This window comes from Girardinichthys multiradiatus, chromosome 8 (assembly GCF_021462225.1).
Source record: "Girardinichthys multiradiatus isolate DD_20200921_A chromosome 8, DD_fGirMul_XY1, whole genome shotgun sequence".
In the NCBI taxonomy this organism is placed as follows: domain Eukaryota; kingdom Metazoa; phylum Chordata; class Actinopteri; order Cyprinodontiformes; family Goodeidae; genus Girardinichthys; species Girardinichthys multiradiatus.
The window spans coordinates 42,422,158-42,487,426 of NC_061801.1; the positions used below are offsets into that span (position 1 = coordinate 42,422,158).

The 65,269-nt window shown below is 45.5% G+C and overlaps 4 protein-coding genes across 7 annotated transcripts; 1 reads left to right on the forward strand and 3 right to left on the reverse strand.

The window, feature by feature from the left end:
• Positions 1-8,101: 8,101 nt before the first annotated feature.
• Positions 8,102-13,864, reverse strand: hsdl2 (hydroxysteroid dehydrogenase like 2). The gene is made up of 11 exons (XM_047371855.1): positions 13,711-13,864; positions 11,263-11,426; positions 10,979-11,077; positions 10,761-10,875; positions 9,782-9,885; positions 9,592-9,690; positions 9,156-9,350; positions 8,998-9,069; positions 8,752-8,901; positions 8,535-8,663; positions 8,102-8,444 (listed from the first exon to the last, which is right to left on the reverse strand). Exons 1-11 carry the CDS (start codon positions 13,725-13,727, stop codon positions 8,329-8,331), a joined length of 1,260 nt encoding a protein of 419 aa, XP_047227811.1. The 5' UTR covers positions 13,728-13,864; the 3' UTR covers positions 8,102-8,328.
• An 8,468-nt stretch (positions 13,865-22,332) lies between these two features.
• Positions 22,333-31,156, forward strand: LOC124872129 (polypyrimidine tract-binding protein 3-like). 2 transcript variants are annotated; one of them, XM_047371845.1, is made up of 14 exons: positions 22,333-24,560; positions 24,660-24,723; positions 24,819-24,985; positions 25,448-25,591; positions 25,698-25,856; positions 26,293-26,403; positions 26,493-26,652; positions 26,789-26,845; positions 27,557-27,669; positions 27,745-27,778; positions 27,853-27,945; positions 29,697-29,919; positions 30,006-30,083; positions 30,169-31,156. In XM_047371845.1, the coding sequence occupies exons 2-14, from the start codon at positions 24,699-24,701 to the stop codon at positions 30,299-30,301; spliced, it is 1,497 nt and encodes a 498-aa protein (XP_047227801.1). In that variant the 5' UTR covers positions 22,333-24,560; positions 24,660-24,698; the 3' UTR covers positions 30,302-31,156. The 2 variants fall into 2 exon arrangements, with proteins under 2 accessions (XP_047227801.1, XP_047227800.1); XM_047371844.1 differs by having other exon boundaries at positions 22,333-23,301.
• Positions 31,157-32,952: 1,796 nt separating this feature from the next.
• ugcg (UDP-glucose ceramide glucosyltransferase) lies at positions 32,953-43,337 on the reverse strand. Its single transcript, XM_047371857.1, has 10 exons — positions 42,847-43,337; positions 38,918-39,062; positions 38,391-38,493; positions 38,205-38,306; positions 37,429-37,541; positions 37,177-37,355; positions 37,013-37,099; positions 36,835-36,942; positions 35,804-35,882; positions 32,953-35,568 (listed from the first exon to the last, which is right to left on the reverse strand). Exons 1-10 carry the CDS (start codon positions 42,942-42,944, stop codon positions 35,398-35,400), a joined length of 1,185 nt encoding a protein of 394 aa, XP_047227813.1. The 5' UTR covers positions 42,945-43,337; the 3' UTR covers positions 32,953-35,397.
• A 1,793-nt stretch (positions 43,338-45,130) lies between these two features.
• On the reverse strand, positions 45,131-59,766 carry LOC124872154 (molybdopterin synthase catalytic subunit-like). Of its 3 annotated transcripts, XM_047371880.1 has the most exons (5): positions 48,907-49,047; positions 48,726-48,839; positions 45,581-45,737; positions 45,382-45,505; positions 45,131-45,311 (listed from the first exon to the last, which is right to left on the reverse strand). In XM_047371880.1, exons 2-5 carry the CDS (start codon positions 48,835-48,837, stop codon positions 45,216-45,218), a joined length of 489 nt encoding a protein of 162 aa, XP_047227836.1. In that variant the 5' UTR covers positions 48,838-48,839; positions 48,907-49,047; the 3' UTR covers positions 45,131-45,215. The 3 variants fall into 3 exon arrangements, with proteins under 3 accessions (XP_047227836.1, XP_047227838.1, XP_047227837.1); XM_047371882.1 differs by lacking the exons at positions 45,131-45,311; positions 45,382-45,505; positions 45,581-45,737 and adding exons at positions 49,128-49,252; positions 59,620-59,766 and having other exon boundaries at positions 48,723-48,839; XM_047371881.1 differs by lacking the exons at positions 45,131-45,311; positions 45,382-45,505; positions 45,581-45,737 and adding exons at positions 49,128-49,252; positions 51,770-51,824 and having other exon boundaries at positions 48,723-48,839.
• Between the last annotated feature and the right edge of the window lie 5,503 nt (positions 59,767-65,269).

Consider the following 65,269-nt stretch of genomic DNA (forward strand, 5'->3'; position numbering starts at 1 on the left):
CTGCAGAGAGGGAGACAGAAAATTATTGAGGAGTTTACAGAAGCAACTTAAAGTCAAGATAAGAGACAGCAAGGAGGTGTACAAAAAGAAGCTGGAGAGCAAGCTCCAGCAAAACAATATCAGAGATGTGTGGACAGGGATGAAGAAGATCACAAACTTCAAGCAGAAGGATGATCAGACCGATGGAGGTCTGGAAAGAGCCAATGAACTGAACACATTCTTCAATAGGTTCAGTTCAGAAACAAGCTTCGCATCCTCCTCTCCTGCTCACAGCCAAACAGACAGTCCATCTTCCTTTGACCCACAGGACCCACAGCTGTCCAGTAACACCTGAGATTTTTTATCTTCCACCTCAGCCCTAGACCCTTCTGCTTCTACATGTTTGCCTTCAACCATATCAGAAGATGCTGATACTTCCTTTGCTTCCCCCTTCCACCTGTGTGTCTCAAGAAGTCAGGTGAAGAGACAACTGGAGAGACTGAATAGGAATAAGGCTGCAGGTCCAGATCATGTCAGCCCTAGAGTCCTGAAGGTCTGTGCAGAGCAGCTCTGTGGGATTCTGCAGCACCTCTTCAACCTTAGCCTGGCCCAGAAGAAGGTTCCGGTGTTGTGGAAGACCTCCTGTCTTGTTCCGGTACCAAAGAAAACTCACCCATCAGTCCTCAATGACTATAGACCTGTTGCCCTGACATCTCACATCATGAAGGTCCTAGAGAGACTCCTGTTGGCCCACCTGAGTAAGCAAACAGTAAACCATCAGGACCTCCTTCAGTTTGCTTATCGCTGTGGAGTTGGAGTTGAAGATGCCATCATACACCTGCTTCAACAAACCCACTGTCATCTGGACAAAGCCAGCAGCACTGTGAGGATCATGTTCTTTGATTTCTCCAGAACATTTAATACAATCCAACCTGATTTGCTTTGTCAGAAACTCCAGAAGACTCAGGTGGAGGCCTCAACAATCTCCTGGATCAAAGACTACCTGACAAACAGACCACAGTTTGTGAGACTGAAGGGTTGTGAGTCTAACCAGGTAGTCAGCAGCACAGGAGCACCACAGGGGACGGTACTCTCACCATTCCTTTTCACTCTGTATACCTCAGACTTCCAGTACAAGACAGACTCTTGTCATCTGCAGAAATACTCAGATGATTCTGCAGTTGTTGGTGGATCAGAGATGGACAAGACGATGAGTACAGGAAGGTGGTGGACCTCTTTGTGGCATGGTGTGGAAACAATCATCTCATCTTGAACGTGACTAAAACAAAGGAGATGATTGTAGATTTTAAGAGAAACAGGAATAAGTCAAAAACTATTTCTATCATGGGAGAAGAAGTGGAGGTGGTGGAGGAGTATAAATACCTTGGTGTTCACCTGGACAACAGACTAGAGTGGAGATGCAACTGTGAAGCCATCTACAAGAAGGGACAGAGCAGACTGTACTTCTTGAGGAAGCTTAGGTCCTTTGGTGTTTGCAGCAAGATGCTGCATATCTTCTATAAGTCTGTTGTGGAGAGTGTGATCTCTTCTACCATCATCTGCTGGGGAAGCAGCATCAGAGCCAGGGACTTAAAAAAGCTCAACAAGCTGATAATGAAGGCTGGTTCTGTTCTGGGGACTTCTCTGGAACCTCTGGAGATCATTGTGGAAAGAAGGATTCTTCATAAAATGAAGAACATTATGGAGAACCCTGAGCATCCTCTTCATGAGACTGTCCTACAACAATAGAGTGTCTTCAGTCAGAGGCTTCTTCAAATCTGCTGTAAGACGGAGCGCTACAGGAGATCCTTCCTGCCCACAGCCATCAGCATCTACAACGGCTCTTTGAGGAAACCTTCATAATATGAGCTATAACAACATTTAATTTCCCTTTGGGATTAATAAAGTATTTTTGAATTGAAATGAATTTAAATCCTACTTGAAGGACAGGGACTTTTTTGTGTCAGTAGGTAACTTTACATCAGAGACACAAAAATCACATGTGGCGTTCCCCAAGGGTCCATCTTAGGGCCCCTCCTATTCAATATCTACATGCTCCACCTAACTCAGATTTTAATAAACAACAATGTAAGTTATCATAACTATGCAGACGACACACAGCTATACGTTACGATGTCACCAGGTGACCATGAACCCATTCAAGCGCTGGGTAAATGCTTAGAAGAAATCAATGCATGGATGGGCCTAAATTTTCTTCAGTTGAATCAAAACAAAACTGAAGTAATAATCTTTGGACCAAAGGAAGAGCATTTAAAAGTTATCACACAGCTTCAGCTAATACAGCTGGAAACCACCAGTCAGGCTGGAAACCTGGGTGTAGTGATGGACTCAGACCTGAACCTTCAGAGGAACATAAAGACAGTAACAAGGTCGGCCTTCTATCACCTAAAGAACATCTCCAGGATTAAAGGACTAATTCTTTAGTAGAATTGATTACTGCAACGGTGTCTTCACAGGTCTGCCTAAAAATTGGATCAGACAGCTGCAGTTGATCCAGAACGCTGCTGCCCGCGTCCTCACTAGAACTAAGAATGTGGAGCACATCGGCCCGGTTCTAAAGTCTCTACACTGGCTCCCTGTAGCTCAGAGAATAGACTTTAAAATACTTCTGTCTATAAATCACAGAATGGCTTAGCACCAAAATACATTACAGACTTGTTGTCAGTGTATCAACCACCTGGACCTCTCAGGTCTTCTGGCTCAAATCTACTCTGCAGAACCAGAACCAGAACCAAACATGGAGAAGCAGCTCATTTTATGCTCCACTAATCTAGAATAAACTCCCAGAAAACTGTAAAAGCGCCAAAACCCTAAATTGCTTTAAATCAAGATTAAAAACTTATTTGTTTAGAGCGGCCTTTGACTGGGCCATCTAGGCATGATTAGTTGTGTTTTCAGTCCAATTTCCCTTTCGTTTTATTATCCATCATTCTATTCTCTTTATTTTTATTTTATTTTTTTATTACCTCTGTTGTTTGATTTTATCATTTGATTTGTTTTTCTGTGTCTGTATCTGTTTATTTTCTTTGTAATTGTATGTACAGCGCTTTGAGTGTCTCGTTGCTGAAAAGCGCTATATAAATAAACTTACCTTACCTTCATCTCCAATTGTCACACATCCATCAGCCACTACAGAGGAACACACAACCCCAAACTCCACTTGAGATTCCCCAACAACAGGAAATACGTTTACCACTACCAAGGAGACGTCAACATTGAGGGATATTGAGAGTACAACCAGTGAAACCTTGACTTCAACAACCAAAATTCCAAGTAGGACAAAGAGAACAGGCATAACCTCAACCACCTCCACCAAGCCTCTAGTTAACTCCTCTGGAACCCTGTTCAGCACAGTTAAGTCTCTGATGGCCAAACCCCAGTCAATTACCCCTTATGAATCCGCTGTCACAACGTCCTCCACCACTGTCGGTCAGGACGCAGCAACTGAAAGCATGACCACCGTTTTGAATTCTCCCTCTACTACTCTAGGACACACCACTGCCATTAACAATTTCACTACCATCTCCATTACTGACACAACCTTCCCCTCTACATTTCCACCTCTTACCAGTTCAGGCAACAAAATAAACACCAGTGGTTATTCAACTAAAACAAGGCACTTTTGGACAACCATTAAAGACTTGGCTACTATAAAACATCCCGTAACTTCTACTGCTGCCACTCTAACTTTGATATCTCCCCAGACCAGTGGTACCCCAGGTCTCTCTACTAAGTTTCCATCTGATACACCATCCCTCAGTTCAAAACATATACACGTGTATACCACATCCACCATCCCACATTCAACTGACACCACAACTATTTTTGCCCTTGGACCAATTATTACTGAATACTCTGGGTCTTCCACCTTCCTTAATTCTGAAGCATCTTCTCCCATTTACCCAAACCTGCCATTGCTTATCTCTTCTTGTGCAACTTGTGGGTCTGTTTATGATGCACAATCGGTCCTGTCCAGTTCGGAGCAGAAGCCTCATCCCCCCGATATGAATCCCTCCACCGCTGAAAATCAAATTAGACCAACAGATTTGACTTCCCCTTTAAATTCTAGATTTATCAGTGATACGCAGGGTTTAATGTTTTATTCTCAATCTAAAACCACTGACATTTCAACAGCTACAAACATTCCTGAAGTATTTGTTGTTACTTCTTCCAAAATTGGCAGATATGTTCTAAGTAGCCCTGCTCACAGTCCGACTTCCCCAAGACGTGGCACACAGTCTTTGACCTATTATCCTAAAACTAACCCCACTCAGATTCCAGCAGCTTCAGACACAATCAAAGCATTTGCAATACCTTACTCCATCAGTGAAAGTGGTGTTTCAAACAGCACAGCTTACATTTTGAAGCTCACAAGTGATTATTTAGCAGCTATCAAAGAACCCAACACTATCACCTACATTCCTTTCACCACTTCTGCCCCCATAACTGCTGATGTTTCTAGCACTGCTACTGTTGGAGTACCAACCATAGTTTCCTCTTTTACCCCCGAACATCTAAAAACCACCAGCACCCTTCCTGTTGGATTCACTGACACAAATACGACACCTTACAGTTCACCTGTTACTCTGGATATCACCGAGGCATCAACAGCTAACTCTTATGACACTTCCACCTCCACGGGTAAAAATTCTAATGCCAACAACAGTATCTCCTATGGTATAACTTACACAACCAGGGGTCCAGTTAATGCAGCTTCAGATTCCCCTGATCATGTTGTCTTTTCATACTCAGACATAACATCAACTGCCTACCTTGAATCGTCCACCCTTTTAAAGTCTGAACCATCTCCTCCCATTAGTCCCAAATGAACCCCTTCTTATTTCTTCTTTGCAGCTTGGTTCCTCCCATTTTGGAAAGTCAGCATCTACTAAACAAGGTTCCAGAACTGATACATGGACCAAAGACACTGCAAAACCTATCCCCACCATAGCCACTGATTTAATTAGCTCTACTGACAATCAGCCTAATGTAATCGGCTCTTTGAAAACCCCCAGCACTAACATTAATGATTATTTTACCGAGGATGTTGACGATGCCGACACTCCAGAAACTACCATAGTTGCTACTTTTACTGTTGACAATCTGAGAATCACCACAGGTCCCAATAAAACTACAAACTTTACCAGGTCTTTAATGGCTCCTGTGACATTGACCAACAGAACCTATCTTACTGACACAGCAGCTGCTGGCACCAATACCCCTAAAAGAACCACAACAAACTCCACCGCCACTTTGATTTCTGCCACTTACCCCTCAAACACTGAACATATCACAGGTGATATCAGTTTGTCTGTGCAACAAACCGTATTTCAGACACCTCAACTACTGACAGTAACTGTTCAGGTGTTTCTGTCAATCAGCCTCCCATTTCCTATTCTGAGGTGACGACACGCTTTAATCCCTTCTCTCCAGGTCCCTCTTATCCTGAGCCATTGCACTCTTTTCACCCCAAATTGGCAGATAATTCTGAATCTAAACTAACGTACCCTCGACAAAAACGTTCTTTTTCTAAGATTTTCCTTCATGTATACTTTAAACCTCCCTCATCTTCTTATTCTGAGCAACCATCCTCTGTATACCACAGACGACCCACTTCCTTTCACCAAAACCCACCTCCTCCCACCTACCACAATCCCCACCGACCTTTCTTCAAAAAATACCTCCATTCTTTCTCCAGGCCTTCTCACCAGGATTTCTCTGAACCACCCCACCATATGTTCTCTGGTCTACCCCACCGTCGTTTTTCTAGGCCACATCACTATCGCCTTTCTGGTCCACCACATGCTGCCTTTTCAGGAACGTCCCGCTATCACTTCTCTGGTCTACCTGACCCTGGTTTTTCTTGGCCACCCCATCCTGCCTTCTCAAGGAGACCTCGACTTTCCCTTGCCATGCCACAGCGCCCTGCTCGACCTCCACCACCTGCCTTTATACGACACCAACGCCGAGTAATACCAAATTTGGCTGATGGAGGTACCGCAACCTGATCACTTCTAACTTGGGAAGATGAGAGTAGAGACATCATCCGTCATCTCCCTGTTTTCAGCCATGGAGCTGAATACATGAACAATTTGCTCCTAAATGTTTAATATTTAGACATTTTCTTTCAGTCCAGAATTTCACAACTAGTTTAAAAAAATTTGGGATTTGTTCACATAACATAAATTTGTGTATTTGAAGGAAAAAGCTCCCATTTCTTGTGTTTTGCCTTTGTGCTATACTGTAATCACATGAATCTGGACTAAAGACACAATAACCGCTGCCAGAGTATCAATAATTTTACCTGCAGACATCTAAAACACCTTATAAACAACTTCAGTTTGATTTTATTTATACAACATAGAAATATCTGTTTTTAAGAAACCATGTTATATTTCATTAATATATGTCATTAAACCTTTTGTTGTTTTGAATTGTCTGAATTATAATTGAAATGTTTGTTTCTAATGTCTTTGTTTTATTTATTTGAGGTGCTTCAACTTTTTTCTGGCCTCTCCTGCAGGGGGCGCTATGCCTCTCAACTTTACTTGGATTCATTTATCTAAATACAATAAAAACATGGGATTTTGGTCATGTTTGTTTATTGTCTATTTTTTAGATATAATCTGGAAAGTACTCACAGGAACATCTGCACATGGAGCAGGAAACCAGGCACCATTGTAATTTTATTTTCATGTAATAAAAAAAAAACAGGAAAGGGCAACTTTGGCAACAAAGAGTATTCAGTATTTGTTGTCTCAGTCTTTTAAATAAGTGCTTTAAGAGTTCTGGACTTTTTGTGTCATTTAGGAATTACAAAGTAACAAAGATGACATCTGGAGTTCCTCACAGCTCCATTTTCGGGCCACTTTTATTTAATATCTACAGTATGCTCCACCTAGGTCAGATTATGGAATATAATGTTTTGTGCCATATCTATGCTGATGACACAAATATATTTCTGTGTCAACACATGAGCATAGCTCACTACAGTCACTGAATCAGCGTGTCCAATTTAATACAGTAAAAGTTGTTGTTTGTGGTCGCAGTATTCTAACATTCATATAAAGTCTTTTACTAACATCTTAAAAAAATTGCGAGAATAAAGGATTTGTTGCGTGCTTTTATATTCAGTAGGTTAGATTATTATCATGGTGTTTCTACAGATCGCTGTACAGAACAAAAACCAATCAGGCAGCTGCAGCTCATTCAAAATGCGTTGCCAGAGTCCTGACCAACACCAGGTTGCATTAGTCCTTAAACCACTGCACCAGCTCCCTGGTCTATAAGGCACTGCTTGGTTTTTAGGCCTATATATGTTTCAGAGCTAATGTTAGATATGTACCACATAGACCCTTCAGGTCATCAGAGACCTCTTTACGCAATGTTCCCAGAACTAAAGAAGCAACCTTTAGTTGTGATGCTCCTCTGCTCTGAAACCAACGTCGTGACAACCTGAGGGATGCATAAACTAGGATCTCCTTTAAATTGGAATACTGCAGTATTCCCATAGTGGTCAGGGATTATTTTATCAGTTACTTTATCACGTCTTAGCTACAGTGCCATCAATATGTTTCAACTCAACTCAAACAAATGTTATTTTTCTTACGGCGTCCAACCTCAGCAGCGATGGCACGTTGTGAGAAACTGCGCTGATGCAGCTCAACCATTCTGCCACGTTCTAAGACAGGGAGCTTTGTTGCCTTTGCCACCAGGAGGTCCTGACAGTGTGAATAATTGACATGGAGTCCACATTTTTGCACAGATCCTGTCTTTTAAAGGCTGTGCTCTTAACGTTTGATCAGTTGACGAAAGCAGGTTAAAGTTTAAATTATTTAACTTGTCTGCTCAGATTTTTGTCTCTTCCTTCCATTTCTTCATTTAGCATCGTGAAGTTTTACTTAGAACCTTCTGAAGATCCAACAGTGCAAAATGCAAATTCTTGCTAATTTTTTTAACTGGTTTTAAGATTTTGATCAGGAGTTTATCAACATTTAATCGAACCACTATGAAGATGGTCAGTGTAAAACATCTCTGGAGATCCAAGTCACAGATCGTCCTTCTTGCTGAATTGGATGTATAAACTAAAGCTGAGACGGTGTGAATCAGATTCATTTATTCTCTGTTACCATGGCAACACATTCAGTGATTAGGCAAAGAAAATCAGGTTCTGGCTGGCACTGGTTCAAACCGGTTATGAGCCTGTCTACAGTAGGGTTGGCTCCTGGACGGCAACGTCCCATCCATCGTCATGACAACAGCTCTCCATGTACAGCAATGAATACTGAGGAGGTGGAGCCTTAGAACATTGTGGGCGGAGCTTCGGTCTCACAGTTTGGCCTTGTTCATGCGGCCCATCAGCTTCTCCAGCTTGATGGCGAGCGTCATGTCCCCTTTGATCCGAAGCTTCCCGGACATGAAGGCCATCGTGGGCTTCAGCTTCCCTGAAACCAGGCGCCACATGAGGCAGCTGTTACCATGGAAACACCAAAGGGGGCCTTCATCCTGTGTTGTTACGTTAGTCATTAACTCACCTGAAAACATCTTACTAAAGTCAATGGAGTCCATCGTCATAACGACGTCAGCTTTAACAGGGGGCTCCCCTTTACCCGCGCTGCCAGAGCCGCTCTTCAGGTCCAAAAACCAAACGCCGCTGTGTTCTCCTAATTTAGACAAAGATGTATAAAAGGAAGACGCCCACTAATGATGGACATCCATATATGGACATGGGTGTTCACTTCCTCCTGTTACCTGAGAGGTCGAACCGGTAGATGCCCTGTGTCGACTTGACCACGTCTTCGTTTATAACGCCTCTGATGATGTCAAAGGTGTTTTCTATTGGTCCACCAGAGAGGGGCGTGTCCAATGATGAAGATGGTGGTTTGAAGGCTGGTGTTGCTCCTGGCAACCAGAAGTTACAGAATATATAGGGCAAAAAGTCTCTGCACTGCTCCCTGTAGTACTCCATAGTATGGTGTAGTATTCTATAGTACTCACCGTGCTCCTCCATCTGTTTTACCAGTGACTCCGGTGCTTCATCCAGAAAGAAATCTGGCAGCAATGGGTGGCCTGCGGACCAATCACAACCTCCATCAGAACCACATGTTACAGTGTTATGACCTAGGTGAGAGTTTGTTCAGGTAGCTTGGACTCACCTGGTTGGATGGCATAATGGTCCAAGTCTTTAATGCCATGCTCCCTGAGGACGTCCTCGTCCACCAGAAAGTGACCTGTGTAGTCCTTGGGTTTGGACAGGATGGCGTAGGCGGCGTCTGCAATAATATCTGCTTTACGGCACTGTTTCCCAACACCTTCACCTCCCAGCATCTCCATGGCCGCTGTCTGGATCGCTACGGTAACAACACACAGTCAGAGGGGCGGGGCCTGTTAGCATGCTTGATGCTAAAGCCTAAAGCCCAAGAACAGAGCTGGAAGAACATTGTGACGTCATTCTGTTCCAGCAGCTTGTCCTCGACATATCCTTGTGATCATCTGCAACTAATAAGTACACACTAATAGATGCGGGGCAATGAGAACATCCCAGGAGAAAGAACAAAGTTTTTTGTTCTAGCATGTATGTTAGCCACTGACCAGTTTTAGGCCAGAGGGCGTTGACAGCGATTTGACCCCTGAACTCTTCGGCCATTCCCAAGACACACATGGACATTCCATACTTCGCCATTGTGTATGCTGCCAAACAACAAAGTTTGACATCATGACATGTCAGCTGGTTTCTATGGTTACATAGGCAGGGGAAGATTCAGGTGGTTCCTATGGTTACCAGTGTGGTTCTTGAACCAGACGGGGTTCAGGTTGAGCGGAGGCGACAGGTTGAGGATGTGAGGACTGCGACTCTTCAGCAGGTGAGGGATGACCAGCTTCGACCTGAGAACAAGAAACGGCCCGTTAACTGCGGCCTGTCAACTGCGGCCCGTTAACTGCGGCCCGTCAACTGCGGCCCGTCAACTGCGGCCCGTCAACTGCGGCCCGTCAACTGCGGCCCGTCAACTGCGGCCCGTCAACTGCGGCCCGTCAACTGCGGCCCGTCAACTGCGGCCCGTCAACTGCGGCCCGTCAACTGCGGCCCGTTAACTGCGGCCCGTTAACTGCGGCCCGTTAACTGCGGCCCGTTAGGCCGGGTTCACATGGCAGGATTTCTATGTAAGTTTTTGACCCAATCTTCCCCATCCTACATACCCCGATTGATTATTGTGATGTTCTTAAGATAATCTGATAAAATATTCCTGCGTGGTGTGATAGGAGTGATCCAGTCTGCTCGGAAGGACGTCGGGACCGATCCGACCTGAAATCGGGGAAATTCAACAACAAATTGGCCCGATATCCTAGGGTGTGGGGTGTTTCCCGAGAACAAATGCGCACACAGCATGTTGAATGTGATGTGTAGCCAATCAGAAAGTGACAGAAACATGGAAGGGAATTACTCTGACTTCATGTTTGGTCTGAGAGGGTTTCCCAGATTCCCGTCTGAAATCTGAATGTTCATGAGTGAAATCTGTTGGTGTGTTGTGCTTCCGTGTGGCTGGACACCACACACTGTAGGACCGAACCCGTTATACCTACGATGTTTTATCGTCATGGGTGGGGTCTCTCAGGTGTTGAAGATCACCCGACAATTTGAAAATCCTGCCGTGTGAACCAGGCCTTGACTGCAGCTCGTTAACATTGAGGCACTCTGCACATTAACTGCTGAAGCTTCAGGACGCTTTCATCCGTCCTGTGTCAGGTTCTCAGCATCATACGTCAGGTATGTTCCTCTCAGGTTGATTCCCAGCATCAGGTCCACCTTCTTCATCGGCGTCTCCAGAGTTCCTGTCAGGCTGATGGCGCTGGCATTGTTCACCAAGATATCAATCCCTACCAATCACACACAGAAGATCATCTGAGGTGATGTCACAACTACAGGAGATGACATCAGAATTTAGCTGAACCAATAAGATCTAAAAGCAAGGTGTTTTACCTCCAAATGTTTCCACAGCCTTCTGAACAGCTGCTCCGATCTGCTGCTCGTCCCGAATGTCCACGACGCACGGCAGCGCCTTCCCACCTGCTGCCTCCACTGGGACACAAACACACAGCTGCTGGTTCAGCCCTTTTCAGGACATTCAGTCTGAATATGAACAAAATGTTGGACTGCTCACTGTTAACATCAAACCATGCTTTATTACTGCAGAAACCACCTCTGTTCATCGGTCAAAGACCAACTGGACTAGGCTGGGAGAGATCCTTCTCCTGTCGGCTCACCTTCATCTGCAGCGGTGAAGATGGTTCCGGGAAGCTTCGGGTGGGGCTCGGCCGTCTTGGCGGCGATCACGATGTTTGCCCCGTCTCGAGCAGCTTTCAGAGCGATGGCTTTCCCAATGCCCCGGCTCGCTCCCGTGATGAAGAGCGTGCAGCCAGCGAGCTTCCTGAGAGACAACAGCTCAGTTAGATGATTACTGATAAATCAGGTGTTTCCTCAACATTAATTTAATATAAATATAAAATGGAGATTTCTGGTGCCTTTCATCAGTCTAGTGTTGTAACACAATTCGGCATTGGTTCTGAGTGTTTAGGTCAAATAGAAGTTATTCAGTTTTGGGTCTTGTTGTTCAGGTGTTTTGATCGATATGTTGATGGTCTCTAAGCGAAGCACAGCGTTCAGCAGCGGGAACACCGAGTCTCGCTATCTGGCCTCTCTGCAGAGCAAATGGTATGAAAAATGTCTGCCGAATATCCAACATCTGACTCAAAAGTAACTCGCTGAAAGAGTAAAAGCGGACATTTAGAGGGAAGGAGAAGGACTACCCAATCACCCTCAAAGGTGGATGTCCTGCTGCAGCAGGGACCTTCTCCTACGCCGCTCCTCTGGAAGCCTTTTACCTGCTTCTCTTCAATGTGATTGGTCAATGTGTGTGTCGTTGTCTTCGTCTGCACCAGCAGAGGAGTGGGGGGTCAGCGGGTATACTGGCTGCTGTTACAATTAATGGGGTCTGTTCGGTGTTCACGGTGGTGTCCAGTGGCGATAAAACCAAACCAGTTGATCAACTGTTTTTCATTGTCTATGTGTGAAATTGACCAATGGGAGCAGACGATATTTTGACCATATTGTAACAAGACGAGGAAAGGTCAGAAAACGGAGAGCATGACGACCTTTAGTGGAGCAGTGATGCTGCTGCTGTAGAGAAGTCTGTGTGGATGCTAGTCAGAACCAGGTCGATGATTCCAGGTATTTATACTAATTTGCCTATTTATTAATGGGCAGGGACCAGGTGGTCTAAGATGCTCGTGCAGCTGAGCCCAAATCAACACTGAGTGGACGTGTCTACGCACGGTTTCCACATCTAAACTTTTATGTGAACCACAAGCTTCCAGATTTCTCCCTACCACTAACTTCTAGTATGGAAGATGCACTCTTTTAAGCATGTGACCACCGGTGTCTTGATCTCACTTGATTTTAAATTAATCATTCATTTTGCGCATATATTTACAGTATTGTGGGCAATTAATTAATTCAAGCAACAAGACACTTAAGTGAGCCGAGCAATTTAGACGTTAATCGAAACAGCAGAGGGAGTCAGTACCAGGAGTGGCTGAAGAAGATTAGGACCTGGTCTCCAACTTGCAACAACTCAAAAAGAAAAGTGAAATATTTTAGGAACCAGTGTGGAACCTAAAGATGGTATGAAGGTATGGATAACAGAAGAGGAACACATCATAAGGTGCTTTTTGGGTATGGCTCCCAGAACTTGTGAATTTCTATTGGGAGGATCAAGAAATGGGCCAGTGTTAATGCAGAGTGGGTCACTCATCAGTAGCGCCCCCTGCAGGAGAGTTGCTTCTTTGAGAATCAGCTATATTGGCCAAGATTGTTGCACAAAGAATTTGACTTGCTTTCAGGCGCTCACAGCATGCAGACATTAACTAGAAACATTAAAACTTTATAGGAAATAAAAATAAAAGGCACAGTACGTACATTTATGAGTGTACAGCCTATTGTTTGTCCTTTTTTTAAACTGAAAGGTGCAATGCAGCAACTTTAGCAGGAGTCTGAAACTAAGTCAGATGACGCAGCATCAGAAATGTTTAATTTTCTTAAAATCAAAAGCAGAAATTAACTGTCATCGGAAAATGTAAAACTTTATTTAGTCCTGGTGATTTTGTTCATCTAATACAGGACGTCCTTTTAAATTGCATGTATTTTAAAGTATATATCTGAACTGTTCGCGTCAACATGTTTAGTCTTCCACAATAAAAGCCTCAAGAAACTGACAGCTTTTATTTTGAAGGAACTGTTCCTAGCTGACTGTCAGCTGTTTAATTTGTAGGAATAGCCGTATTTGTATTACTTAATAAAAGCCAAACAGAACCAATTAATCATCATCTCAAATCGTTTTTTCTAAAAACAGGAAATCTGGTTAAAACACCGGAAGAGCTGTTAGCCACGAAGCTAACAGAAGCGAACTCGAACCGCGGACGGTTTAAATGCTTTGCTCAAAGGTCAGTGTGCAGGAGGAGCAGGACAGAGTCAGGCATAGTTTTACAATCAGAACCGACACCGTCTCAGTTCGGCCCCAGAAAAACCTCAGGGCTACGAGTGCGTTCCCAGTAAAACCAGTGATGTGTCCCAGCAGCGCAGCAGCTTTAATATCTGCTCTGCAGTTAATTTCTGACTGTTTTTCAATGCAGTTCTGTGTGCGAGGAGAGACTCACCCTGAGTTCTGCAGCATGTTTAATCTCAGCTCAGACAAACCAGCAAACAGCAGCGGCGACTCTTCTTCTTTCACCTTTCACCCACTTTAAAGATCCGTCCAACCGGACGTTACGCAACCTCTGAATTGTTCTTCTTCTACGGTTTATCGGCGGTCGGCAGCTATTTGATGTATTACTGCCACCAACTGATGAGGATTGTGGGTCAGAAAGACACATTTTAAGTGTGCTGGAACTATTCTAATTAGGCCCGAGCAGAAAGCCTGCTGTAATCATAAGGTTTCTTATTCATTTTTTCTTTCTTTATTATTATTCCGCAACCTCTTAGCCACGCCCCCAAACGTGAGATAGGTCGAACCGTAAGTCGTAGAGATCTGAAATTTGGCACACAGGTAGATCTCCTCAAACCAAGAAACAAAGTCTCTTGTATGGAAGCAAATCGTTACCATATTTCAAATGAAAAAGCATTTCCAGAAATGCTTTTTCATTTTCAAATTTTACATTTCAAATTGAATTTTGACCCCTCCTTGAACCGTGACCTTAACGTGGTGGAGGGGTTTGAGTGCTCAAATGATCCTAGAGGCTATGTTCTCTGGGGCTTAAATGCCCCTGGTAGGGTCTCCCATGCCAAACAGGCTCTAGGTGACGGGTCAGACAAAGAATGGTTCAAGAACCCCTAATGAAGAACACAATATCGAGGCACGTGACGTCGCCCGGTACGGCGAAGCCGGGGTCCCACCCTGGAGCCAGGCCTGGGGTCGGGACTCGTCGGAGAGCGCCTGGTGGCCGGGTTGCTCCTCGCGGGACCCGGCCGGGCCAAGCCCGAACGAGAGACGCGAGGCCATCCCCCAGTGGGCCCACCACCTGCAGGGGGAACCGTGAGGGACCGGTGCAAAGAGGATTGGGTGGCGGACGAAGGTGGAGACCTCAGCGGCCCGATCCCCTGATGCTTAGGCTGGCTCTAGGGACGTGGAATGTCACCTCGCTGGGGGGGAAGGAGCCTGAGCTGGTGCAGGAGGTCGAGAGATATCGACTAGAAATAGTTGAGAGGGGTTGGACTCTCTTCTACTCTGGAGTGGCCCATGGGGAGAGGCGGCGGGCTGGTGTGGGTTTGCTTGTTGCCCCCCAGCTCAGCCGTCTCGTGTTGGGGTTTACCCCAGTGGATGAGAGGGTCGTATCCCTGCGCCTTCGGGTTGGGGAGAGGTCTCTGACTATCATTTCAGCCTACGGGCCGAGTGGTAGTGCAGAGTACCCTGCCTTCTTGGCGTCCCTGTCAGGGGTGCTGGATAGTGCCCCTCCCGGGGACTCCATTATTCTGCTGGGGACTTCAACGCCCACGTGGGGAACGACAGTGACACCTGGAGAGGCGTGATCGGGAGGAATGGCCTCCCCGATCTGAATCCGAGTGTTGTTTTGTTATTGGACTTCTGTGCTAGTCACGGATTGTCCATAACGAACACCATGTTCAAACATAAGGGTGTCCATCAGTGCACTTGGCACCAGGACACCCTAGGCAGGAGGTCGATGATCGACTTTGTTGTCGTATCATCAGACCTTCGGCCGCATGTTTTGGACACTCGGGTGAAGAGAGGGGCTGAGCTGTCCAATGATCATCACCTGGTGGTGAGTTGGATCCGCTGGAAGAGGAGAAAGCCAGACTGACTTGGCAGGCCCAAGCGCATAGTGAGGGTCTGCTGGGAACGCCTGGCGGAGCCCTCGGCCAGGGATGTATTCAACTCCCACCTCCGGGAGAGCTTCGACCAGATCACGGAGGGTGTGTTCCAACTACAGGGGGATCACACTCCTCAGCCTCCCTGGTAAGGCCTACGCCAGGGTATTGGAGAGGAGAGTCCGACCGATAGTCGAACCTCAGCTTCAGGAGGAGCAGTGTGGTTTTCGTCCCAGCCGTGGAACACTGGACCAGCTCTATACCCTCTACAGGGTACTCGAGGGTTCATGGGAGTTTGCCCAACCGGTTCACATGTGTTTTGTGGACCTGGAGAAAGCATTCGACTGGTTCCCTTGTGATGCCCTGTGGGGGGTGCTCCAGGAGTATGGAATCGGGGGCCCTTTATTAGGGGCCATCCGGTCCCTGTACGAGCGGAGCAGGAGTTTGGTCCGCATTGCCGGCACTAAGTCGGACCTGTTCCCAGTGCATGTTGGACTCCAGCAGGGCTGCCCTTTGTCACCGGTCCTGTTCATAACTTTTATGGACAGGATTTCTAGACGCAGCCAAGGGCCAGAGGGGGTCTGGTTTGGGGACCAGTGTATTTCGTCTCTTCTTTTTGCGGATGACGTGGTCCTGCTGGCCCCCTCTAGCCAAGACCTACAGCATGCGCTGTGGCGGTTCGCAGCCGAGTGTGAAGCGGCTGGGATGAGGATCAGCTCCTCCAAGTCCGAGGCCATGGTACTCGACCGGAAAAGGGTGGCTTGTCCTCTTCAGGTTGGAGGGGAGTTCCTGCCTCAAGTGGAGGAGTTTAAGTATCTCGGGGTCTTGTTCACGAGTGAGGGAAGAATGGAGCGGGAGATCGACAGACGGATCGGTGCGGCTGCCACAGTAATGGGGGCGCTGTGCCGGTCCGTTGTGGTGAAGAGAGAGCTGAGCCGAAAAGCAAAGCTCTCAATTTACTGGTCGGTCTACGTTCCTACCCTCACCTATGGCCATGAACTTTGGGTCATGACCGAAAGAACGAGATCCCGGATACAAGTGGCTGAAATGAGCTTCCTCCGTAGGGTGGCCGGGCACTCCCTTAGAGATAGGGTGAGGGGCTCGGAGTAGAGCCGCTGCTCCTCCACATCGAGAGGAGCCAGTTGAGGTGGCTCAGGCATCTACAGGTCCTTCTCAAAATATTAGCATATTGTGATAAAGTTCATTATTTTCCATCATGTCATGATGAAAATTTAACATTCATATATTTTAGATTCATTGCACACTAACTGAAATATTTCAGGTCTTTTATTGTCTTAATACGGATGATTTTGGCATACAGCTCATGAAAACCCAAAATTCCTATCTCACAAAATTAGCATATTTCATCCGACCAATAAAAGAAAAGTGTTTTTAATACAAAAAACATCAACCTTCAAATAATCATGTACAGTTATGCACTCAATACTTGGTCGGGAATCCTTTGGCAGAAATGACTGCTTCAATGCGGCGTGGCATGGAGGCAATCAGCCTGTGGCACTGCTGAGGTCTTATGGAGGCCCAGGATGCTTCGATAGCGGCCTTTAGCTCATCCAGAGTGTTGGGTCTTGAGTCTCTCAACGTTCTCTTCACAATATCCCACAGATTCTCTATGGGGTTCAGGTCAGGAGAGTTGGCAGGCCAATTGAGCACAGTGATACCATGGTCAGTAAACCATTTACCAGTGGTTTTGGCACTGTGAGCAGGTGCCAGGTCGTGCTGAAAAATGAAATCTTCATCTCCATAAAGCTTTTCAGCAGATGGAAGCATGAAGTGCTCCAAAATCTCCTGATAGCTAGCTGCATTGACCCTGCCCTTGATAAAACACAGTGGACCAACACCAGCAGCTGACACGGCACCCCAGACCATCACTGACTGTGGGTACTTGACACTGGACTTCTGGCATTTCCTTCTCCCCAGTCTTCCTCCAGACTCTGGCACCTTGATTTCCGAATGACATGCAGAATTTGCTTTCATCTGAAAAAAGTACTTTGGACCACTGAGCAACAGTCCAGTGCTGCTTCTCTGTAGCCCAGGTCAGGCGCTTCTGCTGCTGTTTCTGGTTCAAAAGTGGCTTGACCTGGGGAATGCGGCAACTGTAGCCCATTTCCTGCACACGCCTGTGCACGGTGGATCTGGATGTTTCTACTCCAGACTCAGTCCACTGCTTCCGCAGGTCCCCCAAGGTCTGGAATCGGCCCTTCTCCACAATCTTCCTCAGGGTCCGGTCACCTCTTCTCGTTGTGCAGCGTTTTCTGCCACACTTTTTCCTTCCCACAGACTTCCCACTGAGGTGCCTTGATACAGCACTCTGGGAACAGCCTATTCGTTCAGAAATTTCTTTCTGTGTCTTACCCTCTTGCTTGAGGGTGTCAATAGTGGCCTTCTGGACAGCAGTCAGGTCGGCAGTCTTACCCATGATTGGGGTTATGAGTGATGAACCAGGCTGGGAGTTTTAAAGGCCTCAGGAATCTTTTGCAGGTGTTTAGAGTTAACTCGTTGATTCAGATGATTAGGTTCATAGCTCGTTTAGAGACCCTTTTAATGATATGCTAATTTTGTGAGATAGGAATTTTGGGTTTTCATGAGCTGTATTCCAAAATCATCCGTATTAAGACAATAAAAGACCTGAAATATTTCAGTTAGTGTGCAATGAATCTAAAATATATGAATGTTAAATTTTCATCATGACATTATGGAAAATAATGAACTTTATCACAATATGCTAATGTTTTGAGAAGGACTTGTATACCGGATGCCTCCTGGACGCCTTCCTCAGGAGGTGTTCCAGGCACGTCCCACCGGGACAAACCATCCAGCGCCTCAGGAGTCCCACAAGCCAACCACAGCCGATAGGACTCCTTCTTCAGCTTAACAGCATCCCTTACTGCCGGTGTCCACCACCGGGTTCTGGGATTGCCGCCGCGACAGGCACCGCAGACCTTACTGCCACTGCTACGGGCAGCAGCATTGACAATAGATGCGGAGAACATGGTCCACTCGGACTCTATGTCTCCAACATCCCTCGGAATCTGGTCAAAGCTCTCCCGGAGGTGAGAGTTGAAAACATCCCTGACCACGGGGTCCGCCAGACGTTCCCAGCAGACCCTCACTATGCGCTTGGGCCTGCCAAGTCTGTCCGGCTTTCAACTCAACCAGTGGATCCAACTCACCACCAGGTGGTGATCAGTGGACAGCTCAGCCCCTCTCTTCACCCGAGTGTCCAAAACATGCGGCCGAAGGTCTGATGATACGACAACAAAGTCGATCTTCGACCTCCTGCCTAGGGTGTCTTGGTGCCAAGTGCACTGATGGACACCCTTATGTTTGAACATGGTGTTCATTATGGACAATCCGTGACTAGCACAGAAGTCCAATAACAAAACACCACTCAGATTCAGATCGGGGAGGCCATTCCTCCCGATCACGACTCTCCAGGTGTCACTGTCATTTCCCACGTGGGCGTTGAAGTCCCCCAGCAGAATAATGGAGTCCCCGGGAGGGGCTCTATCCAGCACCCCCGACAGGGACGCCAAGAAGGCCGGGTACTCCGCACTACCACTCGGCCTGTAGGCTGAATTGATGCATCTGGGGATCGGGCTGCCGAGGTCTCCACCTTCGTCCGCTGTCCAATCCTTTTTGCACCGGTCCCTCATGGTTCCCCCTGCAGGTGGTGGGCCCACTCGGGTATGGTCCCGCGTCTCTCGTTCGGGCTTGGCCCGGCCAGGTCCCGCGAGGAGCAACCCGACCACCAGGCGCTCTCCGTCGAGTCCCAACCCCAGGCCTGGCTCCAGGGTGGGACCCCGGCTCCACCGTACCGGGCGACGTCACATGCCTTGATTTTGTAGTCATTATGAGGGGTTCTTGAACCGCTCTTTGTCTGACCCGTCACCTAGAGCCTGTTTGCCATGGGAGACCCTACCAGGGGCATTTAGGCCCCAGACAACATAGCCTCTAGGAACATTCGAGCACTCAAACCCCTCCACCGCGTTAAGGTGGCGGTTCAAGGAGGGGTGTAAATGATGTGATGTAACATAAAGCTATATTGTGTTGTGGGAAGCAGTTTGCATATTACATGGTTACATAGAGAGACGTATCCCAATCCTTGTGGTTTTTAGTATAACAATGACCATCAGTGGGACCCTTTGTGAGGTTCCTTGAGACGACATTGTTGTAAATAAGCGCCGTTTAACTAAATAATCTGAACTGAAACTATCTGTGTAGTTATGCTGCTATAGGCTTAGGCTGCTGGAGGACATAATGACCACTTTCACCCTCTTCGCTACATTCTCATACTACTCTCCAATTCTGCATTGTTTGCTGTTATTTCAGCTTTTAACTTTATGTTCTCTCTTTTCTCTTCCTAGAAGCTACACCTGGCCTGGCTCTGTGTCTACCTGTGACACCTTTCTGGAGAGGGGCATCGTCCGAGCTTCTGCTGGCAACAACTTAATGCTCACCTTCTACAGATGATCCACATGGCCCTGTCTTTCAGTGTTTAACCCTTTCTCTCTCCTAGACATGGCTACTGACTGAGCTTCTACTGTAACTAACTCTATGTTCTCTCTTTCAGACTCTATCCTTGAAAACTGGCTCAGAGTTTATCTGTTCTTTCTTTCTAGATGAAACGACTAAAGGAGCTACATCCATTAACATTTACTTTTCCTTCCCATAGAAAGTACTCCTGGATCAGTGCTTCTTTGTTCTCTTTGTGTCTCCGCTCTGTTCTCTCAAACCTCCAGTGGGTCGTGGCAGATGGCCGCTCACACTGAGCCTGGTTCTGGTTCTGCTGGAGGTTTCTTCCTGTTAAAAGGGAGTTTTTCCTCTCCACTGTCACTACATGCATGCTCAGTATGAGGGATTGCTGCAAAGTCAACACCAGTGACTGTCCACTGTCTCTACATGCTCATCCAGGAGGAGTGAATGCTGCAAGTCACTGACTGGATGCAATCTGCTGGGTTTCCTTAGATAGAAAAACTTTTTATCCAATTTGAATAAATAACTGAATCTGACTGAACTGTTCAATGATTAGTATTAATAGGAATGTATGAACCTGACTGTTGTGAAGAACCTTGAGACGACGTGTTGTGAATTGGCGCTATATAAATAAACTGAATTGAATTGAATTGAATGGAGGAAATATGTGCTGCAGGAACCATGTTGATTCAAACCAGACTTGGGGATGAACAAACATTTGTTCGACTAATGCATCTGACTAACAGAACGGGATCTGAAAGAGTTTTTAGTTGCAGGTAATAAAATGGCATCACAATCAAGCTCTGCACTGGAGTTGCACAGTTACTGTTATTGTAACTTTAAGTACAAATGTTCCCGTTTCTAATCACATCGAATGCTGGCTTTGTTTAAAAAGGAGCAGAAGTATGAGTAGTTTTACCCCATCCATTAATTTACTGATTTAATTCCAAGTTCCAGTTTCATTGGATATGTGTGCGTAATAGACCAACATGAACTCATAAGTCTGGTTTACACCAGTCTTGGTCTTTTCCTCTAGCGTTTGGTGTGCCAGCTGTGATGGAAGGTGAGAAGGTTGTCGATCTTAAGTTGGAAGACGACGTACTTCAGGATGTAGTGAAGGAGCTCTCAGCTGGAGTGCTAAGCATCAAATATGATTGGTTTGTTTTCAGTTACATTGTGATTTATATGACCGTGTTTAATGGACATGCGAGTTCCTCATGGTTAATGTTTTCCTTCCATCTGCTTCTCGTGTTGAGGTCAGAATCTGTCTCTGTGGTACAATCTCCAAAACAGTTTGAACCACCATCCCTGGATTCCTCTGATTCTCAAGACACAGTCACACCTTCGGAGATCTTCTAGTAAACGGCCGAGGCTGGAAGCCAAGCATGCAAGGAGTAACACACAAACAACATAAAAACATAACATTGTGTTATTTTAATAACCTTATTGTTTTAAGATCTTGTTTAATATCCCTATTTGGAAAGAAAACATGATACTTGAGACTAATGATCTGAAAGAGCTTGGGACAGAAGGACTTCAAATCTCAGTTTTTTTATGATGCAATTTGTGGTTGTTTTATGAACGACTACCTTTAGAAGTTGTTTTAGGAGCTGTTGATGGATGATGGATGTACACAACACTACTGTACAAACCTAGAATCCTGGGATTCATCATGTATGTGGTGAGAAACACGTTTCTCTATTGAATTCATTTCAGTATTTCAACACAGCCAACAATCTATAATCCATGATCTTTTGGAGGAGGTTGGACAGTTTGAGTTGAAACTGATTCTGAAGTACATTCAAGGTAACTTCCTATGTGCCAAACAGGTTGCTGGTAGAATCCATGCATGTGACTGTGGCTTCAATCAGCAGCTAAACCGTCCACCGATGCCAACAGATAAGATGTTGGATGGAAGCAATGATTTGGGATTCAAAGCCATACAATCTTGGTCCTTTTTAGGCTGTATCCCTCTGATATTTGGTTATTTATCGAGACAAATGATAAACACTGGCATCTCCTGCTTTTGCTTCTACATATTGTTAACGTTGTATTTTCATCAGTCTGACAACGTAACTCAATCATTTAATCACTGATTATCATCAGCTGTTTAAGCAATTATTTCCTGAAATAAATCTCTTGCCAGAGCATCAGAGTTCATAAAACATCACCCTGGTTGCATAAGGCTAATTGGTCTGATTTGCTCACAAGGTGCCAGATATACAAAGCTAATCAGAATTTCTTCAAGCAACAATTAAGAGCTTTAAAAACATTACAAAGACACTGGCCACAAAGCGCCAAAGTTATATGGCTGGGTGTCTTTTAGCAAGGTCCAGGACAGATGGTGACACTTTATGGGTTAAAACAGGGTGCAGGATGCTCTGTTCTGTCAACCAGTGTGTGATAAAATACCATAGTACCACAGAGTACTGAGGTAGCCTGTGAGACGCACTTATTTATAAGGTCGACACGGCTGCTGTAAAAGATGACTGTGTTTGCTCTATGGAAACTTGATGGAAACCATTGATAACCACTACCACGCCTTTAAGGTCAACCTGCACCCAGACGAGGTTCTAAGTGTTGCATATAGATGATGTTTTTCACTTGAACCCAAATGAAGTGTGGGATGGCAGATATAGCCGTACATCCTGTTTATATTGCCTTTTTATGCAGGGTCAGTGTTCTAGTGGTGGCCTTCTTAGCCTGACGTTAACTGCTGACTTTAATGTGGACCTGAGATCAACCTCTTGGCACGGCGGGCTCACCTGAAACCATTTCAACCAGCTCACCTGGAGCCCTGTGATGTTATAACAAGTACACCATTACATGATGTCACTGTTACATTACTAGAAGATGACAATGGTTCTTTAAAGGTGCTTTTGTTAAATAAGAAGTGAATTCAAATGCATTTCTGTGGTAGCGTGATTTTACTCACTGGTACATTTTAAAAGCATTATTGAACTATAATAGATGCAGCTCTACACTACAGAAGACCACAACTAGCACCACATTTATATCTGTGCAGTGGTCATTTTTTAGTATATGTTTAATGATTTTTATCTTTTCCTCTGATTGTAAGTTTTAATTGTAATCCATTTCTTTTTATCTTTTATTTACTAGAAACGAGCGTTTTTATTTCTTTTCTGAGACTTTATGGATTTCTATTTTAATCTGAATTTTCTCTTTTTAATAAAAATGTATTTGCTTGTTTACTTTGATTAAACCCTCTCTTTTTTTTCTTTTATTTTGTCTCTGATTTTTTTGTTTTTGTTTCTAATCTGAGGCGTGTCTGCCCGCCGCCATGTTGTTCGGTGACGTCACCAACCCGGAAGTGAGCTCGCGGTTCTGTGGCAGCAGCACAGGCTCGCGGTCCAAAACAACTCTTCCTCCTCGTCATAATCCTCCTCTTCCTCCTCTCGGACCATGGACCGGTGAGAACAGGGTCCGTCCCGAATCTTTCCGGACGGTCCCGAACCCTCTGTCCCGTGCTTCCTGCTGACTGAGCCCCACCTGCAGACGCTCTCCTTCTCCTCCTCCTGTCTGTGTTGTTTACCTGTCGTTGTTTACCTGTGTATTGTGGCCTCCTCGCGCTCCTCTCTCGGTTCGGACTTTGAATAGACAGTGCAGAGTTTCACTGGTTAAAATCTCGCGATGATTCGCCCTCAGATCAGGGAATATAAACTGATCAGTTATAGTCTTGGGCTCCAGTCAGGCTGGTAAACCAGTTGAAACCAGTTCAACTTCAGGCTGATCTTTAATGGGAGGATTAAAAACACCAACATCAGGTTCTTTAAGGCATCAGAGCTGTTCTGGGTTTATAAACCTAATCTGGTTCTGGTTCTGGTTCTGAGAGCTCAGTCTGGGTCGGACCTGATTACAAAGTTCTGTGTACCCCTGACTGAGGGCTCTAAACACAGCTGACTGGCGGCTCTGTATACAAGTTGACTGACCGCTGGGTGTAAAAATGCTGTTTTTATTCCTTTAGTTAAATAAAGAGCAGTCAGCTGAGGTCCGATCAGAACACCAAGTAGATCCATTGGACTCAGATCAAAACAAGAAGCATGATGAAACTGGTTCTGATCTGCTGCTTTCAGCTCTATGTTTGGGCTTCCATCTCTGGTATGAAGGTTCTTGCTGCATCAGTTATTCAGAGTTTCTGTAGCGGGTTTCAGTTTGTTCAGCCTAGGAGCTGCTCAGTGACCCAGAACCACAGAAGTAAACTAGAGCCCCCTGAATGAACTGGTTTCACTGGGTCCATTCATCAACAGTTAGCAGGTGTATAAAGTGGTAAAGATCCATGTGGGAGGAGATTTCTTCTCAACCAGTAAGTAGTATCTGGGCTGAACTGTCAGATGATCTGATCTTCGTGTGTGGATCTCATGGTGGTGGAGGTCCCCATGTTCTGCAGGTTCACCTTTTTGTTCTTTCATTATTCTGATCTCAGCATCCAAACGATGCTGTTAGGTTTTAGTCACATGGTCAAAGTGGGCGTTCACTCTCTGATGCTGGTTCTGGTGGGCCTAGGTAGGGAGATCCAGGGATCCTGTCCGGCTCAATAAATATTAAATGTTCTATAAATCTAAGCTCTTTGTCGTACCCAGCGGTCCCGCCTCTGAAGTATCTGCCAAAATATAAACCTGGACACTCCTTGCAATCTGCTGGAGTTCAGAACCTGAGAACCCGAGCCAAGGTTTCCTGCTGATATATCAGTCCTTAGCTTCATTTAATGTCTCAATGTTCACTAAGTCAACGAGTAACCTGATTGGCTCACATGTGTGTTTACCTGCAGGAGTCAGAATTCAGATCACCTGTTGGTCGCTCTAAGAACATGAGCTCCGCCCCCCTGTCCTCAGGTGAGTTGTCCCTTTGCACCTTTAAGACATTCCTGTCCTCAGGGACACAGTTATGACCATCAGGTCTCAACTCACCTGTACCTTTGATTCTCCAGTGGATGGCACTGACAGGCTGTGTGTTTCTGAGCGTGCTCAGTGCATCCCTTCTCCGGTCCTTCACCTACGTCAGCTACCTGCTGACATCTCTGAACAGGAAGTGGTCGCCCTGGCACTTCCCTTTGGCAGAGTCTCCAAACTGATCACACTGAGGACCAAAAACCAGGTAAGTGGTCCCATCTGTTCCATGTCCTGATAGGTGGTCCATCCTCTCTCCATGTTCAGACGATATATTGATCAGCGCTCTGGGAGATGTTCAGAGCTTGGGATGTTGTTATAGAACCTAACCCTGCTTTAAACTGAACCAGAACTTTCTCCCTGACCTGTCTGCTGTGTTCCTTGGTCTTCGTGGTGCTGGTTGTTCTCTAATGTTCTCTAAGGAACCTCAGATTATGGTACTCACAGCTGGACTCTGGTTACTGATTGGAAGATTTCTGAGGGATTATATTTAGGGGTATCAGAGTAACAAGGATAAAATACATAAACATGCAGCATTTTTATGTTTTCTATAAAACAACAAATATTAAAGTAATTACATATAAATACTACGATGGAAGTCATTTTGACATTTAATAGATTTTCTCTTGTTTTGGACCTGTAGAACATGATGTTGTTGTTTCATTTTCAGGCGTTTTTAGAGATGTCATCAGAAGAAGCAGCCGTTACCATGGTGAATTACTACGCCTCAGCCCCGCCCACCATCAGGAACCAGCCAGTCTTCATTCAGTACTCCAACCACAGAGAGCTGAAAACCAACAATCTGACCAATCAGGTGAGAAGAAGCAGCTCAGACCCCGCCCATTTTCTGACAGCAAAACTGTCAGACAGTATAGTGGGCGGAGCCTCGGCAAGTAAACCATCTGTTTCTTTATCAACAGAGGACTCAGGTGGCGCTGCAGGCCATCAGTGGAGCAGCAGTGCATTCTGGGAACATGGCATCAGGAGATGGGCAGGGCTTAGTTGCAGCTCCCTGCGCGGTTCTGAGGATCATCGTGGAGAACCTGTTTTACCCAGTGACTCTGGAGGTCCTTCAGCAGGTCAGAGATGAACAGCTCTGGTTTATGATGTTTGACTCTGGGAAATGTTCCTTCATCTCTTCTTCCTGTTCTGGTTGTCCTCCTCGTTCTTTTCTGTGGGATTAATTTAGTTCACTTACGTGGCACTGCTCCGCAGCAAGTCGTCTCAATGCACTTTATAGATGAAACAAAAATCATCCGTCATCAAACAAACGTCAAGTTCAGTTTATTAAAGAGTTTCTGTGTATGGAAACCCAGCAGATGGCATCTGCTGCAACAAACTTTATAGACTTCAAGTTTCTAGAAACCAGACTAGAACCTAGAACCGCCACAGATGAGCCGTTATCCTGCTGGACAGCCGGTCATGTGACAGACAGGAACCTGCATGCTCTCATGTCAATGCTGTGTCTTTGTTCCTGTAGCTGTTTCCAGCAGAGTTTGTGTTGTTTTCCATCAGATCTTCAGTAAGTTTGGCTCCGTGCTGAAGATCATCACCTTCACCAGGAACAATCAGTTTCAGGCTCTGCTGCAGTTCAGCGATGCCGTGCACGCTCAGCACGCCAAGGCTGTGAGTCACATGCACAGACACACACAAGCATGTTGTGTGACTGACCTGTCGTTGGCACTGTGGACCAATCAGATGGTGGTATGTTTTAGTCTCTTGATGGTCAGAACATCTACAACGGCTGCTGCACACTCAGGATTGATTTCTCCAAACTGAGCGCGCTCAACGTCAAGTACAACAACGACAAGAGCCGCGACTTCACCAGAGCCGACCTGCCCACCGGAGAACTGGAGCCGGCTGCCACCGCCTTCGGTGGGTGGAGCAGATTACCTGCAATGCTGGTGAAAAAACACTGACACCGCTGTAGTTCACAGACAGACCACCAGGTGTCCTCTGTAACTCTTACTGTCTGTGGGCGGGGCTTATTGACCACCTGTGTATGTTTCAGGTGTAGCTCTGCCACCATATGGAGCAGCGTTCCCACCCACATTCCATCAACACGCAGGTGAGTCACATGACCTGCAGGTGGGCGGAGTTAAATGAGAATAGTCCTTCCATCAGTCACAATCAAGCACCTACAATCAGATGTATCATAACAATGACATCATGCTGAAGCAGGCTTTTTCTGCAGTTTGTCACTTGGGCCACTAGGTGTCACTGCACACCACATTCTGTATGATGTTTTTAATCATTTACAATTTAATTGTCTTTCCTTGCAGTGATGAACAGAAGTTGTTTAGCTTTTTATTTATTTCCTACAGTTCAGTTACATTGTTTTTACATTTCTAATTTATTTTAAAGGAAATTAATCATTTTTAATATCTTTTAAATGTTCTAAATTTCAAAGTTCTGTAGATTTGTAAAAATAATTTAATTTGATTTCATTTGTAAAACATTTCGTATTTTAAAGAATTGAATGAATTTTTCAAGTTTTTGTTTGATCTTTTTATTAATGTCTAACATGAATATTTTTTCCAAATCAAATTTAGTCGTTTTTCGCTTTTTATTTTTGTTGGTGGTATAACTTTAATTGTTGAAATGTTTAAATATAATCTTTAGGAAATGTATTTATTGGCTTTATTTTTCTGTGATATTTGTAATTATTACTGTGATCAAACAGAGCACATTGCTCCACCAGAGGGCGCCACAAAGACCATCGGGTTTCAGTTTGACTTGTCTGTCTGTCTCGCTGTAAACAAACTTTTTCTGTCCTCAGGTCTCCCCGTGGCGGCTGTCCCTGGCTCGCTCGTGTCCCCTCCTCGTGTGTCGCTGCAGATGGCGCCCCCTGCAGTTTATTCGGTGCTGCTGGTGTCCAACCTGGACCCAGAGGTGAGAGGTCACATAGTGATATAGCAGCTGACCAATGGGAACACAGCTTTTTTCTAACTGTGTTTTTCTCCACAGAGAGTTTCTCCTCACTGCCTCTTCATCCTCTTTGGTGAGAAATCCCTCAGGCTATTCCCTGTGTGTCCAGCAGGGGGAGTTTTACCTGTGGTCTGTGTGTATTTTCAGGTGTTTATGGGGACGTTCAGAGAGTGAAGATCCTGTTCAACAAGAAGGAAAACGCTCTCGTTCAGATGAGCGATGCCACGCAGGCCCAGCTGGGTCAGAAACAGCAGTTTTTATTTATTTCTATCAACTTTTTAAAAAATGAAATTTTTTAAATTTAAATTACGAGGGTTTTGCATGTTTCGCCTTTGTTAGACTTTGATGCCTTTTTGTTGCAACATCTGAGAAAATAGGTATTTTCTTGAAATCTTTAATAATCTTTTTTTTTTACTGTGGTGAAAAAATGTTTGCCTCCCTCCTGATTGCTTGATTTTTGCATGTTTGTCACGATGAAGTGTTTCAGATCAAACTAATGTAAATATTGGTCAAAGATAACACCAGTAAACCCAAAATGCAGTTTTTCAATGAAGGTTTTATTATTAAGGGAGAGAAACATCCAAACCTACATGGCCCTGTGTGAAAAGGTGATTGACCCCTGACCCTGGTGAGCGGTTGGGCCCTTAGCAGCAACAACTGCAACCAAGCGTTTGCGATAACTTGCAGTGAGTCTTTTCCAGCACTGTGGAGGAATTTTGGCCCGCTCTGGTTTACAGAATTGTTTTCTAGCATGAGCTAGGTCTCAATAGGATTCAGGTAAGGACATTGACTAGGCCTCTCCAAAGTCTTTATTTTGTTCTTCAACCATTCAGAGGTGGATTTACTGGTGTGTTTGGATCATTTTCCTGCTGCAGAACCAAAGTTTGTTTCAGCTTGAGGTCACGACCAAATGGTCAGACCTTCTGCTTTCATGGTTCCATTTATCACAAGTCTTCCAGGTCCTGATGCAGCAAAACAGCCCCAGACCATCACACTACCACCTCCATATTTTACTGTTTGTATGATGTTCTATTTCTGAAACGCTGAGTTATTTTTAAGGCAGATCTAACGGGACACACACCTTCTGAAAGGTTAATCTTTTGTCTCATCAGTCCACAGAGGATTTTTGCAGAGGTCTCGGGGATCATCAGGATGTTTTGGGGAAAAATTGAGACGAGCCTTAATGTTCTTTCTGCTCAGCAGTGGTTTTGGTCTTGTAACTCTGCCATGCAGGCCATTTTTGCCCAGTCTCTTTCTTATGGTGGAGACATGACCTCTGACCTTAAGGGAGGCAAGTGAGGCCTGCAATTCTTTGTAGGTTGTTGTGGGGTCTTCTGTGACCTCTTGGATGAGTTGTCTACTTCACATTGTCAGGCAGGTCCAATTTAAGTGATTTCTTGATTGAGAACAGGTGTGGCTATAGAAAGTGAACTCAGGTGTGATAAACCACAGTTGTGTTTTAGCAGGGGGTGATCACTTTTTCACACTGGGTCATGAAGGTTTTTCTCGCTCAATAAAAAAAACCTTCACTGAAAAACTGCATTTTGGGTTTACTGGTGTTTTCTTTACCTAATATTTATTCATTTGATCTGAAACAAACATGCAAGAAATGGAAGGGAAACTCTTTTTCACCATCGTAGTTTTACAAAAATTTATTTTGTTGCAGCAGCTAATTATAAGAGTCCAAGAAATGATTTTAAATGATTTATTTTAATTGTTTTTCTTTTTCAAACATTTAAGATACTTTTTTTAGTTTTATGAGATTTTTCATTTTTTTCCAAATTCTAAATTTTGTTTATATATATTGAAAATGTGATGTTCTTGTTGAGATATTTTTTAATAAAACTTCTCATTTTAATTTTGTTAAATTCTTTTTTTTCTTCAAATTTTGTAATTTCAAACTATTTTTGTCTTGTTTTGTCCCAAAAACTAAAGACAGAAATCTAGTTGATGTGACCTGAAAATGATTTGTGATGTTCTTGTCTTTGCAGCGATGAGTCACCTGAATGGTCAGCGTCTCCATGGAAACGTGATCCGGGTGACGCTGTCCAAACACCCGGTGGTGCAGCTGCCTCGCGGGGGGGCGGGGCAGGAAGAGCAGACGCTGACTCAGGACTTCTCAGGCTCTGCCCTCCATCGGTTTAAAAAACCCGGCTCGAAGAACTTTAACAACATCTTTCCCCCGTCAGCAACGCTGCACCTTTCCAACATCCCGTAAGGCTCCGCCCACTTCCTGGTCCTCTTCTTCGATGTCTCGCTCGTCCTCATTGTGTGTCCTTCCCTTTGTCCTTGTCTCCCAGCTCGTCAGTCAGCGAGGAGATTCTGAAGGACCTTTTCTCCACCAGAGGGTTCTCTGTCAAAGCCTTCAAGTTCTTCCAGTAAGAACCAGTCCAAAGACTAGACGGTATAGTTTCTGTTTCATGTCATTCAGCTGTGATGATGTCATTTCCTCCAATCCCACAGGAAGGACAGGAAAATGGCTCTGCTGCAGTTGGCATCAGTGGAAGAGGCCATTGAGGCTCTGATTGGGCTGCATGACCACCAACTGGACCACAACCAGCACCTACGGGTCTCCTTCTCCAAGTCCACCATCTGAGTCCCGCACTCTGCAGCTCAGCGGCCAATCAGACTGCAGGGCCTCCCGATAGGCTTGCTCTGATGACCACAGACCAATGGACAGGCCGCCGGTCGTCAAACAGGGCTCATCGCTATGGTTACAGGTGTTCCTGAGCACATTCCTGAGCAGCAGCAGCAGAGCATTGTGGGTAATGGAGTCCAACGAGGTGGCTGACGTGAGTCTGAGCTGTACATTTTGAAATGGATCAGGAAAAAAACAGAACCTGCCTTTATTCAGAACTGGTGTGAGTTTTTCATTTTTCTGATTGAAGAATCTGAAGCTGTTTGTGTTCCTGCTGAAACTCTTCGTCACATTCTGCTACTGTCTGACCCGCTGGATCATCATCATCATCATCATCATCATTATTATTATCATTCCTGCTGTTGATGTTTGGGTCTCCTCCACTGACTGTTTTTTGCCTTATTTATCTGATTGTTTTACAGCCTGTAGGGGGCGCTGTTGTCCTGGTGTGTTCCTGACGTTTGTTCTAGGAGGGTTTTTTAATGTCAGGTGTATTTATACTGTATAAAGTGTGTGATCCGTAATGCTGTTGAAGTGCCGCCCACAAGTCTCAAACTGCCATACCAGTGTGTGAGTGTGTGTGTGTGAGAGAGAGACATGTGATTGGTTGAGTTTCCATTTTAAAACCTGAGCAGTAACAGGTGATTAATCTGATTAACCTCTGACCCCCTGACCTACAGGAGCCGCATTTCAATTCATTTCAATTCAATTCAAAGATACTTTATTGATCCTTGAGGGGAAATTAGAAGTCCAGTAGAACCCATCCAAACATACATCATGACACAAGACAAGGGAGACGGGTCACCGAGGCTTTGCTGCCCACTCACAGGCGCTGCCCTTGTTAGATGAGAAAAGAGGCCACATTAGGTAAGTAGAGGAAATAAATCATATTTCACACTTTATCCTTAGCAGGATACAGTTTGAGATTGTAAAAAACCTCAGAACAAAGAAGCAACAAGTTGATAAAACAACATCATGCTGGGAACGGTGAAGGTGGTGTGAGGGGTGCAAATGTTTATCTGGAGCATGTGTGTGTGTGCAAGTGAGTCCATGAAGCACTGTCACAGAGGCCATTGTCCTTGATGGTACGATGAAAGGTTCATCAACCGGCCACAAAGTTCTGAGCAGGTCCACAGATGTCCTCAGGGAAGGGAGGGAGCAGAGGGAGCAGAGCGTCATGGTTACATAACTACCAGGAGAAGTTGAAGATAACCAGCCCTCAAGGCCGTGCAGGGGAACCAGATTCAGAAAAACAATAATTATTTGGGTTAGGCTGACTCTCGCTGGTTCTTCTCAAAGGTCCTGGTGTTTGACTGTGACATCACCACCCTCCCTGGGGTGCGTTTGTTTCGCTCATAGTTCACTCCAGTTTTTGCAGAGTTGTGGTCAATAATGACAAATGCTGCCTCCTGACAGTTGTGTGGCACATAGAAGAAAAGGGTTCTGTTTGTGGTTCTGTGCTTTAAAACAAACAGAGATGAACCGTTGCCAGATCTCAGTGGTACTGAGCACAGAACTGCAGCATGGGCTGCATTGAATCCAGATGTGAATGCTCTCAGAACAGATTTACATTCAGAGGTGATCTGAGACTGAACACCGTCCCTCCTGAGACTCGGGGTCCACTGAACTGACCGGACTCGGATCAGTCAGGGCAGTCTTGTATAAAGGAGGGAACTGTCGGACCTGCTGCCATCATGTTTCTGAGCATTTAACTGCAGCGCCTCAGCCTGTCCAAACTGGTAAACCCTAATGAGGTCCAGAAAAGGACCAATAAGTTATTTCACATTAACCTGAAAGTCACTAATATTAATAATGAGGAGCTATTAACACTTTTCTGATGATCAAACATTCCGGGTTAGACCTCCTGTATTATGACATCTTTGCCTGGTTCTGAACTGGCTTTTCAGTCCAACAGAAGGTGAAATCTGACTGAAGCCTGCCCCCTGCTGACATAAACTGGAACCTGCAGGTCATTTCTGCTCTAAAGGCAGATTAGATACAGAACAAAATGATTTTAACTTCAAATAAATCAGGAAATAAACAGAGAAATAACTCTAGAACCAATTAAAAAAAGATTTAAAATTCTTCTTACACTTATTGCTGGAGGTTTCTTTTTATGCATTTTATTTTCCTGTTTAAACATTTGAAACCCTTTAAGCCTTAAATAATGTTTCATTAGACCTGAATGTGACTCGCCGTGATGTTTGAGAAGAAATCCTTTCATTCATCAGAACCTGGTTCTGAATCAAGTTCACAAACATTTTAGAAGTCATGGATAAAAATATTTCAATAAAAATAAAACTAATCTTTACAGGAATTAACAATTAAAGAAATGAAAACTATTAATTAAAAACCTAAATGTGAAATCTGGATAGTTTTGTGTGGTCCTGAATGTTTTTATCTGTAAATATTTCATTTAAATTGGTTCTAATCAGATTAATTTCATCATCATGAAGCTGCTCAGTAACATTTAATGTTTCTTAATAAATCTGCTGATCTTTTATTTTGAAACTCTCCATGTTTCTGAACGTGGATGTATGTGACGTGGTTGTGGGCGGGGCTTTGTTGCATGATGGGGGCGGGGGAGGGGTCTGTGTTTGACTCCAACACAAAGTTTGTTGAATCTTTATTTATTCTGAAGGTGTGACAGGAAGTTGGAGCATGAATAAATAAATAAACTTTACAACCAATGGCAGCCATCTGTCTGTCCAAGCTCCACCCACAGCCTCATCCATCAGCCAATCACAGGGCAAGGGCTGACTGGATAATGATTTAACGTCCTCGTCTGTGATTGGTCCATTTACAGCAGGCGTTTATAACAATAAAAAATGATATATACAAAAAAAGAAACATTTTTAGACGGGGTTCATCCGACAGCTGATGATGTCATCACCAAACCCGCGAGGCTCAACACACACACTCCCATCCAAACACACACACACACAGCATGAATGACTCAGGCTGCTCTGAAATGTCTCACCTCTTCTTCTTTTGGTCCGGTTTTTCTGTTGAAATGTTTTGACCATCAGAATAAAAGATCATTTCATTACAGTGATGCTGGCCTCTGATTGGTCGACTCGGTTTAACTCATTAGGAGCAGAGTGTGATGTCTTGTTAAGTTTCTGATTGTTTTTTGGGTTTTTGTGTACTGGGACTTAAGGCCGACCTTTAATGAGATCATCTAAAACCGTAACTAATAATCAGTGCCACCAGTTCACTCACAGTTTGTTCTCAGTTCAAAGTTGGGTCGGTTAAAATAAACGTCACAGCGGACGTTTCTGTAACAACAAACTGAAAGAAAAATCTTTGTTTTCTATCAAAGTGCATCTTTGTTCAGCTTTTACATTATACCTTTAACCACGAGGATCTCTGCGTCTGATTGGCTGAAGTCCATCCAGATCGTAGCCATTTTTATTTCTAACGTAAAGCTAAAAAAAAAAATCTTTATCCCAGACTTGAATCTCAAATGGAGCGGGACAGTTGGCACCAACGAGTCCCAACGGGTTATGAGACCCTATAGATGAATATCAGACCGTCGGAGGATCTTATTTTTTCTCATCAGATGGTCCAAAACCATCCAAATGGTCAGAGATAAGCGGCAGCAGGAAACTGAATGTTTGTCATTAGCTAAAAGGTTTTATTTTATAATCCTTTAGATTCAATCGACTAGTTACTAATTAACCGGCAGGTTGTTGGTTTCTGATCGCTGACATCGACTTTAACCATAAGCTGCGACGTGGTTCCTGATTGATTAAATCCACCAGAACGTCACCTGTTGTTCATGTGCCCAGTAGGTGGCGCTGTCCCTAGCGTGCCCAGCAGGTGGCGCTGTCCCTAGCGTGCCCAGCAGGTGGCGCTGTCCCTAGCGTGCCCAGCAGGTGGCGCTGTCCCTAGCGTGCCCAGCAGGTGGCGCTGTCCCTAGCGTGCCCAGCAGGTGGCACTGTCCCTAGCGTGCCCAGCAGGTGGCGGTGTTCGTAGCGTGCCCAGCAGGTGGCGCTGTCCCTAGAGTGCCCAGCAGGTGGCACTGTCCCTAGCGTGCCCAGCAGGTGGCGGTGTTCGTAGCGTGCCCAGCAGGTGGCGCTGTCCCTAGCATGCCCAGCAGGTGGCGGTGTTCGTAGCGTGCCCAGCAGGTGGCGCTGTCCCTAGCGTGCCCAGCAGGTGGCGGTGTTCGTAGCGTGCCCAGCAGGTGGCGGTGTTCGTAGCGTGCCCAGCAGGTGGCGGTGTTCGTAGTGTGCCCAGCAGGTGGCGGTGTTCGTAGTGTGCCCAGCAGGTGGCGGTGTTCGTAGCGTGCCCAGCAGGTGGCGGTGTTCGTAGCGTGCCCAGCAGGTGGCGGTGTTCGTAGCGTGCCCAGCAGGTGGCGGTGTTCGTAGCGTGCCCAGCAGGTGGCGCTGTCCCTAGCATGCCCAGCAGGTGGCGGTGTTCATAGCGTGCCCAGCAGGTGGCGGTGTTCGTAGCGTGCCCAGCAGGTGGCGCTGTCCCTAGCATGCCCAGCAGGTGGCGGTGTTCGTAGCGTGCCCAGCAGGTGGCGCTGTCCCTAGCGTACCCAGCAGGTGGCGGTGTTCGTAGCGTGCCCAGCAGGTGGCGCTGTCCCTAGCGTTCCCAGCAGGTGGCGGTGTTCGTAGCGTGCCCAGCAGGTGGCGCTGTCCCTAGCGTGCCCAGCAGGTGGCATCAGTAACATTACTGGTGGTGAACAAGTGGTAAGACTATCAGATTTCCTGTGGATTTCAAAGTAAAAGTGCTGCTGCTCTGATTTCCTGTTGTGAAAACTTGAATAAAGGAGAACCAATGAGAAGTCAGAGATGGTACTGCTCGTTCCTTATTAGCTGATCAGAGATCAGGTTATTCAGTGCGATGCCTCACTCCTCCCTCTGCTTTTTTCTCTTTGTTCTTCGCTGCCGTGTTCTGATTGACCCGTTCTGTCATTTTATGTTTAGCACCAACAGTAACATAAATAGTTAAAAAACACACACACACACGCCTCATATAAAACAATCAGTCTCTGTCTGCCCTTCCTCTTCTGGAGGAGGAAGCAGAGCGGCTGGTTGCCATGGTAACTACACATCCAAAATCTCCTCGGCGGTTCCGCCACAGCGCAACCGGTACCGACCCGTTCTCCAGCTGATGGTGGGGTCCCACAGAGCCGACAGGAAGATCTGCACGGCCATGGACTCTCTGATGAACCAGGCCACAGCGAAGTCCAGCTTGGAGAAGCTCAGAGGACCACCCTGCAGGTGATATCATCAGTCAGTCAGAACAGATCACGTTTCCTGGTTGTTTTCAGGTTTTAAACTAAAGTTTACTCCTAGAACTTCACATCAACAACACAAAACGTTTCGGCAAATAAAAACAGGAGCTGGTCACATGATCAAAAAAACAGCTGACTCAATCTGAATCCAGACACCTCAGCATGATGCCGCCAACCTGTGTAAGAACCCTTCGGATCAAAAGTCTGAGACGTACCTGAACTCCAGTAAGTTGGATGTAGTCGGCGATGAACCAGGCGAGGCAGTGACACATGAAGAAGACCATCATGTCCCACCTGAAACACACAGAAACCAAGCAGGTGTGGGACTCTGATTTGATGCGATGCCTGAGAGTCATACGCCATGAACCAAAGTTTCAGGTTCTGCGTTTAGCTCCAGCAGAAGTGGGTTCAAGACTCCAGATCCAGAATTCCTAGATTACTCAGGACTAACCTCAGATGAAGCTCCGCCCATAGATGAACTGTGATTCTTGCACCTCAATTTAATGTGACCTGATCCATAAACACAGAAGGGTGCACTCCACATGACCTTTGGGGTCACTCTAGCCGCCATGTGCGATGTAAAGGTCTTGAACGACGGGGTGGCGACCCCTAGTGGGCCTGTGGAGGTACTGCAGTGGGGTCGTGACATTTTTGAGTGATTTGACTTTTTTAATACATTTTTCAAACACACATCAACACCAATCCAACATGTTGAAGCTAATTGTTAAACAGAGGCATAAAATAATGTCTTTCATTCAGAAACGCGTACATTCATACACACACGTACAGTGTTTCAACAACATTGTCCAAGGGGGGTGCTCCTCCCCGCCAACAGGACCGCCCCCTCAAGAAAATCCCAACATGAAGTAAATTATCAAACGCGTTCAGATGTGGGAGAGGAACTACACTGTTTCCAACTTATGGCGGAGGAACACGTCTACTCACTTCTTGATGTTGGGCTGCGCTGCGCAGAGGAGCAGGGCGAAGGAGAACACGGAGAAACGTCAGGGTTGCCCTGGTAGTCAAGTTAGTTTTTTATTTTCTAAATGATGCTGGAGCGCCGAGCAGAGAGGAAAAGAGAAATGAACTATGGTGCTTTGTCCCCCGGTATGGAAGCTCATATGGGCCACAACTCTAATTTACCTTATGCTTTTAGAGGTGCGTTTTATGTGAGCACTATAAATAAAGCACGTCTTTATTTGAATAAAAGTAAGTATAAATGGTCCCGCTCTGTGATTGGCCATACCTGAACACGTGATGAGCGGCCCAACCGATGATGAGGCTAGCCAAAAAGCACTCGGAGACGGGTTCCAGGACGGTGGCAGGAACCATGTTGATCCGCAGCTTGGTCCACCTGGTAAACAAACTTTATTAACACGCTGTTCCTGAACAAGCAGCCAAACAAGCGCCAGCCTGCAGCTCACCTGATCATTCGGGACTGAAACTGTCCGATGGAGTAGGAGCCAGAGTTCTGCAGCGCCACCTGTGTTGCCATGGAGAACTTCCATCCTCTGAGGAGGAAACGGGAGACGTGTCATCACATCAACCATCACTGAGGAAGGTCTCTGCAGCGTGATTAAGTTCTAACCTGTCGGCGATGGCCTTGGCCATGAAGTAGTCCTCAGCGATGTACTGAGCGAAGGCCACCAGCCCCCCCGCCTGGTCCAACACATCTTTCCTCATCAGGCACGACATTCCTGTCACACACTTGATCCCCGTTACGTTGGCTGAGATGTAGGAGCGAGGATGGGATGTCCCAAAGTACACCTGCACGCAGGTGGTCTACAGTTAGCAAGAAGCCCCGCCCCCTGGGTGTGCTGACCCCAGACCCTGACCTCACCTGCTCCAAAGTGGCAGCAAAGCCTTGGCGGTCAGCAACATATGGCAACCCATGGACCAATCCCACCTTCTCTGTCATCTGATTGGTCAGGTCGGTCAGGGTGTCGGGTTTCACTGGAGGACAGAAGAGGGTCGGGGTCAGAACCTAATAGGAGAGCAATAACTGAGGGGCGGAGCCTGAGCCACACCTGCTATCAGACAGTTAGAGGTTATTAAAGCCGACCTGAGGTCAGATGCTGGAAGATCTCAGGGAGGAACTGACATCTGTCCAGCTGCTGCTGACTGAACTGACTCGGTGTTCTCCATCTCTGATTCCTGATCATCAGCTGGATGGGATTCTGAATCCAAGCTGGTTCACCTCTTTACAGCTTTATCTCCATAAATCAGAACATCACCAACTGTTCATTTGATTCAGTGATTCAAGTGAATCACTGAATCATTCCACACAGGATGATTCACATCACAGATGTTCATTTCTGACAGTTTTAATGAAAACCCAGAATCCCTTCCTCATAAAACTGAATTACAGAAATAAACAAACTTTTTGAAGATTTTCTGAGATGAAGCTGGAGGTTCTCTCAGAGTCTACAGTGAACCGGTCCAAATGGATTCAGTCCAATCTGCTCACTGATTAGTTTCAGAGTTTAGCATCAGAGACATGCTGACCTGGTTCTGTTCATCCTGTTAGGTCTGTGGTCGTTCTGAGCTGCAATCAGTTATCTGGTAACAACATGCTGAAATCTTTGCACCACTGAGTGTACTGGTTCTGGTTCTGACCTCTGATGCCACTGTCACAGATCCACACCAGTCCATATTTGGCTGCTTCGTATCCTGGCATCAGGTTGTTGATCTTTGGGTTGATCCCGACCTTCTTCCCACCTGAAGAGGAACAACAGCAGGGTGACAGGAGGCTGGGGGCGGAAACGGACAGGAAACAGGAAGTAAACGGTGTCCTTCACTCACCGATGAAAAGTCCAGCGTCCACGTTGGGATATTTTCCTAACAGCTTCTTACAGACGTCCACTGCTGGGTCATCCTGGTCCTGGACACACAGCAGGATCTCATACTGAAACACACACACACGACACACACCTGAGCGATAGAAGGAGCTGTATCAGCTCGTCATTAAGGAGGACTCTAACTTAAGACTGGCTAGGTTCTGAATCCAGGTTGGTTTGTGGGTTAGCCGGCTCAGATGGTTCCGTCCAGGAGCAGCTCATAGCTGCTGCCCTTTAGTGGGACAGGTAGAGGAGAAATGGTTCTGACTACATGTTACAGGAACTTCACCAACAGGAGGTTCCTGTAACAATGAGCTGAATATAACCTGAAGTTAGTTTCTTCTGAAGGAGGTGTTGGTCAGGGTGTGAGGATGCTTGGAGGCAGTCAGTGAAAATCCCGGGTCCCCAGATTCAACCAATGTTCACATACTGGATGAGCTCTGAGGGGGAACCAGCAGGCTCGAGGGGGCTGCTGGGGGCAGTTCTCCTCACCTTGGGGTAGTCCAGCGTGAAGAAGGTCTCCAGGTTGGAGATGAGGTTGGGGTCGACGCCCTTCAGCGGCTTCAGCAAAGAAACTCCAAGAACCTGAGCAAACGGCTGCTTCACCTCAGACTTCTTCTTATGGAGGTGGAGACGCCTGGAACACAGAGGTCAGAGGTCAGCAATAAGTCAGCAGCTAACCTTTAAAAGTATCTGGTCTTAAGGAGTTTTCAGATGAGTGGTCCACATTGGCTGAGAGTCAGAGATGGAAGCCAAACAGACGACAGGATGTTCAGGATGGTCATATTATTCTGCTCTGAGCTCCAGGAGACTGAGATCTGGTACATTCCTGAGGCTGGTTAGACGTCAGGTGAAGAGCTGGAGTGTGTGTGTGTGTGTGTGTGTATCGGCCATGCTGGGTTACACTCATTGGCTGGCTTCATTTTTAAAACTGATATGGCAGCTAAAGTGTCTGGTTCCCTGTCCAGGTTCTGAAGGGCAGCAGTAGTTCTGAAGGGCAGCAGTGGTCTAAGATCTGATCCACTGTGAACTACAGCAGAACATCCACCGTGCATGATGAGCCATGTTCCTCTGATCATTTAGACGTGTTAGACTGATCAGCCGTGTGTGTTAATGTGCAGCAGACCACCTCTGACTGTGGAGGTCACGCTGCAGTCATGTTCCGTACCTCAGGTCCAACTCTGTCTGCCAGTTATATATGTGGCCAGGAGGAATATGTAGGTCCATCAGAACATCAACATTACCTCCCTGACACCAGCAGAGGTTGGACTGAAACGTGGGCTCAGCAGGATGCATCCAGGCTCTCTATGGCTGAAACAGAGTTACCGGGTGGCGAGGTGTTCAGGTCATATTTCTCATCCTGCACACTCAGACTTTGTGTTTGAAAACAGATCAATTATGAATAATTAGATTTCTATTTTATACTGGGAATCCTAAAGACAACCCAGCAGAGTCCACACCACAACTACTGCGTTAATAAAGTGCAGATCTTTGCATTTGGTTGTATTTTAAATCACTGGTGGACAGGGTGAGGTGACCGTGTCCCAGTTATCGGGATAAACTGGAACTTCCTGATCTCCATCAGGACTCCTGCAGTCAGACAGCAGTGATGTCACAGTGATCCTCGGTGTCCAGCTCATCGTAGCATTTTATTTTATTTGCGCCTGATTGTTTAGAGCGTTTGATATCCAGCAGGTTCTACTATGTTTGGATCTACCTCAACATCTTTTATTAAGACGTAAAGAAAAGAAGGTCCAACTTCCTCTTTCTGATGGTCATATTATCCTAAAACTTATTAAATATTCTTCAACTCTAACGAGCTGCATTATAAATCAGATCTCGGATCCATTCCTTCATCTCAGCGTAAAAACAGGACGTTTCCTTGAATTTGGACCAACATCTCCGCCGCTGGGCATCATGTGACTGCGTGATTGAAAACCTCCTCCACACCATTCCACGGAGATGTTCTCCCTGAGATGACCTAAGGCAGGTATCACTGGAGACAAGTGTTCCTACACTCAGAAACACACCAACACATTTTTCATGATTTCATTCCTTAAAATCCCAACATTCAAACCGAAGGATGTGGTCACTTCTTCATTATGTTCTGGAAAGGAGACATTCCCAGGAATGTTTTATATCCTGCAGCAGAGCCAGGAGACTCCCACAGATCTGAGACTCGATTCATAATCCTCTTAAAGCTCCTAAAGAGCAATTCAATCCAGGACAAACCTGGAAGTTCAGTGGAAAAGGAAACTGTGCAGGTTAAATAAGCAGCAGGGCATCATGGGAATTGTGGAGTTTCAGCCTCCTCCAGCTGTCTGTAGATGTAAAACTACTTCGTTTCTTTGTTTCTGAGGTCTTCCTTCCGTCCAACATGATAGATCTGAATGACCAAATTTCTGCAGAAGCTGATGAGCTCATCTGCTCGGATCGACCAGATGTGTCAGAACTGGAAGCATCTAAAATAAGGAGAAGGATCCCGTGGACCAGGACTCCTATGATCTTAACACTTCCTGGCAGATTGTATGGAGTAAGAACGCTGTCAAAAACAACGTGTATATAAAGATGGAAATGTGTGCATATTAGTCAATAGTTGTGCATCAGTAAAATCTAAAAGAGGTTTTGTATATTTTCTCTATAAGAATAGAAAATAAAATGTTACAGCTTCAAGAAATTACAAACACAAAGTTCAAGTTTACAGTTGTTATTCTTTATGAATACAATATGCTATAAGAGTTTGTGAATACGATTTATTTTCTATGAGAATACGAATTTACATCAGAGACTTGGTGTCACGTGATCTCAGGCTGGTTAGTGGAGCACAGAGTTAGTCGATTCGTGTTGCGCATGCGCCGTCACACTCCTCACCACCAGTAAACGTAGCGCTGGAATCTGAGATAATTCAGTCTAAAAGGAATATTAGGAGCAGAGGGGAGATAGGGAGGAAATCAAGAGTTTTATAAAGAAAGCACTGATCTTATTTTTATGAAATAAAAAACTAAAACATAGAATAAAGTGGGTGGAGTTATACGATGTACAGTAGGTGGCGGTATGCACCTCTGAATTTGTTGCGAACCACCAGCAGAAGAAGAAGAAGAAGAAGCAGCACTAGCACTAAGATGATGGACCAAGAAACTACGGTACAAAGCCAGGTAATGTTAAAAAGTTTGTACATGTCTTAATGTCGTTAATATATGCTCTTGGTCCGTCATCTTAGTGCTAGTGCTGCTTCTTCTTCTGCTGGTGGTTCGCAACAAATTCAGAGGTGCATACCGCCACCTACTGTACATCGTATAACTCCACCCACTATATTCTATGTTTTAGTTTTTTATTTCATAAAAATAAGATCAGTGCTTTCTTTATAAAACTCTTGATTTCCTCCCTATCTCCCCTCTGCTCCTAATATTCCTTTTAGACTGAATTATCTCAGATTCCAGCGCTACGTTTACTGGTGGTGAGGAGTGTGACGGCGCATGCGCAACACGAATCGACTAACTCTGTGCTCCACTAACCAGCCTGAGATCACGTGACACCAAGTCTCTGATGTAAATTCGTATTTTCATAGAAAATAAATCGTATTCACAAACTCTTATAGCATATTGTATTCATAAAGAATAACAACTGTGAACTTGAACTTTGTGTTTGTAATTTCTTGAAGCTGTAACATTTTATTTTGTATTCTTATAGAGAAAATATACAAAACCTCTTTTAGATTTTACTTATGCACAACTATTGACTAATATGCACACATTTCCATCTTTATATACACGTTGTTTTTGACAGCGTTCTTACTCCACAGGTTTGGATCATCTCCAGATCCAACCTCAGAACCTGATGAGGACCAACAGGAGAAACCGCTCCTTCAGCATCAGCGAATCATCAGTTTCCATGACGCTGCTTCTGGTCTGACCTCCACCTCTGCAGTCTTTTACAATCAGCATCAAACCAGCTCCAGAATAATGACGTAATATCTGAGTTTGATTGGTGCCGTATTAAAGCTTGACCTGGTTAACTTTCAACCGGATTATTAATTCTTCATTAGGAACCTAAACCGACGTCTCCGGAGGAATTCAAACTAAAAATCTGTTTTTTAAAATGAGATTCGTCGGGAGCCAAGAAGAAAGCTAAAACTACAAACCGCAGCGGCTCAGATTAAACCGGAATAAACTGATTTAACCCCAGTATAAACACCTCCTAGTAGCGATTAAAGTCCGATTATCTGGGCTGTGTCCCTGCAGCTGATATGAGCAGCAGATCCTAGCCAAGGCTAACAAGCATCGGGATGCCGCCCCGCAGTGAACCGCTCATCCCGGAGCCAGAAACGGGCTGACCCGGGTTAGGTGCTAAACACTCAGCAGCAACCTGATCATTTCATTCATCCGCAGCTGTTATTAGCCGTTAGCTGAGCGGTCACTCACACATAGATGATGGACATGAAGTGCATGAGCCACAGCACCACGAACAGAACCAAACCGAACACCGAGAAGCCCTGCAGGGCCACATCCAGAGGGGCCATGCTGCTCCGGGGCGACGCAGCGCTGGACAGGCCGCCTCGGGTCGCACAAGATCCGGTCGGACAGGGACCAGCTGACCGGCCTCACAGCGGAAACAACAGTAACAAGAGGCGGGGTGGTCAGGCCGGATATAAGGCCTCCTTCCCGAAACAGGAACCAGTCCGAGGTTCGGAGCTTCACCAGCCGGGACTCGTGGTTTGGGTGCCCGAGGGTCCTAGAAGTTCTGCAAGTCCAAGTCCAGTAAGTTGTGGGTCCAGGTCTCACAGATGGTTTCACTTGTTTGACAGTCAGGAGACCGACCGATGGTCAGCTGACCGGCTGGGGAAGGGGGAAGAGACGGCGGAAGTTACCGAAAGGAGAGTGCGTTTCCGTATTCTTTCAAAATAAATGCCCGCATTTAAAAAATAAAAGCATCCTTTGTTTCTGAGCTGTTTGGTTTGACTCATACCCGAATAATGTGGTTTAGTTTAGTAGAAAACGACACCTCCATACATACACACACAGTGGGGGCCTAGTGGTTAGAGAGCAGGGCATGTAGAGAGGCCACAAGTACCCTGGTTCAAATCCCACAGCCTGCCACTCTGAGTCCCTGAGCAAGACCTTTAACCCCTGAATGTGCCGCACAAAGGCAGCTTACCCCTCCCTAAGGTATTGGTTAAATGCAGAGGATAATTTGAGATTAATGAAGTCTTAATTATTATTACATATATATGCACACACACATACATATTTGGGCTCCGCTGAAGGAATAAACCCGCCCTGCAAGGTCAACTCTGGACATGGATACATATTCAACATACTTTTCATTAGACAAATATCTGGAGCCTCTACAGGCAGCATGGAAACAGATGGTATGAACAGGCGACGTTTCAGCTCCTCCATCTCCATATAGATGATAACAATTGTGTATTACAATAAACATTTTAAGTTTCTTTCCTCACTTTATCTGCTGTGTTTTACATTTGCTATTCATGCTGTAGTATTTTTATGTTATATTATTTTATATCAAGCGATTCCTTATGTATTTTCATTTGTATTGAGACCTTAGCACAACAATCTCCTGTGGGATCAATAAAGTTCTTATCTTACCTGATGTCCCTGAAGGCAGCATGGAAACACTGCGTCAGCAGGTGAGTCACGGAGTGAATGGAGCTCAGACAGGTAACAGGTGTTTCAACACCTGAAACTGTTTCCAACCAATTACATGGACAGGAAGTCTGTGCTGCAATCTGAGCTCAGGAATGTGCTGCTGGCAGGGAGTCAGTGACTCGCTGCACCCATTCAGAACTTCCTGATCTGGACCCATCCTGTGGAACATCTTCACAGACGTCTGCAGAGGGACACACTAAGAACCTGCAGCAGCACAACATGTGGGTCTGCAGCAAAGTGTCGGTAAATATTGTTGGTGGTGTAGGGTGTGGAGGCCTTGGTCCTCGACACGGATGTCACGGGTTCGAGTCCCAGACATTTGCGGCATGTCTTCCCCTCTCTCTTCATTCCCATTTCCTGTCTATCTACTGTCAAATAACACTGGAAAAATAAAGGCCACTAGTGCCGCAAAAAACATCTTTAAAAAAATAATTTGTCGGTCCTCCAGTTTTGGAAATGAAACAGAACCTGCAGGAGCTCGCGCAAAACATCTGCTGACCAAACATTCTCTGTGTGTGTTTATCACAATGGTTGGATGCAGCAGCAACTCACTTTTCCTCAGTGTCTGGGCCAAATGAGGGATAGTGTTTGACTGCAGCTGCTGCCTGCTTTCATTAAAATTTTTATTTTTGTGTAGCATTAGCCAGAAATGAGCCAGACCAGACGTGGCTTTTTGTGGTGTGGCGGACATTCTGACAGCTACATTACTGTTAGACCCTTAAGAGTTACAGGTGCTGTAGAGACGAGGAAACCGAGATTTTCAGCTGTTTCCATTCACTGCTGCGATGATTTATACAACCACGGCACACCTTCCTGTTGTGGTAACAGATTCTTGGAGCATGTGAACAGAGTTATGCACTGAGGCTGGAGTGTTGGCTTCCTTCATTTTATTGTTTTATATATTTCTCTATCAGCCTGAAAACAAGTGAAAAGGAAACGCTTTAAAGATGATGAAATATGCTCTATATACCTGATAGATAAAACCTTCCTGATCAAGAATAACTTTAATAAAGATTAATAAAACTCACAATGAGCCCAATCACAGTTTGTTTCAGATTTAATTCCCAGCTTCAGGAGGGTTCAGGGTTTTCAACCTGGACAAACAACCAGAAAAACTCAACATCTCAGTTTTCTTTCATTTCAGACTCTGAGCAGCTCCTCTCTGACCACCAACACTCGGCGTTCTCCTTCCAGCTTGCCACCTGGGTGTCATACACTTCCTGTGGATCAGAACCATTCAGCACTATAATCAATCATTGTGGATCAGTAATCGACTCGCCTGGTTCCTACCTTCTTCCAGATGGGGACGTGAGCCTTCAGCTGGCTGACGCAGTACTGGACGGCCTGCTGACCGTCATGGCGGTGCGGAGATGAAATTGCCATGACAATGCTGGCCTCGCCAACCTTCACCCACCTGACGGAAGAAGTTAAAAGGTGACTTCCTTCACTTGTAACAATGACATCACAGTGGGCGGAGCTGCGGCCTCACCCCAGGCGGTGGTGGATGCAGATGTGGAGCAGACTGGGCCAACGTGCTCTCATGTTCCCACACAGCTTGGAGAACTCTGATTGGGCCATGGGCTCATACGCCTCATACTCCAGACCAATCACCTTCCTGCCGTCCACCTGGTCTTCTCGAGTTGTACCTGGAGACATCAGAGAAAACATGTCTTCACAGAGCCTTAAACATCGCCCCCTAATGGACAAGTGGACACAGGTTTGTTTTTAAAGGAGAGTTCAGTCTGGGTTTGGTTAAACTTTCTGGACCGGGTCAGAGCTGCTCCAACTAACATCTGAGCCACCTGTCTGCCAGATCTGCAGCTCTGTGTGCTGCTGGTTGTTCTGCTTTGCATGTTTTTTTCCAAACAGGAAGAAAAACTCATTTGAGTTAAAAACCTTCCTGAAACTTTCTTCTTCACAAAGATGAAAGAAGGTATTTTCTCTGCAGCAGAGTCACCTGATCAGAACCCTGCTTGGCTTGTGACTCTGAGCCTACAGTAATCCTGGCTCCGCACACACGTGTGATTCAGCATGCCGTCAGTAACGTGACCTCAGTGGGTCCAGTGATCACGTGATGCAATCAGAGCTGCAGGACATCAGGAAACATGGAGGCTGATGACATCAGAAGAGATTTCACCTCCCATCGCATCATCACATTGTTCCAGAGGGGTCAACAAGATATTAGACTTATGGTAAAAATCTCAAACCAGGTTTTTTAGCATCAGTAATTGGGTCCCATCCATCCATACATCAGGATTTCTGTTCAGAACTTCCACCTCAGCTAATAAATGTCATTGAGTTGGGTCTTAAATTTGTCCGTCTGTTGCTTCTACTAATTATATTTTATTTCTATGATCAGGAAGCGTTCACTTGTTCTGTGTTCTAGTTATAGCTGAGGAATTAAAACACCAGTCAGGCTTTTCTGGCTCATCCAACTCTGTTTTCTGTTGATTCTGATTGTTTTTATGTGTTTTTGGACCAGAACACATGAAACGTGTTTTGCAGGTTCTTTGGTAGAGAGATCATATCCATTTCTCAGCGTTTTAATCCGTCTGGTAACGCATGAAATGTGCTTCATCATGGGGCAGCACGTGGTGCAGATGTAGCGCACTAAATACAGAGGTCATGACTCCTGGGGGTTATGGGGTTCGATTCGACTTTGCTGTATGTCTTCCCTTGTCCTCTCTTTGCCCATTTCCTTTCTAGATATACGGTGAAATAAAGACCACTAGTGACACAAACTTCATCATTTTCTGGGTCTGGATAAATATGGAAAATAAACTATGGATAATTTTCCACACTTTATTTTCTAAATGATAAAATGTGATGTTCTACATCAATTTATGTTTTATAAATTGAACCACCAACTTAACGTGGTGGAAGGGTTTGAGTGCTCGGATGACCCTAGAAACCATGTTGTCTGGAGATGAATGCCCCAACCGGGCCAATCCCGAGCGAGAGACGTGAGGCCATCCCTCAGTGGCCCCATCACCCGCAGGGGGAACCATGAGGGACCAGTGCAAAGAGGATCAGATGGCCTGAGGCAGCTGAGAGGTATTGTGAGGCCAAGCACACCAAGGCCCGGGCAGGTACAGAGGCAAAAACTCGATCCTGGGAGTTCTGTGACGCCATGGAGAAGGACTATCGGTCGGCCTCAAAACCATTCTGGCAAACCATCCGGCGCCTCAGGAGGGGGAAGGAGAGGAGAATCCAGCCGATAGTCGAACCTCGGCTTCAGGAGAAGCAGTGTGGTTTTTGTCCTGCCTGTGGAACACTGGACCAGCTCTATACCCTCTAAAAAGGGACTCAAGGGTTCATGAGAGTTTGCCCAACCGGTCCACATGTGCATTGTGGACCTGGAGAAGGCATTCGACAGTATCTTTGTGGTGCCCTGGTGGGGGGGGGGCTCCAGGAGTACGGAATCAGGGGCCCTTTATTAGGGGCCATCCGGTCCCTGTACGAGCGGAGCAGGACTTTGGTCCGCATCGCCGGCACTAAGTCGGACCTGTTCCCAGTGCATGTTGGACTCTAGCAGGGCTGCCCTTTGTCACCGATCCTCGTTCATGACTTTCATGAACAGGATTTCTAGGCGGAGCCAGGGACCGGAGGGGGTCTGGTTTGGGAACCAGTGGATTTTATCTCTGCTTTCTCCAGACGATGTGGTTCTAATGGTTCCCTTCAGCCAAGACCTACAACATGATCTAAGGCAGTGGGGATGAGAATCAGCTCCTCCAAGTCCGAGGCCATGGTTCTCGACTGCAAAAGGGCGGCTTGCCCTCTTCCGGTTGGAGGGGAGATCCTGCCTGAAGTGGCGGAGTATCTCGGGGTCTTGTTCACGAGTGAGGGAAGAATGGAGCCGGAGATCGGAGCAGACACTGTAGTAATGAGGCTGAGTAGAGCCTCTGCTCCTCCACATTGAGAGGAGTCAGTTGAGGTGGCGCAGGCATCCGTTTTGAACACCCCCTGGACACCTCCCTCAGAAGGTGTTCCAGGCACATCCCACCAGGAGGAGGCCCAGGACACGCTGGACAGACTATGTCTCTCGGCTGGCCTGGGAACGCCTTGGGAGCTGGAAGACTGGATGTCTATGCTGAGACTGCTGCCCCCTTTTTGGGATCTGGACAAGTGGACCAAGAACTGCGTCTGGTTTAGATGGCAGCAAACAAAGGAAGTACCAGAGATTATACACTGTGTGTTAAGGAACCAGATTTAATAGATGTAAGGAGGACAGACTCTGGAACAGAGCTGATATTAGTCTAGACCCCAGGAAAAACAGGGAAATAACCCTTTAACACATAGAAGGCTGGCTGCTGCTCCGTGTCTTTCCAGGATTTAACATGAAGATAATTAGATCTGAAAACCTTGTGATTATTGTGAGAATCGATGTTTTTATGTAATGCTGAAACATCTGAATTTTGACATTTTAAATGTGAAACCCTGTTATTAAACTAAAAAATGTGCATGCTCTTGGTTGATGTTCTAGGCAGATTATCAACAAGGGAACTCTGTAAAGCTGCTCAGTTCCTGTTGCCCTCATGCTCTCCTGATGTCCTGCACATCTAGCTGCGGGTCTGACCTGCTGAGCACATAAAACAACAGGCAGGATGAAGAGCATAAATGATCCAAAACCAAACCTATAAACAAGGAGACGGCTCCACAGGAGGAGCTGCTGACAGAGTCCACCACTTCCTGTACAGACAGCCAATCACAGCTCAGTCTGAAGACGTCCCTGGGCTCCTCGGACATGTCTGTGATGAAACATCAGTGATCAGTTATTGTTTAGACGTGTCAGAGATCATCTCACCCATCCCTCACCGTCTGCTCTTCTTCTATCCTCCGCTGAGCGGCGGCACCACAGCCACCTCGTCTCCGTCCGCCAGAGTCACCTGATGGTCGCCAATGGCAACGTACTGCTGGCTCACCGCCAGGACCACGTGACCCTGCAGTGCCACGAGCCTGCACAACACCACACCAACGACATACGTGTTACCGCTGTCACATGTTGACCGGTCACCTTCTGTCTAGGCGGCTGGTACCTGGGCTGTTTCCGTAGCAACAGAGCCCAGAGGTCCCGACTGCTGATGGGTGTCGGTACAGCAACAAGCTCCTCCTCTTTCAGTCCAGTCAGTTCAGCGCTCTTAGCAAAGTACAGCACGGTCACCTGAAGAAGTAGAGGACAGGATGAATGGTCATGGTGGGTGGGTCCACCTGAGATCATTATAGATGGACCCGTCAGGTGGACAGATCCTGCTGAGGTTTCTTACCCTAGTTTGCTTTAATGGAAACATTCAGCTGGTCTGCATTCTTGGCTCAAACATCTTTCATCTATCAAATTTTTTTTCCTTCCACTCAACTTCCCATTAACATGCCTTCAAACAGCACTCTGAACAGCCAGTCTCTTTAGTAATGAGCTTTTGTGGCTGACCCTCCTGGTGGAGGTGGAAACCAGAATGATCAAAACAAACAGAAATAAACCCTGAAGCAAATCAGTCAGTGTGTCTGAGCTTCACTTTCTGATGGTCTTCTTATGAAGATGCAGCCACGAACACTTGTTGATCCTGCAGCACTTTTTATGTTAATTAAGATAAAACAATAACAAGCACCAAGTGGATTCCTGCATCTAGAAACAGATTTAAATCCAGCTCCTGGTGTGCAGAACAAACCAAACTGGACTCATCAGCATCATGTCCAACAGCAGCTCTAGCAGAACATCATGAAGGTTCTAATTGAACCTGTTTGTCTCTAGTCGTTTAGTGCTGAACTGATGGATGAAGCAGACTCTGTGGCTGCAGACAGACCCGGCCCACATGGATTAATCATGTCTCTACACAGGGTATCTAAAGGCTTCAGCAAGTCACATTTCAGACTTTTTAAGACCTTTTTAATGCCACTTTGAATGAAATTTAAGACCTGAAAAAGACTAAATATAGGGATGGTTTGGTGGATCCTGCTGTATTACAATCAAGCATAGCATGTGTGTCACACAATGAGACACATTTACGTTTAGTTTTTATCCGTTTATTGAACATAAAGTGATAAAGGTGTTGTGCTACACAATGTGGTCAGAGAACATCAAATAAAACATCTTTTATCTCCTCATTGAAGCTGTTAGACTGGTGCTGGACCACTGTGTTTAAAATCCACAAAATCTCCAACTTCAGAGTTTGTGTGGCACCAAATGCTGCTCTTAGATCAGTGCTAGTAGTAGCAGCGCTGGCCGGTTTCTGAGGAGCTTTAGCCACGCCAGGAGGGCAAAACTGAAATCTCTGGGGTCTCTTTTGCCCCTTTTCCTCAGGCCCCATTTGGCCCTACTCAACTCAACTCGGCTCGCTTTGTGAGCGTTTCCATTAGTATTTTTTCTGTACCGGAACCTAGTTTTTGGTCCCAGGTCTGACCGGGTCTGAGTCGAAACTACATGTGATGTAAACAGACTGCTGTTCACTGATTGGCTGTGGGACCAGGAGAAATGAGAAGGTTTTCCAAGAGGTCCTGCAGAGAGAAGGTAATAAACTCAAGAATGGCTAGATTAATATAAAGGACCACAATGGCCAGAGCGGGTCAAACCCAAATATAATTTATTTACTAATCATAAACCAGCCTGAAGGCTGAAAGATAAAGGACACATCAGCTTTCTGAATTACTCGCAGGTAGGGGGCGCTGTAGTTAACATCCTAAACCAGCTGATCACACATAAAATCAGACACACAAACATTTCCCCCAAAACACTCAGAACAAACCACCATAAAACAGCGGGTTTGGTTCTGATATTTATTGACGGTCCTTCAGAGAACCAGCGTCTACAGGAGGAGGGAGCAGACAGAGAGCAGCTGCCCGTAATCAGACTGCCTTCATCGGGTCAAACTGGAGGAAGACCTGCTGAATCCATGGAGCACGAAGATCCAACCTAAAACTAACTTCACCACGGTCAGAAGTCCGTGGTTCTGGTCTTTAAGGTCCTGGTCCTCGTTATTACCATGGATGAGACAAGAACCTCCTCATGAAGCCCAAAATGTTCTTCAGGCAAACTTTGGACCTTCACCATCCAGACAGCAGCGTCTCTCCTCTCCGCTTCTCCTGCAATCCCCTCAAATCAGAACCTTTGAGCCTTATTCTGGTTCTGGCTGGACTGTGGTCCAGATAATTATCCCAGTGGATCATTTTAGACATAATGGACATATAGAAGACATTGTAGCATATCCAATAATACAAACATTATTAGTATTTTATTTTTGTTTAATTATTTATTTTTAGCCTCGTATGGGTCGGCACCAGAAGAGAGTCAGAGGTGAAAACGAAACTCGTCCAGCCAACTGGCGATGGATTTGCACTGACCCATAATAGGCGCATAAAACGTGCTAGCAAGGGTTCATTAGCAGCTAGTTAGCTGTAGCATCAACCGCCTCGAGTCACAGAACGCAATGAAGAGGTCTGTCAGAAAAGTCCCGCAAGAAAAAGCTGCGTATACGAGAATATACGGGATTAAATGGTCCGTTCGGCCACGACAACATTTAAGACCTGTGATTAACTTAGATTTTTCCTTGAATTTAAGACATTTTAAGGCCTTACTTTTAGATGCATGAATTTTGGACTTTTTAAAGACACCTGTCTACACCGTGAAGTGGTTCTGTATGGAGGACCGATCCTGACAAAATAAAAGCAGATATATATTTTCTTTTTCCTTTTCCTTAGACATGCCTTTGTTCTTTTGACATTTCCTCATCTCTCTTTTTCCTTTACCGTATGCATTTCTGCTTTATTATGCAAATGAGGAGGGCTGCCTTCTTCTCTCCAGCTCCTCTCCTATTGGTCAATATACAGGAAGGAGGAGGATCCATGTGCAGGCTGAGGGTGTGTCCCAAATCAGGGGCTGGATCCTTCCAAGTTCGTACTTGTGGGCTGATTACGTCACAGCGCGGCGCAGAAGGTCTGTCAGATGCTGCCGACAAATGTGTCCTTCTTTTGCCCGATTTGAAGGATGACTTGTGAGTATCCTTCACGGTCCATCTTTTCCCATGATTCATTGCGGGTCGAAGCGGTTTGGTCAAACAGGGGCAGCCATGGTGGACCATAGTGCTAAAAGCTGTGAGTAAACTGTGAAAAATTACACTTTCTGTGACACAAATGAACTTTTACAATGTTTTTAGTGCGGGAATATAACTATGTAGACGTGAAAAATCTGCTTGATTTATCAAAACATCGCTTAATTTCAAACGTTTTCCGCTCCCACCGTATTAACTGCCGGTTTGCCTCGCCAGTCCTACCGGCGGTGGGGCGAGCTAGACCCGGTAGAGATCTGACCGGACTATCGGTACTGAGCTCCTGCTGCCAGTCATCACAGTGAACGTTAAACACAAGTGATTTCTAACAGTTTATGTTAGTATTAATTTAATATATTGTGTCATTTGTTCATGTAAGTCGATTTGACATTACAGGTGATATTAAAGTTAACCTGAATAAATGGATGATTTTATGTAATCTTACCGTATCGCTGGAGAGTGTGATTGAGAATAAATAAGCTTTTAAATATTCATTTTTGATGAAGAAATGTGCTATATGTGTTTTTAAAAGTATATTTATAATTCAGCTAGCATTATAATTCATGATTCCAGGTACAGCTGAAGAGAAATACACTTTCAAATGCATCAAGTCTCAGTAAAGAAGTGAAAAGTTTGAAAGAGTTTGTTTTAGGCATTTGAGTAGAAATATTTTAATATGTTCTGCAAATTAAGACAAATGTAAAATTAAAAAAGACTTATTTTACGCTGATTTTAAGCAACATGTTTTTTGTTGTTGTTTTTATTGTTTAGATACAAAGGAGCAGACGGGTCAGTTTATTAAACTCAGGGGTCAGAACCACCACCTTTTTACTGGAGTTAAAAACTCAGCCACCGTGGCTTGGAGGTACAATAACTACATTCTTTACAGTCAGTTTCTGTCCAGTTTCAATAACTCCTATCTTTCTAACTTTCATAAATATCCATCCAGTGATTAACATACTTCTTTTGGTTTAGGACAGTTCTGGAGAAGATGGACCAACAGGGGAAGGTCACCCCCTTGCAGGCCAAATAAAAAGTGGGACAATATGAAGAAGAAATATAAAGTTTGTTCAGAAGTTCTCATGTCACACAAATAAAAAATATTTCTAAAAGTCTTGTTGGTTTCTCTGTTTAGTCAACTCTTCTTTTCTTCCTTCTAACTTTAGGATTGTAAGTATCCAAGGTCAGGAGAGGGAGTCACTGAAAAGCCCACTGCTGCTACTTGGACCTGGTTTGTCTTTATGGATGAGATGTTGGGACAGAGGTCTTCTACAACACCTCCTGTCCTAATTGTCTCCATCCCTGAGGACACTCCAGGGCCAAGCGGAGCGGTGGACAACCAGATGGAGAAGGAAGACAGAGAGCCAGCAGGAAGAGGTCAGAAAAGAAAGAGGGACAGAGATGATGGAGTTGATCAGGGAGGACATGAAGGTACAGAGAATGGACAGACTGTTTTCCATCTTAGAAAGAATGGTACTGAAATAAGGTGCTTTATAAGAAATAATATTAAGGTTTGTTCAGATTGTTTCTTAAAGTTTTAAGATGTTCTAATAAATTTCAATATTGTTTTTGTCACCAATGTATTTTATTTCCATTTGATCTAACAATACATCAACTTCATTTAAAGTTATAAACACAGTTTATTTTGAAAATTACAAATAACATTTTAAACAGAATGTGGAAAAAAACTTTCAAACAGATCAAGATTATAAGACAAAAGACATAAAATAAAACTATGTACAAGTATTTATAATGGAGACAGCAGGATCAACCTGAGTGACCAGTTCCTGGAAAAACCTCTTCAACAGAACAAAGAGGCAGATGTCTTTCTGAACAGAAAGTCTCTGACGATGTGGCTAAATATTTCACAAGGTCAGAGACTTGGATGGATGCTGCAACTGAGACCTTTGGTTTGTCTTTCTGGATGGTGAGTGAAGCATCACACAGGTGGTCTGCAGATGTTTGTGATTCTTCTTTCATCCATCAAGTTTAAAGGACTGGCTGGACCACATCACTAATCAGGAATATGCAGAATTAGAAGATGGTGCTCACAAAATATACAATTAGTTATACCCCTCAAAAATGAATCACATCTAAAGGTCCTTCTCAAAATATTAGCATATTGTGATAAAGTTCATTATTTTCCATAATGTCATGATGAAAATTTAACATTCATATATTTTAGATTCATTGCACACTAACTGAAATATTTCAGGTATTTTATTGTCTTAATACGGATGATTTTGGCAAACAGCTCATGAAAACCCAAAATTCCTATCTCACAAAATTAGCATATCATTAAAAGGGTCTCTAAACGAGCTATGAACCTAATCATCTGAATCAACGAGTTAACTCTAAACACCTGCAAAAGATTCCTGAGGCCTTTAAAACTCCCAGCCTGGTTCATCACTCAAAACCCCAATCATGGGTAAGACTGCCGACCTGACTGCTGTCCAGAAGGCCACTATTGACACCCTCAAGCAAGAGGGTAAGACACAGAAAGAAATTTCTGAACGAATAGGCTGTTCCCAGAGTGCTGTATCAAGGCACCTCAGTGGGAAGTCTGTGGGAAGGAAAAAGTGTGGCAGAAAACGCTGCACAACGAGAAGAGGTGACCGGACCCTGAGGAAGATTGTGGAGAAGGGCCAATTCCAGACCTTGGGGGACCTGCGGAAGCAGTGGACTGAGTCTGGAGTAGAAACATCCAGAGCCACCGTGCACAGGCGTGTGCAGGAAATGGGCTACAGGTGCCGCATTCCCCAGGTCAAGCCACTTTTGAACCAGAAACAGCGGCAGAAGAGCCTGACCTGGGCTACAGAGAAGCAGCACTGGACTGTTGCTCAGTGGTCCAAAGTACTTTTTTCGGATGAAAGCAAATTCTGCATGTCATTCGGAAATCAAGGTGCCAGAGTCTGGAGGAAGACTGGGGAGAAGGAAATGCCAAAATGCCAGAAGTCCAGTGTCAAGTACCCACAGTCAGTGATGGTCTGGGGTGCCGTGTCAGCTGCTGGTGTTGGTCCACTGTGTTTTATCAAGGGCAGGGTCAATGCAGCTAGCTATCAGGAGATTTTGGAGCACTTCATGCTTCCATCTGCTGAAAAGCTTTATGGAGATGAAGATTTCATTTTTCAGCACGACCTGGCACCTGCTCACAGTGGCAAAACCACTGGTAAATGGTTTACTGACCATGGTATCACTGTGCTCAATTGGCCTGCCAACTCTCCTGACCTGAACCCCATAGAGAATCTGTGGGATATTGTGAAGAGAACGTTGAGAGACTCAAGACCCAACACTCTGGATGAGCTAAAGGCCGCTATCGAAGCATCCTGGGCCTCCATAAGACCTCAGCAGTGCCACAGGCTGATTGCCTCCATGCCACGCCGCATTGAAGCAGTCATTTCTGCCAAAGGATTCCCGACCAAGTATTGAGTGCATAACTGTACATGATTATTTGAAGGTTGACGTTTTTTGTATTAAAAACACTTTTCTTTTATTGGTCGGATGAAATATGCTAATTTTGTGAGATAGGAATTTTGGGTTTTCATGAGCTGTATGCCAAAATCATCCGTATTAAGACAATAAAAGACCTGAAATATTTCAGTTAGTGTGCAATGAATCTAAAATATATGAATGTTAAATTTTCATCATGACATGATGGAAAATAATGAACTTTATCACAATATGCTAATATTTTGAGAAGGACCTGTAGATGTGATTCATTTTTGAGGGGTATAACTAATTGTATATTTTGTGAGCACCATCTTCTAATTCTGCATATTCCTGATTAGTGATGTGGTCCAGCCAGTCCTTTAAACTTGATGGATGAAAGAAGAATCACAAACATCTGCAGACCACCTGTGTGATGCTTCACTCACCATCCAGAAAGACAAACCAAAGGTCTCAGTTGCAGCATCCATCCATGTCTCTGACCTTGTGAAAGATTTAGCCACATCTCCAGAGACTTTCTGTTCAGAAAGACATCTGCCTCTTTGTTCTGTTGAAGAGGTTTTTCCAGGAACTGGTCACTCAGGTTGATCCTGCTGTCTCCATTATAAATACTTGTACATAGTTTTATTTTATGTCTTTTGTCTTGTAATCTTGATCTGTTTGAAAGTTTTTTTCCACATTCTGTTTAAAATGTTATTTGTAATTTTCAAAATAAACTGTGTTTATAACTTTAAATGAAGTTGATGTATTGTTAGATCAAATGGAAATAAAATACATTGGTGACAAAAACAATATTGAAATTTATTAGAACATCTTAAAACTTTAAGAAACAATCTGAACAAAACTTAATAATATTTCTTATATAGCATCTTATTTCAGTACCATTCTTTCTAAGATGGAAAACAGTCTGTCCATTCTCTGTAGCCTCATGTCCTCCCTGATCAACTCCATCATCTCCATCATCTCTGTTCCTCTTTCTTTTCTGACCCCTTCCTGCTGGCTCTCTGTCTTCCTTCTCCATCTGGTTGTCCACCGCTCCGCTTGGCCCTGGAGTGTCCTCAGGGATGGAGACAATTAGGACAGGAGGTGTTGTAGAAGACCTCTGACCCAACATCTCATCCATAAAGACAAACCAGGTCCAAGTAGCAGCAGTGGGCTTTTCACTGACTCTCTCTCCTGACCCTGGATACTTACAATCCTAAAGTTAGAAGGAAGAAAAGAAGAGTTGACTAAACAGAGAAACCAACAAGACTTTTAGAAATATTTTTTTATTTGTGTGAGAACTTCTGAACAAACTTTATATTTCTTCTTCATATTGTCCCACTTTTTATTTGGCCTGCAAGGGGCTGACCTTCCCCTGTTGGTCCATCTTCTCCAGAACTGTCCTAAACCAAAAGAAGTATGTTAATCACTGGATGAATAGTTATGAAAGTTAGAAAGATAGAAGTTATTGAAACTGGACAGAAACTGACTGTAAAGAATGTAGTTATTGTACCTCCAAGCCACGGTGGCTGAGTTTTTAGCTCCAGTAAAAAAGTGGTGGTTCTGACCCCTGAGTTTAATAAACTGACCCGTCTGCTCCTTTGTATCTAAACAACAAAAACAACAACAAAAAACATGTTGCTTAAAATCAGCGTAAAATAAGTCTTTTTTAATTTTACATTTGTCTTAATTTGCAGAACATATTAAAATATTTCTACTCAAATGCCTAAAACAAACTCTTTCAAACTTTTCACTTCTTTACTGAGACTTGATGCATTTGAAAGTGTATTTCTCTTCAGCTGTACCTGGAATCATGAATTATAATGCTAGCTGGATTATAAATATACTTTTAAAAACACATATAGCACATTTCTTCATCAAAAATGAATATTTAAAAGCTTATTTATTCTCAATCACACTCTCCAGCGATACGGTAAGATTACATAAAATCATCCATTTATTCAGGTTAACTTTAATATCATCTGTAATGTCAAATCGACTTACATGAACAAATGACACAATATATTAAAATAATACTAACATAAACTGTTAGAAATCACTTGAGTTTAACGTTCACTGTGAAGACTGGCTGCAGGAGCTCAGTACCGATAGTCCGGTCAGATCTCTACCGGGTCTAGCTCGCCCCACCGCCGGTAGGGCTGGCGAAGCAAACCGGCAGTTAATACGGTGGGAGCGGAAAACGTTTGAAATTAAGCGATGTTTTGATAAATCAAGCAGATTTTTCACGTCTACATAGTTATATTCCCGCACTAAAAACATTGTAAAAGTTCATTTGTGTCACAGAAAGTGTAATTTTTCACAGTTTACTCACAGCTTTTGCCACTATGGTCCGCCATGGCTGCCCCTGTTTGACCAAACCGCTTCGACCCGCAATGAATCGTGGGAAAAGATGGACCGTGAAGGATACTCACAAGTCATCCTTCAAATCGGGTAAAAGAAGGACACATTTGTCGGCAGCATCTGACAGACATTACGCGCCGCGCTGTGACGTAATCAGCCCACAAGTACGGACTTGGAAGGATCCAGCCCCTGAATTGGGACACACCCTCAGCCTGCACATGGATCCTCCTCCTTCCTGTATATTGACCAATAGGAGAGGAGCTGGAGAGAAGAAGGCAGCCCTCCTCATTTGCATAATAAAGCAGAAATGCATACGGTAAAGGAAAAAGAGAGACGAGGAAATGTCAATAGAACAAAGGCATGTCTAAGGAAAAGGAAAAAGAAAATATATATATTTCAGCTTTTATTTTTAATTTTGTCAGGATCGGTCCTCCATAGTTCTGTAGTTCTGATAACCAGTCTGACTGCAGTTTTACTAAATGAGGTTCATAATGGAAATTCAGTCCGTTTCCATTAAGGTGATGCAATAGAACTGGACACAATATCACAAAGTTAACTGAGATGAACTCAAACTATAGAAAGCAGAAACTACACAAATATTTCATAGATGAAATATTTGATCATTTGTATTTTCAATGCTTATTAATGCTAATAATTAGCATTAATGGCAAACTTCAGTGGTTATCGTGCTTCTGTACTTCAGGACAACAGAATCTTCCCCCCATGCTACAGAAACAGCAGTGACACTTATCATCTGCTTTTAATCATATGTCACTAAACACATTTTAATATTCAAACTCATTAATTCAAGCTCCAATTAAATTAAATTAAAATATGTTTTAAAGGATTTTCAGGCACAGATGCTGTTCATCACTTATGTTTTTTTATTTCAATTTACTACTATGAACACTTATTGTCTGTTTTTATTGCTGCCAGAATGTTGAAACAGACCAAACCTCAGTGAGGTTCTCCTGGTCCTGCACTCTGACTGGACCGAGGTCCGTCTCATTTTATCTCTGGAAAAGCAGAACCAAGCTGCTGGAGTTGGAACTCTGTTAATATTCTTTCCTTTAAATTGAACTTTGTATAGATTTAATTTTCAGGTATGTTATACATGAGAAGGCTTATTGTAAAAACTAATTTCAAAAGATTGATCATTAACACGTCATCAGTGGCATGAAACAATAATAAATGAATAGTTTCTGTGTGTTCCTTACAACCTAACTGGTTAACAAGATAAACGGCACTGAATATAAGAAATCACCGAAATTCTGATTCAATCTGGACCAGAAAGGTTCCGACAGATGGCCCCTGGGGGCCCCTGCCTCCACACAGTGGTTTAGGCCAAGGTGGGCGTGACCTGATTAGGTCCTCACGCGGACTTTGATGTCTCGTGTTTGTCCTCAGAGTCAGACGCGCTCGCTGCTGCCGCTCCAGAACTCCGTTTGGAAATCAGAGAATTAGCATATTTCCGCCTCTGATGGCAACAAACACAAAATCAGAGGTCGTCTGTTTATTTATGCGGAGTCTGGCTTCAGTTCGGCGCTAAGAATCTTCACTAATAAACCCGTTCTTATCTCTCTAATATATCTCTTTGCGGCAACTGCAGGTTTGTAAGCAGGTAAAGTGCAGCTAGAATTAGACAGAAAGTCAGTAGGGTCTGGTAGAGACTGAAAACAGCCTGAAGCCGCAGGAAGCTCACCTGTGCAGACATGAATCCAACTGCAGCTGACAGAACACACCTGGGCTAACTCCAGCTTGCTCACGACCTGCTTCTTCTTCTGTTCCGTTTTAAATGCCCAACTCTCCGAGCACACAGTTTTCAAAGGTCGCCACCTAGTGGACAAAGAGTTTTTGTTATTTGGAGTGACTGTTCTTCATATTTGTTCCAGTCTCAGTTTACTGTTATGAACAGAATATATAAAGGCTAATTAGATTAATTTAGACTGTATGAAGGTAGAATGAGTGAGTGTTTCAGTATCTGGTAGTTTTGACTGTTCTCATCAGGTAAAACCTGAACCACAAATCTAATCCTGTCTATGCTCACAGGAAGGTTATCTCACCTGTCTTAGGTGGAGCTCCAGCTGTCTGCTGCAGGTGATTTTGGTTTACTCCCGCCATCCAATCAACTCTCAACTCCTCCTCTTGATGTTTTCCGCTGTCCGGAGGATCTGATCATTTTTTTCCTCTCACTGAATCTTGACGGTAAATGGTAAATTGCCTGCACTTGTATAGTGTTTATCAAGTCAAAGGACCTCAAAGCGCTTTATGCTACAATCAGTCATCCACCCATTCATCCATTTATTCATCCACTGACAGTGGTAAGCTACATTGTAGCTACAGCTGCCCTGGGGCAGACGGAAGTGAGGCTGCCATACAATCGGCGCCACCGGGCCCTCTGACCACCATCAGTATGCAAGGCGGGGGAAGTGTCTTTCCCAAGGACACAACAACTAGTTTGAACCGGCAACCCACTGGTTACAGGACGAAAGAATCTGATCCAAACCTTGAAAATAATCCAAGAAGGAGTTAAAATAGCTAGAAGATGCAGATTATTTATTTAACATCAATATGATCCCACTATGCTATTGAAAAATAACTTTATATTTCTGTGTTTCCACCTGGCCGTGGTCTACTACAGTCATTGAATGAGTCGGTCCTTTTAGAAATCAAAACTGAGCTAGACTCTAGTAGGCAACAGGTAAATACGTTAACTGCAAACAGGTGAGGGTCATGATTGGGTCTAAAAGGAGCATCCCTGAAAGGCTCAGTGGTTCACAAGCAATGATGGGGTGAGGTTCACCACTTTGTGAACAACTGAGTGAACAAATAGTCCAACAGTTTAAGAACAATGGTCTCCAACTGCAGGAATTTAGAGATTTCATCATCTACAGTCCATAATATCATGAAGAGATTCAGAGAATCTGGAGAAATGTCCACAGCGACGAACACTGATTGTCCATGACCTTTGACCCCTCAGGAGGCACTGTATTAAAAACCAACATCATTCTGTAACTGATATCACCACATGGGCTCAGGAACACGGCAGAAAACTAAAGAGGACTAAAGAGGAAAATAACTCTCTGGATGGTTATCAGAGCAAAGGTCAACAGTCAGCATTTGTGATGGTATAGGGGGGTGTTAGCGCCCACGGCATCATGGGTAACTGGCACATCTGTGAAGGCACCATTAATGCAGATAGGCCCATACAGGTTCAGGAGCAACATCTGCTGCCATCCTAGCAACGTCTTTTTCAGGTACATCCTTGCTTATTTCAGCCAGACGATGCCAAGCCACATTCTGCACGTGTTCCACCAGCGTGGCTTCGTTCTAACAGAGTTCTGGTTCTAGACTGGCCCTCCTGCTGTCCAGACCTGGGACTGTTGAGCAACTGAAGGTGTTCATCAAGCAAGAATGGGATATAGTTTCTCCTCCAAAGCTCCAACATTTAGTCCTCGGTTCCCAAACGCTGACTGAGTGTTAGAAGGAAAGGTGATGAAACCCAGAGGTGGACATGACCCGGTCCAGCTTTGTTGCATCTAACTCAACATGAGGGAATATTAGCAATAAAACTATAAAGTTTATGAGTTTGAACATTTAATATCTGGTCTTCATGGTGGATTCAGCTGCTGGTTGAACAGAATTAGCAGGTCATTGGATTCTGGTTTTGTTCAGATTTTAAACAATGTCCAAACTTCACTGGAACTGAGGTTCTAATACCACCTTAAAACATTGCCAGGATACAGTTTCCTGTCCAAAGAGGAGACAAAAACTGCTGCATGTTTTTATGTTCAGCAAGTCAGATTACTGCAGTTGTTTCTTCACACGTCTCACAGCTCCAACCGTTCGCTGATACAACGCAGCTCCAGACCTCCATCCTCCCTCCCAGCACTGAGAACCTGTTAGAGCTCAGGTCTCTGCCAGCTTTCTCTAATCAGGCCATCAAAGGTAACCGAAATACAAGACCTAAATCTAAAGAAATGAGGGTTATCTTAAATCTCTATATCACTCACCACCAGCAGCATATAAATAAACCTGTAAATAAAACACAGTAAATATCGAACTAGTTCAAGTAAAATCTGTGGCAGAAAATCCTTTTGATTTTGGTGATATTGTGTTTTATTGTGAGACCTGGCCGCCAGCAGGATCACCTGAAGAAGCTCCTCCCACCTCTAACTTTGGGAGGATAAACAAAAGGGGGCGGAGTCACCGCCTTATTTTATAAAGAACTACATTCATGCAAAATTACACATGGGAACTGTAGTTCTTTAGAGCATGTTGCGGTGCAGTCCAGATGGTGCAACATGTTTAACCATCTCGTACTCGTACTCGTCGTCTTCCGCTTATCCGGGTCCGGGTCGCGGGGGCAGCAGACTCTGTAGAGACGCCCAGACGTCCCTCTCCCCAGACACCTCCTTCAGTTCCTCCAGGGGGAGCCCAAGGCGTTCCCAGGCCAGCCGGGAGACATAGTCCCTCCAGCGTGTCTTGGGCCGTCCCCTGGGCCTCCTCCCGGTGGGACGTGCCTGGAACACCTCCCGAGGAAGGCGTCCAGGAGGCATCCGGTATAGATGCCCGAGCCACCTCAACTGGCTCCTCTCGATGTGGAGGAGCAGCAGCTCTACTCTGAGCTCCTCCCGGATGGCCGAGCTCCTCACCCTATCTCTAAGGGAGTGCCCGGCCACCCTACGGAGGAAGCTCATTTCAACCGCTTGTATCCGGGATCTCGTTCTTTGGGTCATGACCCAAAGTTCATGTCCATAGGTGAGGGTAGGAACGTAGACCGACCAGTAAATTGAGAGCTTTGCTTTTCGGCTCAGCTCTCTCTTCACCACAACGGACCGGCACAGCGCCCCCATTACTGTGGCAGCCGCACCGATCCGTCTGTCAATCTCCCGCTCCATTCTCCCCTCACTTGTGAACAAGACCCCGAGATACTTAAACTCCTCCACTTGAGGCAGGAACTCCCCTCCAACCTGAAGAGGACAAGCCACCCTTTTCCGGTCGAGTACCATGGCCTCGGACTTGGAGGAGCTGATCCTCATCCCAGCTGCTTCACACTCGGCTGCGAACCGCCCCAGTGCATGCTGTAGGTCTTGGCTAGAGGGGGCCAGCAGGACCACGTCATCCGCAAAAAGAAGAGACGAAATCCACTGGTCCCCAAACCAGACCCCCTCCGGCCCTTGGCTGCGTCTAGAAATCCTGTCCATAAAAGTTATGAACAGGACCGGTGACAAAGGGCAGCCCTGCCGGAGTCCAACATGCACCAGGAACAGGTCCAACTTAGTGCCGGCAATGTGGACCAAACTCCTGCTCCGCTCGTACAGGGACCGGATGGCCCCTAATAAAGGGCTCCCGATTCCATACTCTTGGAGCACCCCCTACAGGGCATCACGAGGGACACAGTCAAATGCCTTCTCCAGGTCCACAAAACACATGTGGACCGGTTGGGCAAACTCCCATGGACCCTTGAGTACCCTGTAGAGGGTATAGAGCTGGTCCAGTGTTCCACGGCCGGGACGAAAACCATACTGCTCCTCCTGAAACCGAGGTTCGACTATCGGCCGGACTCTCCTCTCCAATACCCTGGCGTAGGCCTTACCAGGAAGGCTGAGGAGTCTCCGGTCCCCCTTCTTATGAAGATCCTCGAAGGACTTCTTCCACTGCCCGATAATGTCCCCAGTTGAGGTCAGCAGTCTCCCACCCCCACTATAAACAGTGTTGGCGAAGCACTGCTTCCCCCTCCTGAGGCACCGGACGGTTTGCCAGAATCGCTTTGAGGCCAACCGGTAGTCCTTCTCCGTGGCCTCACCGAACTCCTCTGCCACAGCCCGGGCCGCAGCACGCTTGGCCTCACGCTACCAGTCAGCCGCCTCAGGAGTCCCACAAGCCAACCACAGCTGATAGGACTCCTTCTTCAGCTTGACAGCATCCCTTACTGCCGGTGTCCACCACCGGGTTCTGGGATTGCCGCCGCGACAGGCACCGCAGACCTTACGGCCGCAGCTACGGGCAGCAGCATCGACAATAGATGCGGAGAACATGGTCCACTCGGACTCTATGTCTCCAACATCCCCCGGGATCTGGTCGAAGCTCTCCTGGAGGTGGGAGTAGAATACATCCCTGGCCAAGGGGTCCGCCAGACGTTCCGAGCAGACCCTCACTATGCGCTTGGGCCTGCCAAGTCTGTCTGGCTTTCTCCTCCTCCAGCGGATTCAACTCACCACCAGGTGGTGATCAGTGGACAGCTCAGCCCCTCTCTTCACCCGAGTGTCCAAAACATGCGGCTGAAGGTCTGATGATACGACAACAAAGTCGATCATTGACCTCCTGCCTAGGGTATCTTGGTGCCAAGTGTACTGATGGACACCCTTATGTTTGAACATGGTGTTCGTTATGGACAATCCGTGACTAGCACAGAAGTCCAATAACAAAACACCGCTTGGATTCAGATCGGGGAGGCCATTCCTCCCGATCACGCCTCTCCAGGTGTCACTGTCCTTTCCCACGTGGGCTTTGAAGTCCCCCAGCAGAATAATGGAGTCCCCGGGAGGGGCACGATCCAGCACCCCCGACAGGGATGCCAAGAAGGCCGGGTACTCTGCACTGCCACTTGGCCCGTAGGCTGAAATGATAGTCAGAGACCTCTCCCCAACCCGAAGGCGCAGGGATGCGACCCTCTCATCCACTGGGGTAAACCAGAAACACAAGACTGCTGAGCTGGGGGGCAACAAGCAAACCCACACCAGCCCGCCGCCTCTCCCCATGGGCCACTCCAGAGTAGAAGAGAGTTCAGCCCCTCTCAAGGAGATGGGTTCCAGAGCCCACGCTGTGCGTGGAGGCGAGCCCGACTATTTCTAGTCGATATCTCTCGACCTCCCGCACAAGCTCAGGCCCCTTCCCCCCCAGCGAGGTGACATTCCACGTCCCTAGAGCCAGCCTAAGCATCCGGGGATCGGGCCGCTGAGGTCTCCACCTTTGTCTGCCACCCAATCCTCTTTGCACCGGTCCCTCACAGTTCCCCCTGCAGGTGGTGGGCCCACTGGGGGATGGCCTTGCGTTCGGGCTTGGCCCGGCCGGGTCCCGCGAGGAGCAACCCGGCAACCAGGCGCTCTCCGACGAGTCCCAACCCCAGGCCTGGCTCCAGGGTGGGACCCCGGCTCTGCCGTACCGGGCGACGTCACGTGCCTCGATTTAGTAGTCGTCATGAGGGATTCTTGAACCACTCTTTGTCTGACCCGTCACCTAGAACCTGTTTGCCATGGGAGACCCTACCAGGGGCATTTAAGCCCCAGACAACATAGCCTCTAGGATCATTCGAGCACTCAAACCCCTCCACCACGTTAAGGTGGCGG

Bases quoted from the DNA above. Each gene is read 5' to 3' on its own strand.
- hsdl2 (XM_047371855.1), bottom strand. The intron at 10,876-10,978 runs GTAAAACACCTT...TGTGATTGGTAG, and splicing joins GGCTGTGGAAACATTTGGAG to GGATTGATATCTTGGTGAAC. The intron at 9,691-9,781 runs GTAACCATAGGA...GTTGTTTGGCAG, and splicing joins CTGGTTCAAGAACCACACTG to CATACACAATGGCGAAGTAT.
- LOC124872129 (XM_047371845.1), top strand. From the start codon at position 24,699: ATGAGCTCCGCCCCCCTGTCCTCAG. The intron at 24,724-24,818 runs GTGAGTTGTCCC...TTGATTCTCCAG, and splicing joins CTCCGCCCCCCTGTCCTCAG to TGGATGGCACTGACAGGCTG. The intron at 25,592-25,697 runs GTGAGAAGAAGC...CTTTATCAACAG, and splicing joins CCAACAATCTGACCAATCAG to AGGACTCAGGTGGCGCTGCA.
- ugcg (XM_047371857.1), bottom strand. From the start codon at position 42,944: ATGGCCCCTCTGGATGTGGCCCTGCAGGGCTTCTCGGTGTTCGGTTTG. The intron at 39,063-42,846 runs GTGAGTGACCGC...TCTGTGTTCCAG, and splicing joins TTCATGTCCATCATCTATGT to GCGTCTCCACCTCCATAAGA. The intron at 38,307-38,390 runs GTGAGTGAAGGA...GTTCCTCTTCAG, and splicing joins GGACGCTGGACTTTTCATCG to GTGGGAAGAAGGTCGGGATC.
- LOC124872154 (XM_047371880.1), bottom strand. From the start codon at position 48,837: ATGTCCGAGGAGCCCAGGGACGTCTTCAGACTGAGCTGTGATTGGCTG. The intron at 45,738-48,725 runs GTTTGGTTTTGG...TGATGTCTCCAG, and splicing joins AGCCGTCTCCTTGTTTATAG to GTACAACTCGAGAAGACCAG. The intron at 45,506-45,580 runs GTGAGGCCGCAG...TTCTTCCGTCAG, and splicing joins TGCATCCACCACCGCCTGGG to GTGGGTGAAGGTTGGCGAGG.